We start from the raw sequence: 72,089 nt of genomic DNA, 5'->3' as shown, positions 1-72,089 counted from the left end.
ACCCAAATTAGTGTACGGAAAGGGATAACAAAGAAACTTCGGATAAACAAAGTAGTCCACGCGTCTGGGAGGAGCCTCCCTCCAAAGTCGAAACAAAACTGAGGGATAAGCGATGCCCAAGGCGCAGCTCGCCACATGGCAATGGTCGTACTTAGGCTAGCTGCTCACTTGTGTGCAACTGGCCTCTTTTCAAGTCCCATGCATGCTTAGAATTTTGAAGTTACTTCGGTGCTCCTCTCTTGAACCAAAATTACACCTTATGCCTACAAGTCTAACATATGAGATCTTTCCACATGGTAATATCAAGTCCTAGCCATCCAAGCACTTTCTAGCCTCAAGCTTTGCAAGATTTATCAGAAAACCAGGCTGGGGGCTATAAATACCCCCGTCCATTCACATTTTAATCATCCACAAAAAGACATCCACTCTCATTTAAAGCCCTTTCACTTGCCCCTTAAGCCCTTAGTCTAGCTTCCATCCCTCCACTATGGAGAGGAAAAAGCGATAGGAAAGAATCCAAACTAGGTTAATCTAAGTCCAGCCAAATCCAAAACCACCTAAGCCATCCAAATCTCAATCCAAACCTCTATGTCCAACCCTTGTAACACTTTCGTCCATCCAAGCATTTGCATTGTGCAAGACTCATCTCATTCATACAACATACATTTTCACCAAATCAGCTCAAAAGCATGCTTTGCAGCTTGCCGATATAATCAAACCATGCCCATCAAAAACCTTGCCGGTTTAATCACGAGCATTGCATTCCATACATCAATGGTATATGAGAACCGATCCTTACCCTCAAAAATAGTCAAATCTTGTGAAGTAGAAATTGTACGTTAGTACGGGCAAAGTGGGTGCTTAACACCTTCACACTCTATAACCACGATCCTTTACTTAGAATCTTTGATCACATCCCGCATAATCATTTTAGGGTTGAAAATTTTTGGATCCTCTATCCTAACGTTTTTATAGGGTCTAGTTGACTGTAAGAACAAACAATTGGCCATTTAAAGGCTTCCGTTGACAGAAGCCCTAGCGTTAAGGAGTTCCCTCAGTTCATCGAGGCAAGGTAAGCATGGGCGAGCTTTAGCGATCCATCGTTGTTTCCCAATCCAACCAACAACCGATTCTCTGATTAAGGGGAAAGCCGCCCCGGTGACTGAGGGGGGGAAGGGAAGTCTTCCGTAAAGAGACTTTTCTATCTTCTTTTTCTATTTTTGGTTTGTCTTTTTTCTCCTATATCACTTCCCTGTGTCCTTTGCTTTCTCTAGGTTTCTAGGCTTATCCTTCTTAAATTCGGAAGTAAAAAAATCATCTATAGTCTCTGAAATCTCTATATATACCTGCTGTAATCTCATTTTCTGCAGTGAAATGTTAGTGGAGAAGTTGAGTATTGTTGTTTTTTGTTGTGTTCAAGAGCTCGAGGAGAGGGTGTTGCCCGCATAATTGCAAAGCCCTCCTGCTTGCTGAATTACTAGCCATGTTATTGATAACCTAGGAACGAGCAAAAAATCAAGTTTGCCCCGACGACACTAGAACGTACAAGCGGGGCATTTTCGGGGTAGTCAAACTCAAACTATCCTAATCAACCCCGAAGGCCCTCTCAAGAGGCACTCGTGGAAAAAGTGAGCTAATTCTATCATCCCGGGATCCAGCTTCGACACATACAAAGGTAAACAAATTAAGAGAGGGATGCCCGCCCTTGACTTTTTTAGGGCCCATGGTGATGATTATATGAAATCCATATTAACCATAAGATGCTAAGTTAAAATTTAGGCATCAGGACAAAACATAAGGCACATTCGTGATTCAAGTGGACCACATGAAGGGAAACAATTTAATGAGTGAGCATTGCTTGTATATTGTTTTTAATCATATACTCAATTTGAATCATAGATCCAGCTAATTTTTGAGCCCTAGAGCTAAAATGGGATGGTACACATGGTGATTAGGGGTGAATTTGACATAAAACATTATGATGGGCCATGTGTGAGAATTTATATAATGTATCTAATCCATGCTTCAAAAGTGATGTCCATTCATTCCATTTGCCAATTCACCTGGGTAGTGATCAGGGTCACTTTCTCCCGTGGGGGAAAACGGTTTAGCGTGTATAAAATCCACCTCGTCTATGAGTGAAAACACCCTGTTTTAGGGGTGATTCAACACCCAAGTGGGCCACCCATAGGGAACAACTTAATATTATATCTAAAACCTTTAAATTAAAGTGATATGGCCCACCTTGGTTTTGAAACAGTGTGACTTTTGGCTACTCATTTAATCAGGACAAGGCACATTAGATGAATGGATTGGATGATGCATAAACGCAATGGTGGGCCTTACCCAAAACTAATGGTTTTCTATGTTATTACCTACCTAAGTTTTGATCATCATAAATTTCTGGTTAAGGATAAAAATGAGGCAGCTTACATGATGGCCACGACAGATCTCATGAAATTTAAAGGCGTGTTTGATTTTTCAATTACTCGGTAAATATCAATGAATAGAGATTCAAAGGGGTGTTTGATTTTTCGATTACTCCGTGAGTATAGATAAATAATTGGAATAAGCTCAGTATTGTTATTTATGTTAGTTTGATTTTTAGGAAGTATTTTTCTCTTAAACTTAATTTAGAAAAAAAAAATTGATTTAAATCTATGGGATCCATCGTGATATATGTGACATATCTATGCTGTCCATCCGTTTTACCCAAATATCTTAGGGCATTAGCCCAAAAATGAAGTAGATATAAAGCTCATGTGATACACACCATATGAAATCATAGTCATAAAAGGTTTTTAATGATAAGTGTTCAACCCACTATTTCGTTTGGCGTGGTCCACTAGAGCTTTGGATCTACCTTAATTTTGTAGCTCTATCCTAAAATCATCATGCAAAATAGATGAATGGCATGGATAAATCACATATATCACATTGAGCCTCACATGAAATTTATACCATTATCGGTTTTAGTGTAAAAAAAAATAAAAAGAAACCATAGTGAGCCTCGTATGAAATTTACACCATTATTGGTTTTAGTGTAAAAAAAGGAATCATTATTGTTTGCGTGGAAAAAGAAGTGTAAGAATTAAATTGATAATTAATCATCACCCATTTAGATATATTTAGATGTAAAATTTGAAAAACAAATACCTCATGAAAGTGGCCTACTCCTTTCACACCCTAGACCGTCCTTTTCTGACAGCACACACATTATATCATTGCAGGAAAAAGTGTAAGAATTATTGTTAGAAAAAGATACTATTATTGTCTGCGTGGAAAAAAGTGTAAGTAAATTGATAATTAATCATCACCCATTTACATATATTTAGATGCAAAAAATAAAAAACATCCTAGCACGTCCTTATCTGATAGCACACACATTACACCGTTGCAGGAAAAAAGTCTAAGAACTATTGTTAGAAAAAGATACTATTCTTGCTTGCGCGGAAAAAGTGTAAAAAGTAAATTGATAATTAATCATCACCCATTTACATATATTTACGTGTAAAAATTGGAAAACAAATACCTTATAAAATGTGACCTACTCCCGTCACATGTTAGCACGTACATTTTAGAAACTTCCATGATATGCTCATGAGAAATCTACCTCATGTATCTATTTTGCTTGATTTTTTTATGATATAGCCCAAAAATAAAACACATCCAAAATGCAAATGTACGTTATGGAAAAGAGTGGGTAGTAAAATGCCTATCATTGCCACATCCGGCTAGAGTTGTACATGATCCTACTTAGCTGAGTTAATTTGCTCGACTCAACTCGAAAAATCTTAATTCGACTCGGTTCGAAATTGAGTTCAAGCCAAGTCGAGTTGAATTTTGGAGCTCAAAAAATTTTGAGCCGAGTTTGAGCTTGGCCGAGCTCGAATCAACTCGGATCGAACCTTAACTCGAATTAAAATAGTTCAGTGACTCGGTTATTTTAATATTGATGTTGCTCACAAAGTGTTTGATGGAATGACTTAACAAAGTATTGTTTCAGGGGGATACATTCTTTGTGGGATCGACTGGTGGCGATGAAGGTATGGATATGAAAAAATTACTGGAAAAAAATAAAATTTACATGATATAATTACCCTTAGATCTTGATTTTGATGTTGCCTACTGAGTGTTTGATGAAATACTTGTAAATTGCTATTGCTATTTTGCAAACCGTGAGAAATTGAAGGTGCACTTTATATGTTTGAGAAAATGTCGTACAAGCTCGAACTCGGCTCGAACTAGCCCCAGCTGCTGACCGAACCAAGCCGAGCTGGCCACTCAGGCTTAAGGACCGAGCTAAGCTGAGTTCAAGCTAGGGTCAGCTAGTGGCTGAGTCGAGTCGAGCTATGCCAAACTCAACTCGGTTCAACTCGTGTATAGCTCTGCATCCAGTGAAAGAGTGGGCAGCACACAGACAATCCGTGTCTTGAAAAGCCTTTGGCATGAAATTCAATGACTAAAACAAGGTGGAGCCCACCATAATATTTGTGAGAAATCTATTCAGTCCATCTACTTTTACCCATCATGTTAGCCCATGGTCCAAAAATAAGGTAGAAACTAAAGTAAGGCGCATGAGATGAAACAATGAGGATTCAACATCCACCATTGATAAATTCGTGATGCCACGATAGTTTTTGATTAGGATAATATTGTTTAATATTTTTGTGTTTTGAGTTCTTTTAAGTAAGATTGACCTTACGAACAGTTTGGTTGGCATGTAAGCATCACGATGGACGATGTATGCTAAGGAGGTTTCAACCGTAATCATTTTCCTACTCACTTTTTCATGTCATAAGCTACACTTTAGTTTAGGATGTATCTCATTTTTTCATCTATAATTTAAAATGATCAAACAAAATGGATGGACGGGATGGATTTTTAATAGATATCACAATGGCCTACTGAACTACCCTGGTAGAAAGTTCCTGCCAAACAGTTTGGCATGCAATACGCAAAGGCTTTTGGCATGCAATATGCGTTTGAAATAGGATTGAAAGTCAGGCGGGTTGGGTTGGGTTGGGTTGGGTTGGTGCTCAACCCTAACTCCACCCAAGGTTCCTATACCTCAACTTAACCCAACCCAACCCAACCCAATCTCGGGTTGGGAATTCTCAATCCAAGCGAGCTCGGTCGGGTTGATCGGGTTGGTCGGGTGTATACGTGCTAATAGTTTTGTTATTACATTAGTTTATTATATTTCAATATAGAGCTTATTTTTTGTATCTATCATTTTATTAATTATATATGTGATTATTCATCATAAAGAACTTTTTTCTTTCTTTAAAAAAATAAGCTAAAATATAGGACAACTACTCACTTAAAAGTCATGTAGCATAGCATGCAATCTATTTGGGAGAGAGAAATCTAGCATATCTTGTTAGCTCGAGTCCTTGGAAATGATGTGGACAAATGAGACCTGACATCACTAGTGTGACTTCGACAAAAAAAGATCTATACTCAATTATAATTTATAAGTAACTTATATATTGATCAGGTACGAGTTGGGTCGGGCAACCCAAGACATCAACCCGAGCCCAACCCAAGTTTTATTGGGTTGATGTTTGTATAGCCCAAGTTTGAAATCGAACTCGATATATTTTGCCTGAGCCCAACCCAATGTCAAGTCGGTCACGGGTCCGCCGGATTGAACCCGCCCAACTTTCAGCCCTAGTTTGAAATACTCCGCGACACTCATTTTCGGCGGTGCGGACGCGAATTAGCTACTCACAGGTTGAGTAACGAGAGTCGCAATGAGGTCACCAAAGTTCAGTGGGCCCCACGTATATTTTGTATCCATGCCGTCCATCCAATTGGAAAGATTATTTTAAGAGCAAGTCATATCTAAATATGTAGTGAAGCCCAAAAAAAATAGAGAGAGTGACGCCCACCGTTAAGAACTTCTAATGGCTAAAATGTTTTAGATCAAACTGATATTTGTGTTTTCACTTCTTTCATGTCTGCGTTAGCTTATGAACAGGTTTGATCTCAATTTCACATCATGATGAACCTTAAACAAGGTTTCAACGGTGGGCGTTACTCTCCAAACTGTTTTCTGTGGTGGGTCCACTCCAGCTTTGGATCTGCTCATTATTTGACTAATGTCCTAAAATGATCTCTACAAATGGTTGGACGGTTTGGATACAACACATACATCATGGTGGGGGCCACATAACTCGGTGACGTCGCTTCAGTAGCGAGTCTCGCTACTCACCTGCCAGTAGCTAGAGAAATTTACGACTGTGGACCCCACCTTTTATCCATTGGATATTCTTGAAACAATACAAACTTAGAATACGCAGTTGGACCTCCTCGTACGGACGACAAATTCCAGGACGAAAATACCCCTCCTTTTCACGGAAACGGATTGGGTACACCTTTTGCCACCCGCCCATGGCGGATAGTCAGTGGTATGCGGGCACCATGATGTTTGCTTTTCATCCATGCCGTCCATATATTTTTTCAGATCATTTTATGATATGAGACCAAAAATGAGGTATATCCAAGTCTCAAGTGTACCACATTACAAGAAACAGTGTTGAATGAGCGTCAACCTTTGGAAACTCAGGTGGAGCCCACTGTGATGCTTGCGAGAAATCCTCCCCATCTAAGTTCATTCATAGGGTCACAAAGACCTGGATGAAGAGGAAAAACAAATTTCAGAATGATCAAAAACTTTTGTAACCGCTGAAAGGGTTTCAATGGTAGACGTTTAATTCCCCACTGCCTTTTACAGTGTGGTCCACTTGATAGCTAGATCTATCTTATTTTTTGTTTCAAGCCTTAATATGAGCTCGCCAAATAGATGAACGGTTTGGATATAACACAAACCTCATGATTGGACCCACACATGCAACACAGTAAAAAAAAAAAAACCACATACTGCCGCGGCAGTCCGGCAGATTATTTATTTATTTATTTATTTATTTACTGGGAGAACTTTTTCTACCTTACATTTTTCTCTAATACATAATTATATAAATATGTATATATAAGTATATAAAAATATTTTTTTATCTTTTAATTCATTTCTTTGTCCATGTATTCAACAAGCATATCTCCTAAATTAAAATAATTTATTTTTATTTTTTTTTACACATGCACACACACCTCCACACACTCACACTAGTGGAATTTTACCACCTATGGATACTCAAACGCTTGACCGGGTGTTGAAACTCCTAAGAGTCTACCACCCGAGGGAGAGTAAGGATCCAAACTAGAATGATATGCTTAACGTACTATATATGATTTTGGGGTACGAGAAGTTAATTTAGCAGGGCAAGCATAAAATTCAGTGGGGCAAACATGAAATTCAACAGGGCAAACATGAAAATGAGAGGGCAAGCATGAAAATTAGCGGGGCAAACATGAAAATGAGAGGACCAAACATGAAAATGAGCGAGGCAAGCATGAAAAAGAGCAGGGCAAACATGAAAAAGAGCGGGGTAAACTAGAAAATCAGCGGGGGAAACATGAAAAGTAGCGGGGCAAACTAGAAAAACAGCGGGGAAAACTAGAAAAACAGCGGGGCAAACTAAAATATGAGCGGGGCAAACTAGAAAATCAGCGGGGGAAACATGAAAATCAGCGGGGGAAACATGAAATGCAGCGGGGCAAACTAGAAAATCAGCGGGGGAAACATGAAAAGCAGCGGGGCAAACTAGAAAATCAGCGGGGGAAACATGAAAAGCAGCGGGGCAAACTGAAATATGAGCGGGGCAAACTAGAAAATCAGCGGGGAAAACATAAAAAGTAGCGGGGCAAACTAGAAAATCAGCGGGGGAAACATGAAAAGCAGCGGAGCAAACTAGAAAAATAGCGAGGCAAACTGAAATATGAGCGGGGCAAACTAGAAAATCAATGGAGGAAACATGAAAAGCAGCGGGGCAAATAGATTGAGTATGGATTGTTTGTGTAGAACGTACACTAGTGACGTTGGGTCTCATTTGTCCACGTCATTTTCAAGGACTCAAGCTAACAAGATATGTCGGATTTCTCTCTCCCAAATAGATTACGTTCTATGCTACATGACTTTTTAAAGGGGTAGTCCTATATTTTAGCTTGGTTTTTTAAAGAAAAAAATGAAGTTCTTTATGATGAATAATCACGTATATAATTAATAAAATCATAGATACAAAAAATAAGTCCTATATTGAAATATAATAAACTAATATAATAATGAAAATATTAGCATGCATACACCCGACCAACCCAATCAACCCGTTGAGCCCTCTTGTGTTGGGCTTGGGTTAAGAATTCCCAACCCAAGATTGGGTTGGGTTAGGTCGAGGTTTAGGTATAGGAACCTTGGGTTGGGTTAAGGTTAAGCACTAACCCGAACCAACCAGCCCGACTTTCAGCCCTAATTTCATGTTTGCCTTACTCAATTTCATGTTTCACTCGCTAAATTTCTAGTTTTCCCCACTCAATTTCATGTTTGCCTCACTTAATTTCATGTTTGCCTCGTTGAATTTTCAGTTTGACCATGAAGTGATTGAAATTGACCACGAACTGAATGAAATGGATTTTTGACCATCGACCCGATGGAATCTTGGAAAATAACTAGGTTGGTTGGCTAAATTAGCTTCTCGTACCCCAAAATCATATGTGGTACGTTAAGTAAATCATTCTAGTTTAGGAGATATGCTTGTTAAATAAATAGACAAAGAAATGAATTGAAAGATAGAAAAATATTTTTATATACTTATATATACATATTTACTTAATTATGTATTAGAGAAAAATGTAAGGGAGAAAAAGTTCATGTAAAGAAAATACCTCTTCTCTCTCTCTCTCTGTTGGCGTTTTCCAGGTATTTTCTTTACATGAGCTTTGATTTGTTTTCATTTTCTCTTGAGGGATTTTTCTTCACTATCTTCGATTTTCGGCTGATGAAACCCTTCTCTCTCTCTCTCTCTCTCTCTCTCTCTCTCTCTCTCTCTCTCTCTCTGGGGTGAATTTTCTCTCATTTTCAAGTTTGCCCCGTTGATTTTCTAGTTTGCCCCGCTCATATTTCGGTTTGCCCCACTCATATTTCAGTTTGCCCCGCTCATTTTCTAGTTTGCCCCGTTCATTTTCATGCCTGCCTCGCTCATTTTCATAATTGCCCGGCTCATTTTTCATGCTTGCCCTGGTCATTTTCATGTTTCCCCCGCTGATTTTCTAGTTTGCCTCTCTCATTTTTATGTTTCCCCCGTACGGATGAAAAATTTCAGGACGAAAATACCCCTCCTTTTCACAGAAACGGATTGGGTACTCCCCCAGCCACCCGCCAATGGCGGATCTTCGGTGGTCTGTGGGCCCCACCATGATGTATGCTTTTCATCCATGTTGTCCATATATTTTACGGATCATTTTATGGTATGAGACAAAAAATGAGTATATCCAAATCTTAGTGTACCACATTACTAGAAACAGTGTTAAATGAGCGTCAAACATTAGAAATCCTCCCCCGTCTAAGTTGGGGCCCACTGTGATGTTTGTGAGAAATCCTCCCCGTCTAAGTTCATTCATAGGGTCACAAAGACTTGGATGAAGAAGAAAAACAAATTTCATAATGATCCAAAACTTTTGTAACCCCTAAAAGGGTTTCAATGGTAAACATTCAATTCCCCACTGCCTTTTAGAGTGTGGTCCACTGGATAGTTAGATCTATCTTATTTTTCGTCTCAATCCTTAATATGAGCTCGCCAAATAGATGGACGGTTTGGATATAACACAGACCTCATGATGGGACCCATAAAAGCATTAAAAAAAAAACATATAGGCAGCCACGGCAGTGCCGCAGAAGTCTGGCAAATTTTATATTTTTTTTGGGGGAGAACTTTTTCTCCTTTACATTTTTCTCTAATACATAATTATGTAAATATGTATATATAAGTATATAAAAATATTTTTCTATCTTTTAATTCATTTCTTTATCTATGTATTTAACAAGCATATCTCCTAAATTAGAATGATTTTTTTTTTTTTTTTACACACGCACACACACCCCCACACACTCACACTAGTGGAATTTCACCACCTATGGATACTCAAACGCTTGACCGGGTGTTAAAACTCATAAGAGTCTACCACTCGAGCAAGAGTAAGGATCCAAACTAGAATGATTTACTTAACGTACCACATATGATTTTGGGGGTAGGAGAAGCTAATTTAGCCAACCAACCTAGTTATTTTCCAAGATTTCCTCGGGTCGATGGTTGAAAATCTAGCGGAGCAAACTAGAAAAACAGAGGGGCAAATAAGAAAAACAGAGGGGCAAACTGAAATATGAGCGGGGCAAAGTAGAAAAACAGCGGGGCAAACTGAAATATGAGTGGGGCAAACAAGAAAAACAGCGGGGCAAACTAAAATAAGCCTACACACATGCTCTATATAGCCCACTATGCAGTATGTGTGAAACCACCTCCCTCTATCAGGTCAAAACACTTATTTTCACTATTAGCTATAGGGTCCCACTGACCCTAATTCACTAGCTTCTTTTTCTTTTTCTTTTTTCGTTATAATTCATACGGCATTTTGTGGGTCCCATTATAAGGTACGTGTTATATCCAAACTGTCCATCTATTTGACGAGCTCGTATTAAGGCTTGAGACGAAAAATAAGATAGATCTAGCTATCACCTAGATCCATAGCTCAACTGGCAGACTGAGTGGAAATACCTCATTTCAACACTTGAGGTCTTGGTATTGATCCTAAGAGCGGGGCAAGCATGAAAAAGAGCGGGAGCAAGGTAAACATGAAATATGAGCGGGGCAAACTAGAAAAACAGCGGGGCAAACTAGAAAAGCAGTGGGGGAAACATGAAAAACAGCGGGGCAAACTAGAAAAACAGCGGGGGAAACATGAAAAATAGTGGGGAAAATATGAAAAACATGAAAAATAGTGGGGGGAAACATGAAAAACAATGGGAGAAATATGAAAAACAACGGAGCTCATGTTTCCAACTCCTGTTAAAAACAAATCCTAAAAACTAGCACTATCAATAATAATAGTCCAACTCTATCGTCTCTTTTTAAAATAATAACATCATTCTCAATAAATTCTTCTCCTAAAACCTAGGACCACAACTACCTACTTTATTGCTAATTAAGTTCTCAAAAAATTAAATTCTAAGCCTTATTTTTATTACTTGCCTAAGGCCCCCAAAAATGTTGAGCTGCACTTGTTTAGACCTGCATCACTTTCGTGCTCATACTCTAAAATGAGCTGGTAAAATGGACAGCCACCTAGCATGGATAAAACACATCTATCATGATGGGCCCATAGAGTTTTTCATGTTTTTCCCGCTGTTTTTCATATTTCCCCTACTGTTTTTCTAGTTTTCCCCGCTGTTTTTCATATTTCCCCCGTTGTTTTTCTTATTTTTCGTGTTTTTCATATTTTTCTCACTATTTTTCATGTTTTCCCCGCTATTTTTCTTGTTTTCCCCGCTGTTTTTTACGTTTCCCCCGCTGTTTTTCTAATTTGGCCCGCTGTTTTTCATGTTTCCCCCGCTGTTTTTCTAGTTTGCCCCACTGTTTTTCATGTTTCCCCCGCTGTTTTTCATGTTTGCCCCGCTGTTTTTCATGTTTCCCCCACTACTTTTCTAATTTGCCCCACTATTTTTCTAGTTTGCCCCGCTCATATTTCAGTTTACCTTGCTGTTTTTCTAGCTTGCCCCACTCATATTTCAGTTTGCCCCGCCATTTTTCTAGTTTGCTCCGCTGTTTTTCACGAAAATACCCCTCCTTTTCACAGAAACGGATTGGGTACTCCTCCTGCCACCCGCCAATGGCGGATCGTCGCTGGTCTGTGGGCCCCATCATGATGTATGATTTTCATCCATGCCGTCCATATATTTTTCCAAATCATTTTATGGTATGATACCAAAAATGAGGTATATCCAAATCTCAACTATACCACATTACAGGAAACAGTGTTGAATGAGCGTCAACCATTAGAAACTCAGGTGGGGCCAACTGTGATGTTTGTGAGAAACTTGATAAAACTTAGGTTGGGCTTGGGTTGAGGTCTCAGGTTAAAAATGAGGTATATCCAAATTTCAACTATACCACATTTTCTAGTTTGCCCCGCTGATTTTCTAGTTTGCTCTACTGATTTTCTAGTTTACCTCGCTGATTTCATAGTGTGCCTCGCTGATTTTCTAGTTTGCCCCGCTGACTTCATAGTTTGCCCCGCTGATTTTCTAGTTTGCCTCGCTGATTTCATAGTTTGCCCCGCTGATTTTCTAGTTTGCCCCGCTGATTTCATAGTTTGCCTCGCCGATTTTCTAGTTTGCCCTGCTGATTTTTTAGTTTGCCCTGCTGATTTTCTAATTTGCCTCACTGATTTTTTTAGTTTGCCCCGCTGATTTTATAGTTTCCTCCGCTCAATTTCATGTTTGCCCCTTTGAATTTCTAGTTTGCCCCCCTCAATTTCATGTACGACTGAAAGTAGGGCGGGTTCAACCCGACCGAACTGTGACCGACCCAACGTTGGGTTAGGCTCGGGCAGGATATATCAGGTCCGATCTCAAGCTTGGGCTATACAAACACCAACCCGATAAAACTTAGGTTGGGTTCAGGTTGAGGTCTCAGGTTCCCTGACCCAACCTGAACCCAATCAATGTATTAGTTACTTATAAATTATAATTGAGTGTGGATTATATGAAGCTAATCAACTCTCAGGTTGCCTGAAAGTTGGGCGGGTTCAACGGCGGTGGTGCCGCGGCCTTCTGTGATGATTTTCATGCTTGCCCCGCTGATTTGAATGATATGATCGTTGAAAAGATAATATGAATAGTACTCTGGGGTCTTCAGTTTATTCAACTGTGACGCATGGTTTAGTGATTCAGTTGAAGCTACAACATATAATAAGTCTTATTTTGGGACACATACCTATCAATGCAATGTGCTTATTGGAATGAACTTTTCGAGCATGATCCAAAGCATTCCTTAAAAGATCCATAAAGTATTCTTTTAAGACACCTCCATAGTTTAATAGTGAAATTAAAGTCTTATTTGGGTACGTTTTCCTTGGCTGGTTGCTAAAAAAGGAAGACAACAGGCCATCTATACATCTTCGAAGGTAAAGGATAGCACGCATTTAGCTGTCATGCGCAAAGACAACAGGCCATTTATACATCTATACATCTTTGAAAATAAACATGAAAATTAAAGACCCGCTGATTTTCCAGTTTCCCCCGCTGATTTTCTAGTTTGCCTCGCTCATTTATATGTTTCCCACACTGATTTTCCAGTTTCCCCCACTGATTTTCTAGTTTGCTCCGTTGATTTTCCTAGTTTATCCCGCTGATTTTCTAGTTTGCCCCGCTATTTTTCTAGTTTGCCCCGCTCAATTTCATACTTGCCCCGTCCAACTTTCATTTTGCCCCGTTAAACACGGGCCGTAGAGCCGATCTGTGCAAATTGTACTTGGCGACTGTCTTTTCAGGCTATGCATCGCCCAGTGAAGGGCAAAAAAATCTGACTGAATGGGAGGTCATTGGGCTCACTGGGCTTGTGGTACATCACGGACGATAGATTCGGACCGCACCTGCAAATGAACGAATCACATCGACCAGTGGGCACTTGTAAAGTGCAAATCGCTATAGCCCTGAAATAAAATCTTGTGTTTTTTAAACAAATGGCCCTGCCAATTGGGACAGTGAACTGGAGCATTTCAGCCTTCAGATTTCACCTAAATTTACACTTTGAATATTGAAGATATGTCCTTGCAGCGGGGCAGTCAAATCTGACCCTTGATTGAGAAATGGTGACCGAAATTGGGTCCAACAAGGCCATTTGGATGAATTAGCGAAAGCCGGGGCCAACTGACCTAAAACCAGGGTATAAAACCCTTTAACCCCTCTCTCTTTCACTCACTCCTACAACAATTCCAGCAACATGGACGGAGTGTGTGTGGGTGTATTCGCCGAAGACCTCGGTCCTACAGTAGTAGATGCGAAGTGTGGCAGATAAAAGGTAACAAATTCGAGCTCTCTTCCAATTTTCGTAGCTATGGCCGCATGCATGTGTCCTGACACAACTAACACAAAGAGAACCGGAAGACAAACCGTTCGGAAAATTTCAGCACTAAAGTCTTAGGCTATGATTCATGCATGTGCCTCACTAGAATCATAGGCTAAGAACTCCTTTGTTGTTCGCTAGAATCAACCAAGAGGTGAGATCCGACCCTTGACCCAAATCCTAGGTTAATTGGATTTTCTCTTTCCAAGTATCCTTATAAACTTCTTGTGTTGGATAGGTTCTGACGACCTTTGACGCAAACCCTAGGTTGAAGCATTTAATCGGGTTTTCTCTTTCCAAATATCCGTAAAAATATTATACATATGTTATATTTGAGGATTATATAAATATGCAAACCCACTGATGTGTATTGTGTTCGACGAAATGCCTGTGTGGGCCTAATAATAACATTACTTGCTAAGTATGGTTGACAAAATGAGTTCAAACTTGGTTTTCCTAAGTAAGGTTGACAAAAAAGAAAAATGCCATCAAGATTATTGTGAAGGAAAAAAACTAAAAACACAACTATTGTAACCTGACCCGGTCGACCCCATCTGGCTGTAATGGCCATTGACCTGGTCGACCTCAACTCACTTTGTGACCTGACCCGGTTGACCGGGTAGACCCGGTCGACCCCATCTGGCTGTAATGACCGTTATGTAACCTATGGCTACGGATTCGCGGTACCTATGGCTACGGTTATAATCCGTAGCCATAGAGGCCGCTAAATCCGTATCCATAGGCTGCCTTACTTAAAAACAAAACCAGCGAGTTGGGGTCGACCGGGTTGAGACCCGGTCTACCGGGTCAAAGCTTGGCCTATGGCTACGGATTATAACCGTAGCCATAACTATAGTGCTATATACTTTTTTCTCTTTTTTATTTTTATTTTTATTTATTTTTATTTTTTACATGGAGAACATTTTCCCCCTTACATTTTTCTATAATACATAATTATATAAATATGTATATATAAGTATATAAAAATATTTTTCTATCTTTTAATTCATTTCTTTGTCTATTTATTTAACAAGCATATCTCCTAAATTAGAATGATTTACTTAGCTTACCACATAAGATTTTGGGGGTAGGAGTAGCTAATTTAGCCAACCAACCTAGTTATTTTCCAAGATTCCATCGGGTCGATGGTCGAAAATCCATTTCATTTAGTTTGTGGTCAATTTCCCTTAGGTAATGTTTGGCCCTAATGATATGGCAACCCCCAAATACCTGTTGATTCAAATTGAATTTTGACGGCTCAGTTAATGTCTCAAACAATTATTACAGAATGGAAGATTTAGTCACAAATAGCTTGGAAGCCTGCATTGCAGCATTTAGGAAGCACCTCAGTGTCTCTATAGTTGTGGTGGCAGAGGCCATGGGTCTTCTTATCTGTCAAAGACTAGTGATGAAATTGGAAATTCAGAACATTGAAATTGAAGAAGACTTCGGACCTTGTCAGGCTTTGTTTTGACGCAATCTCAAAAGGGGCTTTTGATGCCTAGCTGACGTTTTGAGCCAAACCTCTTCTCGTGATGTGCATTTAGATGCACTTTTGCAAACCCCATTTTATCCTGCCACTTGTCGAAATCGACGCCAAAAAAAGCCCACTTGCCAAAAACCCATTGGCTTGCTTTTGCGGGAAAACCTCTTTTGAAAGTTGTATCCAAACAGGCCTCAAGTTGAAACCTTCGTGGTTAAATACTCAGTTTTCATCACTGTGAATTCCCTGTTCGTTGAGAATTTCCTGATTAAATCTTCAATGTTTTCCTTATCTAGATGGTCATGATTTTCTGCATTGTTGATTGATTCCAGATAGATTGAATGGTAGGGATATTCCAATTTTTGTCCTTTATGATGAGATCAGGAACAATCGTGGGATAACTTCTTAGTCTAATTGATAGATGAATATTTTCATCAATTTTTATTTGAACACGTATCTTGGTAATGCTCAATGTAGTTGCTTTATCAGTCTACATTACTCCATCAAGTTCCTTTCTAGTATTTAAAACCATTCTACCAGTTTAGCTCAACCCAAGACTCAATGAGGTGAGTCGACTCAGACAGTATCTAGTGTTCTATCAAGTTTCTGAACACCGGCATGAAGATGAGCTGATATAGTTGCATGTTGTGGAAGTATTCTAAGATGCCGGATGTTTCAAGATATGCCACGCAGGCTGCTAAGAGGCCAACACTGAAGTCATGGATTCAATCCCATCTTCTTTTGAGAAGGAGAAAAACCAAATCGGTGATTTTCATCGTGATGTTGGAAGGGAATTCATTTGATTCTGGATCAGGCTTGATTTTGTAGCTAGTAGTAGTTTGAAAGGAGAGCTTGTGCCCTCAGCTTGTTCCTCTCTCTCTCTCATGGCCACAACTTCACTAGGAATTGGTTTCTATCCAATCTTCTTTCCATCCGCCTTCATCAGGGATGGGTGTGTGTTTGAGATCAGTGTTTTCCATCAGGTAAGCCCCACCATATATGGTCTTGTGACCCAAAAATCAGGCCAGTATGATCCTCATGTAGGCTAGACATCTACTCAAAATGGACGATCTAGTGGTTCAAATTTGACATATGTGTGGTCCACCTGAGGACTGGTCTGGGCTGATCATTGGGCCATGAGATATGCATTGGGGCTTGTCTGATTAATGACGGTCTGGATTTCTTGCACGTGTTCCCCATTGTCACATTGCATGTGCTGAGTCCCAAGAAAGTAGTAACTCCAACCCGATGGAATCTTGAAAAATAACTAAGTTGGTTGGCTCATTTGTTTTTTTATATTTCGACTGTCGCCCCACTTGTTTTTTTATATTTGTCTCATTTTTTGTCTTATTTCATAATGAGAGTAGTCAATTTGTTTTTTTAGATTTATCTCATTTTTTGTCTTATATCATAACGGGGCAAACATGAAAATCAGCGGGGCAAACCAGAAAATCAGCGGGGGAAACATGAAAATCAGCAAGGCAAACTAGAATATCAGCGGGGGTTACTAGAAAATCAGCGGGGCAAACTAGAATATCAATGGGGGATACTAGAAAATCAGCGAGGCAAACTAGAAAATCAGCGGAGGAAACATGAAAATCAGCGGGGCAAACTAGAAAATCAGCGGGGGATTCTAGAAAATCAGCGGGGCAAACTAGAAAATCAGCGGGGGAAACTGAAAAATCAGCGGGGCAAACTAGAAAATCAGCGGGGCAAACTAGAAAATCAGCGGGGTAAACTAGAATATCAGCGGGGGATACTAGAAAATCAGCGGGGCAAACTACAAAATCAGCGGGGGAAACTGAAAAATCATCGGGGCAAACTAAAAAATCAGCGGGGCAAATTAGAAAATCAGCAAAGCAAACAGTGATTTTGATGGGGACATGTAACTAGGTATGAATCATATATATCTAGAGAATGTCATTGAAAATTCTTAATATGTTATTTTCTTTCCAACTAAAGGGCCGCAATCATTGGCAGATGAGATGACGAACAGTGATTTTGATGGGGACGTGCTGGGTTTCAAGAAATCGAGGCGTTCGTTTGTGAGATGGCTACCACTATACTCGGTTTGAATTGTAAAACTATAAATATAAAACAGCGGGGCAAACTAGAAAATCAGCAGGCCAATCTTAAGCATTGAGTTCCATGTACATTGAATTTGATCGACGAGCATAGTGAGGCAAATGGAAAATATAGTGGGACAAAGTATAAAGTTCATTTCATCATCCACAAAAATTACAAAGCATGTTATACATCATAACTTACAATTCCGACGAATATGCAAACAATTTTCAAAGTATGCTATCCACAAAAATTACAAAGTATGCTATACATCAAACTAGAAAACAAGCGGGGCAAATTAGAGAAACAACGGGGTAAACTGAATTATGAGCAGGGCAAACTAGAAAAACAGCGGGGCAAACTGAAATATGAGCGGGATTTGTTGGGAATGCTGTTGTAACACTTGTGCAAGTGCAAAGGTGGTGGATTTGAATAAGGAGTCTTTGGAATTTTGTGTTGAGAAGGTGAAAGAAGCAATAGAGATGGTGACAGATGAGTATGTGAAATCAGTAGTGGATTGGTTAGAGGTTTGTAGAAGGGTCCTTCCATTTTAGATGAGAATTTTTATGTGTCAGCTTAGTGGAAGCTGCCCTTCCAAGAGTTGGATTTTGGGTATGGGAGGCCCACCTATGGTGGCCCAGTTGTGAGTGGAATGGATGAGTTTGTGTTGTTGCTCTCTGATGATATTGGGGTGAGGAGAGGTTGAGGTGACAATGTATGGATGGCCTTAGAACAAGAGAAGATAGAGAAATTCATGATGCATGTGTTCGAGATGTAGTCATTTCCTTACATATTAGATGTTGGTATACACGTGAAATAGGTAGTGTCCTTATCATGTGTATGAGTTGTACTGTAGTGAAAAGAGTACAAACTATAGTGTTTGACTATCTACTTTGTTGGTGTCCTTGTACAATGGTTTGATTACAGTGGTCCACATATTTGTACAAAATGCATAGTTTTTAATTTTCACAAGTGGGAGACATTTTTGGGTGATGCAGAACAATTCATTGGTCGGTTGACTTCCACTGAAGATGTATCAAGGCACAAAGAAACATATATTTACTATAAAAGAATAAAATTACAGGAGATAGAGATTACCCAATTCGAACAAGTCTTGAATCACCTAAGCTATAAGCTTGAAACCCTATAAACGAATTAGAAAGCTCTTGATACCCCATATTCTTGATTACACCCATATATATATGCATGGCATCTAGGTGAATCACAATCGAAATAGGAAATAAATCCTGCACGATCGTTCGATGAAACATTCGATGACACTTTGATGGCATCGAACATCTTCGATGTTATCGAACTAACCAAAATGTTCTAGCGACTAAACATGTATTTTTCGAATTTTCTCGATGGGACTTTGATGTCATCGACGGTTCGTCGATGGCATTGAACCTCTTTTAATAGGTTTGAGCAGGATACCAAAAGTGTCCAATAACAAATCGTGAGATTTTCGTATTTTAGTCAATATTGCACTAAAAAAGAAGAGAAAATGAGCTTTATTGTTACACACTGTCAGCATGACGATTCATATGTAGGTGTAGCAATTATATATGACACAGGCAAATAGCAAAATTGTGTTTGCAAAAATGACGATTCATATGCTTGACCCGCTCATTTTCATGCTTGACCCACTCATTTTCATGCTTGTCCCGCTGATTTTCATGTTTGCCCTGCTGATTTTCTAGTTTGCCCCGCTCATATTTCAGTTTGCCCCACAGATTTTCTAGCTTGCTCCGCTCATTTTCATGCTTGCCCCGCTCATTTTCATGTTTCCCCCGCTGATTTTCGAGTTTCCCCCGCTCATTTTCATGTTTCCCTTGCTGATTTTTTTGTTTCCCCCGCTGATTTTCATTTTTCCCCACTAATTTTCTAGTTTGCCCCACTCATATTTCAGTTTGCCCCGCTCATATTTCAGTTTGCCCTACTGTTTTTCTAGTTTGCCCCACTCATACTTCAATTTGCCCCACTGTTTTTCTAGTTTGTCTCGCTATTTTTCTAGTTTGCCCCGCTCATATTTCAGTTTGCCCCACTCATTTTCATGCTTGCCCCGCTAATTTTCATGGGTGATTTCGTCATGTATAAACCACATAGTTTCCTTGTTTGGATGAAACTTTTGTTTTGGAGTTTTTGGGGTCTGAATCTTTCTTTCCGCTCCCAATTGAAATAGGGTTTGAGAACACAAAAAATGACGCGTTCACAGCTTTTACTCGTAATCTTCATATGGTTAACTCTACTTGATAATCTCATAATCACTTTCATGACAAACTACATAAATAATTGTGTTCTTTAATTTTCTTCATTGCTTTCACATTTTTAATTAACCGCATAATTGTGAGTTCATAATGGTTTCCTACCTATTCAAATAAACATTAAAATTAAAGCCAACAGTAAAACTTGGAGAGGAATGATATGATCGTTGACAAGATAATATGAATAGTACTCTCGGGTCTTGAGTTTATTCAACTATGATGCATGGTTTGGTGATCCAGGCCAGTCGTCTAATGGGTCGCACCATGAATTAAATTTTTCCCAAAATTTTCCCTGTAAGTAAATCATTCTAGTTTAGGATTCTTACTCTTGCTCGGGTGGTAGACTCTTATGAGTTTCAACACCCGGTCAAGCATTCGAGTATCCATACGTGGTGAAATTCCACTAGTGTGAGCGCATGGGGGTGTGTGTGCATCTGTAAAAAAGAAAAAAGAAAAAAAAACATTCTAGTTTATGAAATATGCTTGTTAAATAAATAGACAAAGAAATGAATTAAAAGATAGAAAAATATTTTTATATACTTATATATACATATTTATATAATTATGTATTAGAAAAAAATGTAAGGGAGAAAAAGTTTTTCATGTAAAAAATAATAAATAAATAAATAAATAAGAGAAAAAGGTGGATAGCATTTCACCTATGGCTACGGTTATAATCCGTAGCCATAGCCCAGATCTCCCAACTCACTGGTTCCTTTTTTTTTCTTTCTTCCCTCTTTTAATCCTCACTGATTTTTGTGGGTCCCATTATAAGGTATGTGTTATATCCAAACCGTCCATCTATTTGGAGAACTCGTATTAATGCTTGAGATGAAAAATAAGACAAATCTAGCTATCCAGTGGACCACACTGTAAGTAAATGGCAGTGGGTAATTGAACGTCTACCATTGAAACCCATTTAGGGGTTACAGAAGTATGGGATCATTATGAAATTTGTTTTTCCTCTTCATCCATGTCTTTGTGACCCTATGAATGAACTTAGAAGGGGAGGATTTCTCACAAACATCACAGTGGGCCCCACCTGAGTTCCCATCGCCCAGACCGTCCGTCAGCGCTCGTCTCTGCACGCCAGCCAGAGGAAGGCAATGGTATTTTCGTCCTCAAATTCGGTGGCCGTACGAGAGGTCCAAGTGCGTATTCTAAATTTGTGTATTGCTCGAATAAAACCGCCGGATAAAAGGTGGCGCCCACAGTCGTAAATTTCTCCAGTAGCTATGTTTTTTTTTTTTCCTTTTTATTCAATCACTCTCACCCCACACACATTCGCGCTCATACTCTAGTTAGATTTCACCGTAATGGGCCCACCCTATTCTATATGTAAAATCCACTCCGTTCATCAGGAAAATTTCTCCCGTGTTAGATAGTAAGGTCAAAAACCAACTATTTCTATAGCTAAAATGGTCCACTCTACATGGAATAATGAAAAAGGGATATCAACTATAAGTTTGTGCGTAGGGCCACCTTGGTGTGTATCTTTTCATCAAACCCTCTAATCAGCGTAGTCGCCAGGGTGAAGAGAAGATACAAAACTCATTGCGGACACACCATGTAAACTTAGCAGTTTTGGAAACAATGTTACATTGTTGCAATTGGAGTGGTCCATTTGAGATTTCAATCGGGCTTGTATTATGTATGTACCGTCCAAACAAATTTTCTCACCAGATGAAGGGAGTGGATTTTACATTTGCAACTCAGTGGACCTCACAGAGATTGGGTGTAAAACTTGCCGAGTAAAAAAAAAGGTACGTCAGATGATTCCGCTCCCGCTACCACAGGAGAGCGGATTAGTTGAGACCCCGCCTCACCCAAGACGGTACGGCCCTTACGGTGGGGCCCACCTTGATGCATGTAATATGAATCTACACCATCCATCCGTTTTTTCAGATCATTTTAGGACATTATTCTAAAAATGAAGATGATCCAATTATAGAGTGTACCACAACATAATAAACATGGGTGATTGAACCATTACTGGGCCAAAAAACTTTTGGATTAAGCTGATATTTGTTTTTTTATCCTTCATCGATGATGAAGTGACGTTATAAACGTATTGGATGGTAAATAAATACTGTAAACATTAAATAAAGGCCCAAGAAGTTTTTAATGGTAGGACGGTCAATCAACACTGTTTCTTATATTATGGGCCACATGATAATTGGATATGCTTAATTTTTGGTATAATAACATAAAATGATATATAACAACAGATGGACGGTGTGGATACATAATATATATAAATCAAAATGGGCCACACGGTAACCCCACTGTAAGGGTCGCACCGGCGTGGGTAAGGCCGGGGTCTCACCTAATCCTCTCTCCTAGGCCTAAAAACGAACACTTGCCTTTCCTCTTCTCCAAGTAGTTGTGGAAGGAGAGTGGAAGAGTCCCAGGATAGTTTGTTACGGACACCGTCTATTCTTCGGTCCGATTGGTAAGCTCCGTTAAATCTTTCAGTTGTTTTTTTTCCACCGTTGGATTCCTTTTTATTTCCACTGCAGAGCTTCTTTCTTTGTCGATGGATTCTAATGCTACCATCTTAATCTCAAGACCCACCCCGTTCTATTGCATTTGAAGGTGTTTTTACTCTCCTTTTCTTTTCCTTTTCCTTTTGTAAACCTACTCCATTTCTTTGGAAGTTTTGATTCCTCATTTGCTACTGAATTTTCTTCTGTTTTCCTCCAACGTAACTTTTCTTCTTTATTCCTTTATGGTTTTCTTGTTTTCTTTATTTTCTTGTTGAGGATTTCTACCCTTTTTAAAATTTTTTAAAATCTTCCTGTTTCGATTTTTATGTAATTTATGTGGAAGAATGCGCTCTCTATGTATTTATTTCATTAGAAAATATGTGTTGAACACCAAAATCGGACCCAAGAATCCAAATTTTAAAGGCGGCAGGTGTGTTTTAGCTCATCGAGCCATATGGGGGGAGAGGCGTAAGCTTTAACAAATAAATCCGAAAAGTTTAGAAAATAAGAAGAATGGTAAGTAGAAAGCATTGAAAGAACTGTAAATAATTGAAATATAACCGTAAAAACTGAAGTGTAATATGAACATGGCATGTTGGATGTGTTAGTCGATTACTATGAAACTGTGATTGATTGATTTGTGTTATAAGTAAAATCTAAAGGATCATTACTAATTAGTAAATGATAATATGATATGATTAGTAAAAAATACAACCCCCACCATGTTCCAAGTTAATAAAATGCCAGTAAACCATCCATGCCTTAGCCATGTGTAGTGTTAGAGAAAGAGAAGAAAGGAATATGAGAAGAAGAAAGGAAGAGAAGAGAACTAAGGTTATGGAAACACCATAGCTAAGGTTTTTATTTCAAATCAACTGGTATTTCAAGTATGAGGTTTTGAGTTTGCTTATGAAAGTTTTTATTTCAAATCAACTGTCATTGCCTTAAGGATGATATATTATTTATATGTCAATGCTTGTGTGTTGTTGACTTGAAGCTTTATTTTCTTCTTATTCTGAACGTTTACAGTGCACCTTGAAACTGCCGAACTTTATCTGTCATGCCAAATGATCAATACATGTTTGGCAAATGACTTTGAAGTTCAAATATGATTAATAATCTCTTTGCAACTGTTTTGGAAATGAGTGTTTGTTATAATATTTTCTTTAATTATTTAAAAAAGTGTTAGAATCTTTTCTCCAAGTCTCTTGTGATATATATCCACCCCTGGCACAATATGGCATTGCTTAATATATGTTTTCATTCTTTTCAGTTGGAGGTATTCAAGGCAATCGGTTGATGACAGATTGATGCCTGTTACTATTTCAATCTTTTAATTTGGAGGTATTCAAGACAGTCGGTTGATGATGACATATTGATGCCTGTTCCTGATTCTCACAGATGAAAGTAAAATGAGTGGTATGGGAGATGAACATTCAACTTCCACAGGTAGTAAGATGAGTAAGCAAGACCATAGAAACCATTTCAATAAAGATGCTATTTTTGCGAGTGATCTCTGGACAGATGGACTTATTTGTGCTTTTGAGTTTGTTCGACATCGTAGGAGAACAAGTGAGTCTAAATATGGTTCAAAGAGCAACAGCATGAACAAACGAGAAGCTTCATTTTCAAAGAATTCAGTACGAAGATCTGAACTAAATGATGTTCCCATTAGAAATATGAGTGAGAATATCTTGTTGGATTCTACATCACTCATAGAACCACAAAATACTTCACCCATTATAAGGACTAATGAAATGACTCATTTGGATGATAGTAAAGATAGTTATAGCTATTGTCACGAAGATTTTCAAGGGGATGGTAACTTTCCCGAAAGTCATTGGATTCCAATTGGATGGTCGAGGATTTCAGAACTCGTACAAAAAGTGCAAGTTGATGTTGACTGGGCTTCACGGCCTATGGAGTTCGCTGATGATGAGGGTGATCTAACTGTTGCAGATGTAGCAGCTCCATACTGGGAAAGGCCAGCAGGGCCTACATGGTGGTGCCATGTCGCTGCAGGTCATCCATCGATTAGTACATGGCTAAGTAATGCTCACTGGTTACATCCCGCAATCAGTGTTGCTTTGAGAGATGAAGGCCGACTGATTAGCGAGCGCATGAAGCACCTTTTATATGAGGTGATTTTATTTATGTATTTATTTTTTGTGGTTAGTTTTTGTTTAATAAAAGGATTGGATTCTACCGCACCAAAGTAAGACTTGATATTTGTTTACATTTAACTTTTTATTTCATTAGTATAGTTATTTGAAGTAAGCATTTTTCTTTTTTATCCTATTACATCGTCAAGACAGTAGTTTTCAAGAACATGTTCAAACAATAGATGCTTATTCATATTTTAGATTGATAGCAAATCTTCTACTGGACTATAAGTGTGAGTAATTATAATAATATCTACCAATTCATCCTATCTAACTTAAAAAGATTGCAAATGTGTTGATGCACGCGTTTCCTTTTTTTTTTTGGTGGAGTGGTGGTTAACTTTATGTTAATACACTGTCGATTGCCTACTTAGGAGTAATGTTTTAATTTGTTTCTTGTTTTGTTAATGTTGTTTCTTCAGAAGAGCATTTATTCACATTTGCTTGCTAGGATGGTTGCTACTTTTTTTTTTTTTTTCATATTAGTCAGTCATAAAGATTATTCTTAACAAATGGGGTCCTTCTTTCATCCATTATTACATGTTTGTTTGATATGCATAGTTTGATCCTTTTGTTTATAGTAGTCCTATGTTAATTTCTTTTAGCTTCTCTTTATGTGGCATTCTTTTGGCTTCGCTTCACCTAACATTCACTAAGGGTAGTTCCTGATGGATTGGTTGACAGTCTTTTTGTACTTTGTATAGGTCCCAGTTAGGGTTGCAGGGGGCCTATTATTTGAGCTCTTAGGGCAGTCAGCAGGTGATCCTTTTACTGATGAGGATGACACCCCCATTGTGCTTCGATCCTGGCAAGCACAAAACTTTCTAATAACTGCATTGCACATAAAAGGATCCCCATCAAATGTAAATATTTTGGGTATTACTGAAGTTCAGGTGTGTTCTTGCTACTTTACAATTTTTAATGGAATATATTAGCATTGTACAGTTTAATTGCAATGGATAATTTCTAACCTCTTATTTTCAATTCTTAATTTGATGGTTTGCCTCTTATTTAGGAACTTCTTTTTGTCGGTGGTTTTAGAGCGCCAAAATCTGTTCATGAAGTCATAGCACATCTAGCTTGTCGCCTTTCTCGCTGGGATGATAGGTGATACGATATACCTGATTTTATTAGACCACTTTAATATTTTGAGACGATTATTTATTTATTTTGTCGTGGACATCATGGCATGTGTGCATGATAATATGAAACTGAAACCTTATGAAATCAATACAATTTACACTAGAGTATTCCTGAATTTCAGGGCAGTTTCTTCTTTTGGTCATTTCTACCTAGACAGTAACATAGATGGTACTGGAACATAACTCTTTCTAATCCAGCAGCCACTCAAAAGTCAGAAGGTGAGCATATCTCTCCTTGATTTTGTCTTGGATGAGATAATGATGTTCGGGTGATGTCTGAGTGTCAGTTTCAAGGCCAAAGTTAAGTTCATCTGGCATGATTTGATGGGGCTTGATTTTTGCTGAATAAAGTTATATAATTAAGAAATTGGAAGAGGTGTTACTTTTGGAAAATTCTGGTCTAGGTCATTGGAACTTGAGATGATCTAGAGTAAAGTAGATGAGACATGGGCATAAAAAGAGTTTCTGATGAGGACATCCGGCCATTTAGAGTATACCAGAGGAGGAGGTTGACCCAGCCTTCACTTTGGCTCGACGACTTGTACATGGGCCCGGGTGGGCCGCACTGAGGACTTGAAGACCCCGCATGCATTATCATGCATCTTACACTAGGAAGATGCATGTGCGCTGCTTCTTTGAGGAGTTTTGACTGTTGGATCACAAGGACACGATGATCGGATCGTTGGATTGTGTGGATCCTTTGATCGGACGGTAGGATCATTGTGATCCCTGATCACTTTGGTCATTGGTATTAGGAATAACTGATTTTATGTTTTTGATGGTTATTTATATTTTAGGATGAGTTATTTTCAGTTTATTGTATCATGGGACATATGAGGTATGCCTTTTTTTTTTTTTAAATTTATTTATTTTAAACGAGGGGCATTTTTTGTTAAAACACATGGTTTGGTTTGAGACTATAAAGGGGACGTCCAACCCTAACCCATAATAGTGGAATGAAAAATAACTCTTTTGCTTGAAAAAGCTCTCTCATGTGATTTGAAATTCTCTTATGAAAAGAGACTATTTGATATGAATCCAAACGTGTGAAGCTTAGTTATCATCATTTTAATCTCCATCTTATTCTCTTCTAAAGGTTTTTTTCCTTATCTATTCTCAAGTCTTTCTTTTCTACCAATTTTCTTTTATAAACCCCAAGTCCCTTTACCCTTTCCGTATAAACCTAAAGCCGTTACCTAAATTCATCTTTTTCTAGCCATCTCTCCGTTTTCTTCCCTTTCTTCAATCCCTCTTCCTATCCTATAAATCCTAGCCTAAAACCCCAATCCCCAATTTCCTATGAAACCCTACTCATCCCCAATTCCCTACGAAATCCTAAATGCTTAATTCCCAAATCCTAAATCTCCAAATTTTTCCAAAATTCCCAAAACCTTAGGGTGTCCCGTATCTGTTACGATACGGCCGTATCGGCCGATACGTAATGGTAACGGCACAGGCCATTACGTGATACGGGGCCGAAACGGGCACCCCCCCCCCCCCGGATTCTGTGACTGTAACGTCTGTTATGAGCCTAAAGAAAATAGGAAAAAAAAAAAAAAACTGATACCATTTTTTTCTTTCTTTCCTTATTCTCCTCCGCCTCCTCCTCCTCCTTCTCGGGCTGCGGCTGCGGCTTCGACTGCGGCCCCTCCCCCCATCTCGTTTTCTTCCTCTTTCTCGTTTTCCCTTTCTTTCCCTCTCATTTTTTCTTTTTCCCTCTCATTTCTCTCTCCCTCTCTCTTGGTCTCGAAAAAATGAACGGGTGGTGTGGCTATAAAACACCTACGCACCTTTTTTAAAAAAAAAGTGGTTGGCGGCACACACCGCTTAGTGCACTTGCAATGTTTTAATGCATGCGGCCCACCTTGATTTATGTATTGTATTATATATCCATGCCACCCATCAGTTTTTCCTGATCATTTCAAGGTATGGTCCCTAAAATGAAGCAGATCTAGATCTCAAGTGGACCGCACAGTAGGATTGAAGGCCCACTGTGCACTTGCATTGTTTTAGTGCATGTGGCCCACCTTGATTTATGTGTTGTATTATATATCCATGCCACCCATCAGTTTTTCTTGATCATTTCAAGGCATGGTCCCTAAAATGATGCAGATCCAGATCTCAAATGGACCGCACAATAGGATTGAATGCCCATTGTTAAAAACTTATTATGGCCCACTGTAATGTTTATTTACCATCGAAACTACTGATAAGGTTGCATGGAATTGGATCAAGGAAAACAAAAGTTGTAGCTTAAAAATAAAAAAATATAATAATAATAATAATAAAAGTTTTAATTGTGGGAATTCAATCCCTACTATGTGGTCCACCAAAGATTTGGATTTGCCTCATTTTTTGGACCATGCCCTAAAATGAGTTGACAAAAAGGATGGACAACATGGATATACAATACATACATCGTGGTGGGCCCTATGTACATGGCTGTAAAAATTGTCCATGAGGCATAAATTAACTCAAAATTAATAAATTAAATTATGACACTATTGTTGCCATGTCACAATTCCAAAATTAAATTATTTAAATGATTTTCACCATTAATTTGCAAACACTTGTTTTTCTGAAATAGGATCGTTTGATATTTTTCATTCATCACTGTTCAATAAATATCCACCAATCCATTAGTGAGATAAGTGCTAATAGATTGCATGAATTTAACGTTGATTTGGGGCATCAAATGGTCCACCAAATCAGCTCTAAATTGACAACACTATTTACTTGAATATAAGTTCAAATTTTTTCTTAAGATTTATTGGGAAAAATTATATTAATTTGTTAGATATATGAATTATATAATTGGACATAAAAGTCCCTAGATTGTCTGTTGAAATAAAATGTACACAAGTCACAAGGTATGTAATACGCCAATACCTACAAATATGAGATATTTTGGTATTAGATTCATTCTAATTAATTCATATTGATATTATATAGTTAGATAATTAAATATAAAATATCTATAGCCAATACCAGGTTGTTTGGTTCATAAATTTATCAGATAGTCCGATACAGCTTCTCACCAAAGAGTGGACCATTACACCACCATAAACATGTTCCAATTTATAAATGAATGCATATTTGGTATGCTTAGAATATTCCGAATTTAATCCATATTTTTTCATATTTTTTTGGCAAAAAAAATAAAAGAAAAGCACTGTTACACTCCCGTATCGCTGATTCAGCCCCGTATTCGTATCAGTATCGGTGGGCACCGTTACGCCAACCGATTCTGATACGGGATACCTTGCTTGAAACTCTAACCCTATAATTGCACAAATCTGCCCATTGAATTAGAACCATACCTATGCTAATGTGAGAGTTTCAATCTCTCATTGGGCCTTAGATTTTCATGCTTTTGTGGTTTATGCTTGTGTAGGATTATGATTTAATGTAAATCTGAATTTTATTATCTATTTGGTACTCTTTTAATCATGGTAGAATGGCATGCTATTATATTTGACTTACTTTGATTAATCCATTAATAATCTCCTGCTTCCAAATGGTTAGATCACATGTCTTACATCAAATTTTGGTATTAGAGCAATGATTTTAGTGTGGGTATACATAGGGTTAGCACATTCATCACATCTAGAGTCTTGTTAGCGCATGCATTGCATATAGAGAGGTTTACATTTTTGTGGTGTCGAAGTTACTCAATTTTTCTTTGTCATAACATAATACTTAAGATTCTTATGTTTTAGGCCCCTTAGTTTGTCCTTTGTTTATACCTATGTGTTTTGGGTGAGGTTTTGGTATTCACCCTACCACCATGAGCCGAGATTAGATTCTCGAAACTCTTAAAGCCATAGATAGACGACCGGAGGCCCTTGAGGCTCAAAGCAGAACCACCAACAACCAATTGACCCGACTAACAATCGTATAACTCAGTTGGAGACTTTCCTTTAGGGCTTGTTTGATTTTTTTGATTTTTATTTTTTTAATTCCTAGTAAATACCCTGTAAATGGGTAATAATTACTTCCTCGGGTATTTACAACATTTTTCCCAATGCTTGATTTGACTGTCTACTTTTACACAAAAATTGAGAAAGTTGCAAAATATTTGTGGGTCCCACAGTGATGCATGTTGCTTATCCAAACCGTTCATCCATTATGCCAGTTGAATTTATGGCATCAGCCAAAAAATAGGCATATCCAAAGCTCAAGTGGACCACGCCACAGGAAAAAGGGAATCAAACACTTACCGTTAAAAACTTCTTGGGGCCACTGTTTCTTTTGGTGTGAGCCACTTGAGTGTTGGATCTGCCTCATTTTTTGGCTCATGCCTCAAAATGTTGTGAAAAAACGGATGGACGGAATGGATGTATCATATACATCACCTTGAAGTCCAAAATTTTAAACTAACTCTTTCGAATTGTTTTCCGAAGCAGAAATTCAAATGAATTTTCAAATGGGGTGAAAGGGTAATAATTACCCATTTACAGGGTATTTACACCTACTTTGAAAACTCAAACACGCCCTCAGCCAAACCCCGACAATGGAGAAGATGGACAATCTTAAGTGGGAAGTGCAGGGGAAGCTCACGTGGGAGGTCACATTGGAGGACATGGAAGAGGCCGTGGTCGAGGTGTTGGCCATAATGGGGTGCGTACCCAACCTCCTCTTGGAGAGTATCATGATCGTTACGATCCAGATAAGCACATTTTGAAAATTGTCAAGATTGAGGCTCCTAGCTTTGATGGTCGTCTGGACCCAAAAGCTTTCCTCGTCTGGCTTGCGGACATGGACCCACTACTTCTGAGTGGTATGAGATGTCTGATCACCGTCGTGTGAGGTTTGCCAAGATAAAGTTGGTGGACTAGGCTAAATTGTTTTGGACCAATCTTGAGTGCAAGTTAGAAAGGTTTGGACATGACTCGATCGTAAATTGGGTCGAGATGAAGGAAGCGCTGAAGGAAAAATATCTTCCTTACATTGCCAGGAATTATTAGATCAATAACAATCCCTTCGCCAGGGAACAATGCCTGTGATGAATTACATTACCAAATTTGAAGAATACACAATGCGATGTAACGTTAATGATGACCTGGTATTGACTCTTTCTCGTTTTAGGATGGGTCTCCGATCCGATATTCAACACGAGTTGCTCTCTCATGATATTGGTACCCTTGAGCATATGCCTATCAGCTGGTACGAGAACTTGAGCAGTACTTAAAACTGCAATTTGGGAGACGGTTTCACTCTCGTGAGTACAATGTTAAGACTACTCCCCAGGGAGCTAAGTATAACTTTGGGAGCTAACCCAAACCCTTTTTGGCACTCAAAGTAACCAAAATGACTTCAAGGGTAAAGGAGTCGCCGGCACCAGTTCACGAGGAGGCAAACCCAGGTGGTGCTATAATTGGCAAGGATATGACCATTTCGCTTATGAGTGTCCCACAAAAGAGTGACCTAAGACCCTTGTGATTGGAGAGCATGAGGAAGATGAAGATGATTAGGGTGACTGTGAAGAGGAAGAATATCACCCTGTAATTAGTGCTATTGATGAAGAAGTAGAGGCCGTCCCATCTGCAATTGTTAGATGTGTCTTAGCTTATGTTAAGAGCATTGATGATTGGCGCAGGAATACCATTTTCTATACTTACTCCAAGTGTGCCGAGAAAAACTGCAAAGTGATTGTTGATAGTGGCAGTTGTACGAATGTTGTCTTCGATAGTACTCTCTCTCGTTTAGGCCTGAAGCCCACTCCTCACCCTCAGCCTTATATAGTTTCATGGGTTGCCGTGCTCTCTATGCCAATCTCCTAGCATTGTCATGTTCCCATCAAATTCGCATCTTATAAAGACTCGCTGTGGTGTGATGTTGTCTATGGATGTAGGCCACATCATCTTGGGTAGGCCTTGGCTCTTTGATCGTGATGTAACAATATTCAGTCGCTCGAATGTTTGTTCCTTTATGCATGATGGTAAGAAGATAAAGTAAAATCCTCTTCCACCCAAGAGCACCTCAGAATTTAACAAAGAGGATGTTAAAAATGGTGGACAGAAGGATGTGAGGAAATTGCAACCCAAGTCTCTCCACGTATTAAACACAAAAGAGTTTGAGCGGGAGACTAAGACGGATTTGATGATGTATGTCCTCATGAGTAGAGAGGCTATACTCGAGGTTACTGTAAAGTTGTCACCCAAGGTGAGTCCCGTACCAGAGGAGTTTAGTGATGTTTTTCTTGAGGATTTATTAGATTAGCTTCCACCCTTGAGGGACATTCAATATGCCATTGATCTTGTTCCCCAATCGACTCTATCAAACCTTCATTATTATTGAACGAACCCTGCGGAGCATGTGAAGTTGAAGAAGCATGATTCCATTTTTGTGGTAGTGGACTGCTTTTTCTAAAATGGCCCATTTCCTACCATGCTCAAAGACGTTCGATGCCTCCAACATCGCGAATCTATTCTTTGCGGAGGTAGTTCGTTTACATGTTTGCCGAAAACCATTGTGTTTGCCAGGGATGTTAGGTTTATGAGTTGTTTTTGGTAGACATTTTGGCACATGACGGGCACGAGATTACAATTTTCATCGGTATACCATTCTCAGACTGATGGTCAGACAGAAGTGGTCAATAGGAGTTTAAGGAACCTATTATGGTGTCTTGTGGGTGACCATATTAGGATTTGGGATGCAGTCTTACCTGTATCCGAGTTTGAATATAATAGTTCAGTCAATAGGTCAATAGGCCTAAGTCCCTTTGAAGTTCTGTTTGGTTATAAGACTAGAAAACCTATTGACCTTATTTCCATCTCAGTCTCCCATTGGCTTTCAGAGTCTGCAGATGCATTTGCGCACCACATTCATAACTTGTATACGAAGATTAGAAAACGGATTAACGTAAGTAATGAAAAATATAAGAAACTTGCTGATTCTCACCATAGGTTCAAAGAATATTAGATAGGTGATAAAGTGATGATAAGGATAAAGCCTGAACGGTTTCCACAAGGTATTTTTAAAAAAATTACAAGCTCGCAGTGCTGGACCATACAAGATTTTGAAACAATTATGTCTGAATGCGTACTTGGTAGATCTTCCACCTGGTATGAGTATTAGTGCTACATTCAATGTGGAAGATCTTGTGCCTTTCTAGGACCCCTCTCCTGACCCGGATGATGACGCACCTGACTTATTTCATCGCTCATGGACCTTACCTAACTCATTTTCTTTGCTTCCACCACCTTTTCCATCCATACATACGAGCAAAGAAGAGATGATATTTTGGACAAGCAGGTGGTTTCCACTCGTCATGGGGGCTTTAAAAAATATTTAGTCAAGTGAAAACATCGACCAGTTGATTGCATGTGGCTCACAGAGGCAGATTTGTAGCGACTTGACCCGGATCTCTTAGTGTGGTATCACAACTTTATTTCGCTAGAGGTGAAATCTTTTTAGCCGGGAGAGTTAATGAGGACATCTAACCATTTAGAGTATACTAGAGGAGGTGGAGGTCGGCCTAACCTTCACTTTAGCTCGATGACTTGTACATGGGCCCAGGTGGGCCACACTAAGGACCTGAAGACCCCACATGCATGATCATGCATCTTACACTAGGAAGATGCATGTGGGCTGCTTCTTTGAGGAGTTTTGACCATTGGATCGCGATGACACGATGATCGGACCGTTGGATGGTGTGGATCCTTCGATCAGGCAGTTCGATCATTGTGATCCTTGATCACTTCAGTCATTAATATTAAGAATAGATGATTTTATGTTTTTGATGGTTATTTATAGTTTAGGATGGTTTATTTTCAGTTTATTGCATCATGGGGCATGAGGTATGTTTTTTTTTTTTTTAAAAAAAAAAAATTTAATTATTTAATTTTAAGTGGGGTATTTTTATTAAAACACATGTGTTGAGACTATAAGGGTGAGCGTCCAGCCCTAGCTCATAATGGTGGAATTAAAAACAACTCTTTTGCTTGAAAAAGCTTTTTCTCTCATGTGATTTGAGATTCTCTTTTGAAAATAGACTTTTTGGTATGAATCCAAATGTGTGAAGCCTAGTTATCCTTTTCATCTCTATGTTAGTCTCTTCTAAAATGTATATTTTTTTTTTCTCATTTATTCTCAAATCTTTCTTCCTTACCACTTTTCTTCTATAAACCCTAAGTCATTTTACCCTTTCCTTGTAAAACTAAAGCCGTTACCTAAATCCATATTTTCCTGGCCATCACTCCACCAAATCCAACCCATCACCACCATCCCTACACGTACGGATAGGGCCGTACGGCTCTACAGTCCCTCCGTTTACTTCCATTTATTCATTTCCTCTTCTTATCCTATAAACCCTAGCCTAAAACCCCAGTCCCTAATTTCCTACGAAACTCTAATCCCCAATTCCCTATGAAACCCTAAATCCTTAATTCCCAAATCCTAAATCTCTCATATTCCCCAAAATTTTCAAAACCCTTGAAACCCTAACCCTAGAATTGCGCAAATCTGCCCATCGAATTAGAACCATACCTATGCTAACGTGAGAGTTCCAATTTCTCATTGGGCCTTACCTTTTCATGCTTATGTGACTTATGCTTGTGTGGGATTGTGATTTAATGTAAATTTAAATTTTATTATCTATTTGGTACAAGGTATTCTGTATTGGTAATGGTGGCCATAACGGTCACCACCGTTATCGATACGGGTATCGGTTGTAACTTGTAACGGCCGATACATGGGCGTAACGGCTGTTATTACAACTATAACAATTTATTTTTATTTTATTTTTTTGCCTGAAATTTTTTAGAAAAATATCTAGAAAATATAGAATAATGTAATTATTCCAAATCTGTATTCATTTTTTGTTTTGAACATGTTTTTAGTAGCGTAACGGTCCACTCTTTGGTGAGAGCGTTGTATTGGGTTGTTTGGTGAATTTATGAACATGACATCACAATCTAGCTTTAGAAATAGAAATCAGAAAAAATACATGTATACCACTTTTTTTGATTTTTTTGAAAAAACGGCCCTCGGAACTTCTAGTTACCAAGATCGCTTCAATCTACTATTTTAATCTTAAAAGTTATAGTACAAGTAGTCGAAATCTGTCGTAGGATGATGTAGGAAAATTTTTGGAATGAAAAAAGTGAAAAAATGAGAGAAAAATGAATTTATATAGAAAAAAGAAGTGATCGTTTTTTAACCGTTACTAGGTAACGGTCATTATGCCCCATAACGGCCCCTGTAATGGCTGATACAGTCCAAAAAAATCAACTGCTACTTTTCACCCCTGTATCGCATAATGGTCACGACCATTACCTATAAGTATTGACCTTTACAAACATATCATAATGGATATAGAACATCTTGATTTGGTACTCTTTTAATCATGGTAGAATGACATGTTATTATATTTGATTTACTTTGATTAATCCATTGATAATATCTTGCTTCTAAATGGTTAGATCACGTCCTACATCAGTTTCTTATCATGCCATTCTTTGTCATGTTTTTTTTTTTTTTTTTCCCCTATTTGGCTTGTAGCTGGAACAGTGAGTCTCTAAGATGGCTTGTTGGAGAGTCCGGGTAAAAGAGGAAGGTTGATGTCAGGTGTCATCTGATCAAAACACCTTTGCTAATCTGCCATTTAAAAGTCAAGTTCCAAGTTGCTAGGGCCTAGGAGTAAGGCTAAGATGATGATGATGATGATGGTTTCAATATGGAAGGTTACTTAAACCGTCCCTCTCCATCAGCCCTTAGCTGTTATAGCATAGGAATAGGCTGTTGACATTGAGACATTGTCATTTTAGTTATGGTAGGAGTACCTATTGGTTCGTTGCTGTTATAGCATAAGAATAAGCTGTTGACATTGAGACATTGTCATTGTCATATTAGCTATGGTACCTATTGACAATCCACCCTATATGGGGTGGAGCAAAATTACCTAGAGTTCGGTGTGAAAATGTCACTGCATTAATCACCTAAGGGTGGATTAAAATTACCTAGAGTGCATTAATCACCCCTGGCGAGTAGTCTGGAATACGAGACCTCCTGCTCTGTTACCACTTTGATGCAGGGCAATTAATCACTTGCTCTAAAAACTCGAACTGATAGAGCATGACGAATTAATCCCTTTATCTCATAGCCCAGGCCACGCATCCCATGGGTTATGTCCTTGGCCGAACCCCCCTCGTGGGCCCCACATCTCACGAACCACTCGCCTCACACGGGCCGCTTACTCCGAGTGTGTCCCTGCATCCCACAGGCCACCACACTCGATCCCGGTGTAAAAATGCCCCTGCATTATTGTTCTTTAAAGTGAGAAATTGAAATATTTTATTGTGTGCATTAGTTGGTAAAGAGGTCAAGAATAAACACTAGCATAAAGTTGACATTCATTTGACTCATTTCGAAGAAGTCTGGTTTAGCTGATTGAAGGATTTTTTATATTTATAAGCCTTGTTGGGAATATTTCTAAAATCATCACAAAGTGCATTTGCTCAACAACTTAAAGAAGTTATGTTGAGCATTATTTCCTCCTTTTAAGGTGCCTTTGTTGAAGGTAAACAAGTCCTCGATGGAGTCCCCATTGCTAATGATTGCATCCATTTCAGAAAGGAGGTAGAGACAATTGGCATGTAAGATTGATATGGAGAATGCTTAAGATCATGTATAGTGAGATTTTCTCTTTTCATGTTACAATAGGTTTGGTAATGAATGGCACAAGTGGTGAGAGAATGCATGGCCACATCTTTTGCTCTAATTCTAAATGAGACGCTAGTTGCTTATTTCCTCAATTAGAGGGGTTAGCGTCAAGGTGGCCCCTTTTCCCCATTTCTATTTCCAACAGTAGGTGAAGGCCCAAGTAAAATGTTTCAAAGGGCAGAGGTCACAAGCTTCTAAAGGGTTTCCATGTTGCAGGTTCCTAGGTGATAGTACCTCATCTGCAATTTGCCAATGACACTATAGTGTTGTACCATGTGTCAATGGGTAATGGTATCAAAGGCCTCTTTAGGTTTAACTTGGTAAAAGATGTGATGGCTGCTATTGTGATGGATGAGAAGGTGATGAGATGATTATGGAAAGGCTTGGGTTGTAAGATTGAGAAGTTTTCTTTTTTCTTTCTTTTTTTTATCATTATTTTTATCACCTATCTTGGTCTACTGTTGAGGAGGGCTAGGCCTTCTATGTCTTTGCAGGACCCAGTTGTAGAAAAAAAAACAAGGCTCGTGCTATGGAGTATGCATTATCTAAGGTTGTCAGGATTAAGTTCATGAAAGCAATCTTATTGAATCTTCCAGTGCATTATTTATCCTTAATCAAAATCCTTGTAGTGGTTGCCAAGAAGTTGGAGAAGATGCAAGGAGACTTTCTATTGCAGAATAAATTCCACCTAGTTGACTTAAAGGAAGCCCCAAAGTCTAAAAAGGAGGGTCGCATCCATTTACGGCGGTTGACGGGAGAGAAATTGTAGTCTTCTAAGCAAATTGTGGTGGAAATTCAGTAAAGAGAAGATGACTATTTGGATGAAGGTTGTGTGCAAAAGTGCGGCTGATCTAATAGAAGGTGGATCCAGTTACAATGAAATGTGGCAAAGGTTTGGGCATATGTGAGGATATTTATAATAGGGTAGATGATGAGAAGAAAAGATTCATGATAGGAAAGGGTGATAAAGTGCATTTTTGGGAGGACAAATGGCTTGTGATAAACCATTGAAAATGGATTTCCCAACTCTTTTTAGGGCGGGTTCAATTTGAGAAGGAATCTAAAAGATGATGAAGTTGATGCTTTTTGAAATTTGCTTGAAATGCTCCAGTCTGTTTTCTTTCTTCAAGAGGTGGAGAACACCTACGCATGAACGGAGTTGTCAGTGGAATGGGTGCAGTTCGGGTCCCATAGTACCCACATTCTAGAGCTAATTGGGTTCGGGTCTTGTTGGGTCTAGGTTTGGGTTTAGTGGGTTTGAGTACTTACCTCAGTGGTAGACTCTGAGGAGTTTCAACACGAGTTCTTGGGTTCAATACCCATAGGTGGTGAAATCCCACTACGGCGTGCGTGGGTGTGTGTGTAAAAAATATAAAAATAAAAAAAGTCTGGGTTTAGATCTTAATGGCTTGGAGCAGGATCCGATTGGTTTTGGGTACCTGTTAGGTACCATCAAGTCTTTGTTTTGAGGTTTTGAGTTGGGTTTGGGACAAATAAAACCATTTACAGCCCCCAATGGATGGATTAGGTCTCATACACATGCCACTTTAAGACACATTGTGTGCAAACGGGTTCTCTTACATTTGTGAGGCTTAGGAAACCTCATTTCTTTTGCTAGGATAATCAACATGCACGCATACAAATCCCCCATGCCAAGAGAGAAACAGATCCCCTATAGAGGACGGCATAACCCAATTGGACCCAAAAATCAAGAGAATGCTACATGCAGATCCCCCATGCGAAGAGAGGAACAAATCCTCTATAGAGGACAATATGACCCAAATTTATCCAAAAGCCAAGAGAGTGCTATGCCATTCCCCCAACGCAAATGGACATTGGATAAAGACATAATCCACTGATTCTTTGCTCCTTCATAGGATACAAACATTAGGTAAGATCATCCCACCCTTGTGGAGGTCATCCACGGTAAGAATTATGTTTCTTCCAGCCAACCATGTGAAGGCCACCACTTTTAGTGGTGTGTGGGAATGCCATATAGGGCTTGTGATTGAGCAGTGCACTTCTAAGTTCGACCCACGAACAACCTTGAGAAAAGATTTAACTATTAGGGCACCTGATTTGTCTTTCATCCAATAAGGGTTATGTAGCACATTAGGGGCTGGGTGAACTCCTTCTAGGAGGGCTAGTGGGTTGGTGAGCTCGTCTATATCGGAGTCCAAAAGGTTCCACTTGCGAGGGAAGGCCCATGAACCGCTATTTCCATGAGAAGAGAAGCATTCCACTACTGATATGGCTTGATTCAAGCATAGACCCGCAATGGTGGGGAACGGAGATCTAAGGGTGAAGTTCCCTGGCTAGGCATCAGCCCAAAACTTCACTTTGACTCTGCTACTTACTGAGTAGCCAATCTCGGGAAGCACCTTTAAAGCTATGTTGGAGATGGACTTCCACACAAACAAAGCCTTATACACTAGCGATTCCTAGGTCCACCTACCCATACTAGAGAGACTGTCTATGTTGTCAAATCACATAAAATTGCATAAGCCATCAGCCCAGGCTGATTGCTTATGCCATCGCATAATTGCATAAGCGATCGCTCAGGTTATATGGCGTTTTTTTTTCCCTTTCTTTTTGAAAAATTAAAAAAGGTAAAAGTTAGATTTTTTTTTTAAAATAAAAATAAAAAAAATAAGAAAAACTATGTATAATTACTACACGTGATTTTATTGGGTTTATTTACCTATTTCATTGTAGTTTGAGTATTAGGCCATCTATATGATGAGTTACATTATATTATATACAACAAAACAAATTTAAATAATTAACAAGTTACACTAAGAAAGAATTAGTTATTAAAAGCTACAAATATAGAAATCGTATTGATAACTTGAATCTTGATGAGTTGATGCATACAAGACAAGTTACAAGTTACAACTTAACAACTTATTACAATCTACAAGAAACTTGACTGTTGGCCATTATGCCATGCCATGGCATACTTTCTGCATGGCATAAGCGATCTGAGCCATGGTATGCGATTATGGGATCGCATATGACAACACTAGAGACCATATTTGTCCAAATGACCTTTCTCCAAAGGCTTTTCTCCTCCACCATGAACCTTTAGGCCCATTACCCAAGAGCACGAAGTTGACCTTCAAATTCGTCAAAGGGTCTACTCACCTTGTAACGACCTTGATTTCTGTGACCCACTTGAGACCTTGACTAAACAAATTAATATTTGAATTTTCTTTTATTAATAAAACTAAGCACTTAGCCCAGTTACTAGAAGCACTCTCGGTAAAGGGATAGGTCAGTGGATCGATTCCACGCACCGTAGGAATTATATTTTTGTGAAAATCCACAAAACCCTAGTGGAATCTTCTAGAATCAGGACTCTCACTCTATTTAAGGGGAGGTTTGCATGAAATTCCTGCAGAAAACCCTAAACCTAAAAGAACAGCTGTAGCAGAGAGAGAAGCCTGCGAAAGAAGAGCCTCTGCTGGTAAGTTTTCCTCTTCCTATGCTTATTTTCTGTAAATCCCCACCTAAAACCCCTAGATCTAACCAATGGACGTGGCAAATTAATTCTACGTCCATCGTTTTGATCTATGGAGAAGCTTTTGAATAATTGAAACGGTTTTCCGCGCTATTTCTGCGTATTGGGAAGATCGGCTTTGAGAAATCTAGTCGTGTCAGTCTAGGAAATTCAAATCAAAGGATCCTAAAGCGGAATCATGTTAGGACCTTGAATTCTAGAGTGATCCGGCTGAGGAATTCCTACAGTGATCCGCGAATGGTGTAGTGTCGATAGTTATGTCGTAAAACAATTTTTAATCACCAGTTATAGATTCCGAATATTCAGATCTAAGCAATCCTTTGGTTTCTCCGAATTCAACTATGAGACAAAACCCTAGAAATTTCAGAAAAATCTGACTATGTAACTAAACCTATCTGACTTCGGTCTCTCGATCGATCGAAGAGGGTCGATTTTTGTCAAGCTACTAAATTTTAAAATTTGTAACTTGGTTTGACTAATCGAACTGGAGGGTCTATCGATCGAGGGGGTCCTTGAGCGATCCCGATTGATCGTACTCATTCGATTGATCGAACCCAAACCTGATCCGATTTCTTAACAGGTTCAATAAATGGGAGCCGGACCCATTAAAATGGGGTTGGGTCCATTGGGTACTTGTGGGTCCAGGTACCCATTGACAACCCTATGTGTGAAAAAGAAATGCCTTGGGTAATTTCTCCACAAAATATTTCTTTGAAGCTCTTTCAATGGTGGAATTTTCTCTGTCTCTTGCATTGTTTGGGATTCTGCTTAAAAGTCACTGCATTCATAAGGGTGGCAGTGACAGATGAAGTTCCTTCCTTGGATCATTTAGAGAGTATGGGTTGATACCTTCTTAACTTTGTGTGATCTATGAAGAGGAGGAAATTGTGCATAAACTTTTCCTTCATTGCGCCATGGTTAATTCAATCTAGCAACCCTTTCCAAACATGTTCGGAATCTCTCAGGCGTTTAGGGAAAAAATTGGTGAGGTTTTCGGCTGCTGGTGTAATTGGCCAGGTTCCTACTTTTGGGCTCTTTCCGACTTTTGCTCATTCAAAGAAAGAGAAAAGGTTCTATGGAGGTTGCACCCTTATGTGCTATGTTGGGAATTTTGGAAGGAAAGAGAACCAAATTTTCAATGAAGAGTGGGTCTTTGAGTCAAGAATAGTAGACAACTAAAGGAAGCACCAGCGTTTAGGCTGCTTTCCACGCCGACTTTTCCTAGTGCTTCCTTATTGGACTTAAGCAGGAATTGGCTATTTATTGTGACCACTGATGTTCTGACTGCCATCCAGGTGGCCTAATGTTTCCTACCTCTAGTGGGTGTTTGGAAGACTCAATTTTGATGGACTGTTTGTAGGTAACCTGGGCCCTTCTAGAATTGTTGGAATCCCTACAAATGAAAATGGTTGCACTTAGTGTTGTCACATGCGATAGCATAGGCGATTATGCGCTCACATATGCCATTTGGAGACCATGGACTGCATATGCAATGGTGGCATACACAATTTTTGTCCTGTTAGGCATTATGCGGTATCACAAAGAAGTATGCAACTGCATAAGCCACAATTATGTGATTCTGCTATCTCATACTTGGCATATTCATTTTTTGTAAGTTTTTTCCATTTCCGTCGATTTTTTTTGGGGGTTGTGTGGTCGCATATGTGCACAACCCTCTTGGGTCGCATGTGATTGCTTATGCCATTTGAAAATAGTGGTTGCACTCGTATGTGTTTTTAGGTCCAATTCCTTTGGTAGGTGCACTTGTGACTGGGTCTCTCTTTTGAGAGAAGCCCTCCCTATTTTTAGTTGCAAGTTTTGTGGGGATGTCCTTACGGAGATTGACTCAATTGAGGGTCCTTGATTAGGTGATGAATGTGGGAGCCAAGCCATGGGAGCTGTGGTTTGTGTTTATGAAGTTAGGTCTTTTGGTTCCACAAGCAAAACATTTTGTTTGCCCGCATCGGAAGAGATGCTAATTCTGATGCCAATGTGTTGGCGAAGGAGGGTGTGAGCCACCGGGCTCTTTGTATTGGCAATTCTCTTCCCCTTTTGTAATGCTTTGCTCATTTCCTAATAAAATTTCCATTACCTTCTCAATAAAATTTGTAAGCCTAAAACTTGAGGAGATGGTTTGTTAATTTTTTTTCTTTGTATTTCAAAATCCTCAAACCCTAACACTTCAATTCCTCGGTTCTTCACTTTTATCTCCCTATTTGCCATATTGAGGGATGCACTACTTTTACTTTGTTACTTATGTTCACATCTTTACTTCTGCTGTTGCTGGTGCATAAGCTGGTTTAGTTAATCTATTTATTGGCACTCTTTTTTTTCTTCTTTTCTATTGTTTTAGATTGTACCGCAAATACATATTTGGGGCATCGGACGAAGTTGAGTTGAAGTTTGTGCTGAGGTACCCTTACACATCCAGTAATATTTCCCTTTTAAAAAAATTTGTTCTGGCAGCGCCTCACATAGTTAGGTTTGGTAGTGTTTCCTGTTTCTTTTATGGCTAATGCATAAAGAATTCCAAACATTGAACAGGAGGAATCAAGAGGACTTGAATCTATTGAGTGTAATTTTGAATCAAGAAATCAGAAGGTTATCGACACAGGTATACATTTTATGTGCACCTTTGCTTTGACGAAACTCCCACTCCCACTCAAGGAAATTAAGACTGTGTCATAAAAAGTGACACCATTGGATGGCTGATAATGAAATACTTCTAGTCATTATTGATAAATGGTGGTTATTTACACATGCTAACAATAGGAAAAATCATGATTTAGAAAGGAAAGATCTGTTTTTTTTTTTCCTCTTTACAATTTTTTTGGAAGGTAATTATTTTGGGGGTATAATTTTTTTGTTTGTATTGTAAATCGCAAATTGCATCATAAATCTTAAGATTTTCTGATTTTATAAATAATAAAAAACTCTGAAAAATAATAATCATCATCATCTAAGACTTATCCCAAGCCCCAACTTGTTGGGGTCGGCTACACCAATCCTGTTATGCTTTTCCACTCCATCAAGGGCCATATCCTCTGTTAGACTATAGATCATCAAGTCATCTGAAAAAAAAAAATCAGAAAAATTAAGTAGGGATAAGGACAAAAAAGACACACTCTATGGGTCAAACTGCTCCCTTATTTTATTTTCCTTCCACCCAACCCGTCAATTTCTTGATTTGTTTGGGGGAGAGAGAGAGAGATGTTTCTCAGTGGGCCCGTGGACCCATATGACTTAATATATTAATTGAAGAAACCTAGATTAACCTTTTTGACAGGTGATTAGAGTCAAATGGTCACTGCATGCCAGAGAGGAGATTGTCTTCGAGCTTCTTCAGCATCTGAGGGGGGCTGCTGCGAGGAGTTTATTGGAGGGAATAAGAAAGAGTACAAGGGAAATGATAGAGGAGCAAGAAGCAGTCCGTGGTCGCCTATTTACCATTCAGGATGTCATGCAGGGCACTGTTCGTGCATGGTTGCAGGTTTGTTGGTAATATCTCTGAAAGGCATGTCTAGATCACATATGCTGTGTGTTCCATGTTCGTGTGTGGACGTGAAGTGCATAACAGACATTAGTGCATATCCACGCATGGTTCATCAATGCTGCATACTTGCATATGAATGTTGTTTTTTTGCTTGTATCTGATTTATTTGTAGGCATCCGGTTTACCTTTCACGTTCTTGACCATGATACATGCAATACATTCTATATGTTTGCAAGTATACATTCACGTGGATAACGAGTTTTCTTTAAGGACCCGTTTGGATTCAAAATTTGTTGAAGTAGAGATTATCAATAAGGGCCTGTTTGGTTTGGTGTAAATGCATATGGATGGTGGTAAATTCATAATTGTGACAACTGCTTGCTGTTTGCAATAGAGTCGGAATTTCACCTTGAAAATTGGGGAAAACTCAACCTAGTAACAGGTGGTCCTTAGATGTATGTGTTATATCCATGCCGTCCATTCATTTTTTTAGATCATTTTAGGGCACAAGCCCTAAGATGAGGCAGATCCAAAGCTCAAGTGGACCACACCACAGAAAACAGTGGGGATTGAACGCCTACCATTGAAAACCACTTGGGGGCTATAGAAGTTTTGGATATCCCTCATTTTTAATGAATGGACGGCGTGGATAAAACACATACATCATGGTGGGGCCCACATAGATTACGTGATGCAATCTGAGTCTCTTTTCAAATTCCGTACCTATCAACATCTTTACTGGATGGAAATACCGAAGTAGGTAATCATTACTTATTTACCACCATTTACATGCATTTACAACTAGCCGAGCATGCTCTAAAATTACATGTGGTGGGTCTGTTAGGACACATCATTGAGGTGGATGTCATTCACATCTTGCCGATTTGTCAATGTGGGGCCAACCAACCATGTTCCAAGTAGTACCTAATTTATTACATTTTCCTGCTGTTGATGTTGTAAACAGGACAGAAGCCTCCGTGTTACACACAACTTAGCTGTTTTTGGTGGTGGTGGCCTTGTTCTTTCCATTATCACCGGTCTCTTTGGGATCAACGTGGACGGGATACCTGGAGCTGATAGAACTCCATACGCGTTTGGTCTGTTTGCTGGAATCCTATTCTTCATAGGAGCAGTACTGATCGGGCTTGGGTTGATCTACCTTGGGTTGAAACGGCCTGTCACAGAAGAGCAGGTTCAAGTGAGGAAGTTGGAGCTCCAAAAGATGGTGTCAATGTTCCAGCAGGATGCAGAGCAACATGCAAAGGTCCGACATGCGGTTTCTAGAAATAATCTGCCTCCAACTGCTGCAGATGTGACGCCCGACGAAGCAGAGTATATACTCATCCGCTAAAGATTGCTCCCAGTAAACGTTCTTAATAGATTTCTTGTTAAATCCTATTTCACCTTGTTGTTTGGAATTTGGGAATTACCTACTGAACTACTAGTTCATTTTCCACCATTTCTTAGATGGTGCTGACTCATCCACCATACACATGGCATACATGCATGCTACTCTAGAATGCTCAAATCATAGGCCCAATTGACAACCACACTGATTGGAGGATCTTATCTGATATCAGCCGTTGAGTTGGGACCCCGGCCAGTCTCTTTTAAAGCTTGTTTGGATAACACTGAATTCATGCAAAAATGAAAATTGTTTTCCACTGACAAAGCAGTTGGGCTGTTTGGACACATGAGTTCCACACAGTACCATTCCTCTGATCCATGGTCAAAATTCTCTAGCACAAGAAATAAGGTAGCAGTTGCTTAGTGAATTTGAGGATCTCACTTGCCATTTGAACAACCCACTTTTGGAATCCTATTTTCTATAGTGACCATGGAAATTACCATTGGGTAATCATGAAGTTATCCACGGAATCCAAGTATCAAAACATGCCTTATACTAGTAATGTACTCGTTCCTTTAGCTGTTTTATACTTTGAAAGGGCTCATATGTGCAAATCACTTCTTTCCCTCTTTATTTTTCTTCTTTGTGAATGTCTTGATCCATGTTCTCGATCTATTATTGGCAATAGCATCTTTCTCCTAGGGATCATTTGGTTCCTGAGATTCCAGCCATTATGAGATGGATTCCATTAGTGAGGGGCTGAATTTATGCTTGGTCCCAAGAAAGGGTTGGAAATGAATTCAAATGGGAATCTGATTCTAAAAAAGTTGCACCTTTCATTTTTCTCATCTTTAAGATCGGTTACAACAGATTGAGAAATGGATTCCAATACAACTGTCATGTTTTTGAAGGATAAAAAGTCCTTTGTCTCTTATGTCAGAACACAGAAACTAGATCCCTGAAAATAGCTTTCCAAATACCTAAACAGAACGGATTGAATCTCTTTCACGGGAATTTGTTTCCTGGAACAGTTCATCACCAGTGCTGTCAAAATCCTACAATTTATGATTTACGATTTACTATTTGAGTTGAATCTTAAGCAAAACGATTTGAATCCTACTTTGAATCCTTTTTTATATGATCCTATGATTTTATGATTTGAATCCTATGATTTATGATTCAAATTATATATGGTTTCTTCTATTTTAAGCTCCACGTGTCTTTCATTGTAGAGTTTTATTATGATAATAATAATAATAATAATAATAATAATAAAAATAATGATTTCTTACTTCTTAACTAGTTGCAACACGAAATTGATGTATCACTTATAGGGAATGTTTTCATGGGTGTTTATGATCATGTTGGCTTATATGTATTGTGGAATGATGATTGGAAATCAAAATATCTTTTTTAATCGGTCTACGGAATTAAATGCCGCTTTTCAACATGATTCTACATTCAAGCAAGTTAACAAGAGCATAAATTATTAAAGGATCCCTGTATGTTTTTGAAGAAAATTTCTAGAAAGACCTGAAGATAAGAATCCTTGAACACTATCATGACATGACATTTGGTGCGTGTTGATGGCAAAATGATGATTGCTGGGTTTTTATATTTTATATTCAGCCCGGAGCATGGATTCCTCCTAACGAGGAGTCCTGCTCTCTCTCAATTGTCTATCCTGTGCTCGAGAAGGTCCCCCAGTTATTTTTAAGAAGATCATAAAAAATCTTATAATTTATGATAAGATTCAACCTCTAGTACGATTTTTCACAACATTGATCATCACCCATTTTAAGATTCCAGGGTGCCCAATGACCCCTTACGCCCTACGACATCACTTGCGATTTTCATATGCATCCTGCTCACATGCTAATAAGTGACAGGTTTGGTGCGGAGGAGCCATACTAATCCATCTGAGCCCTTCCATGAGATGGGCCCTACCATGAAGATTTCACCAGGTACATAAATCAGGCCAGCACACATTTGAGGAGAATGATCCTAGAAAAACAATGGACAGTTGAAATCAGACCTGTCAGTTGTCTGTTGAATGGTTCAAATCTTGGATGCTCTCTTTGATTGATCCAGACCGTTAGTTAGTTGCTGCTTTGGATTGCCAAGGACCCAAGATCCAAAATTTATACTGAATGGACAATCAATCGTCTAGGTGATCAAGTTGCTTATATGGTGGGTCCCATTATTGATGGCCCACAACAATAAAATTTCCCAGCTTGGAATACCCAGCCATTTTTTCCTTCACATATTCAGTTGATTGTTGACCGTTGCTCAAATTTCTCCTGAACATCTATTTGAAAGCACGCTAGAATGGTCCACGAATGTGACCCAACAATTTTTTTATTTTTTTGAAGAATAATGCACTTTATTAAACGCTAAGGGTAAAAAAGAAAACAACAGAACAAAAGAAAGGAAAGTAAAATAAAAGAGAAACCCCTCCAATGCACCCAATCCATGATGAACAAAACAACCCGACTGATAACTCCCTTACCGAGCCACTCCTTTTACGAAAATATTGAAGGGTCATTTTACCCCAGATGGACGGTAGAATAGCAAGGAAGGCAACCTTCCTTCCGATCCCACCAGCATGCCAAGAAAGGAAAAGGCCTTTTGAGTGAATTTGGCATCACCCATCACAAGCTGAAAGAAGACAATGGTGGACTAGACTATCCAAAGGGCAGTGAATGAACAGGTGATCTACTGACTTGGCATCTCTAAGATGGAGATGATAGATGTTAGGCAATGCCATTAGCCTATTGCCTTGCGGAAATTGTCGATGGTAAGGATTCTATTTCTGATAGCAAGCCATACAAAAGCTGCCACTTTAAGAGGAATAACTTCGGAACAAATAGGGCCATTATAATAAGAAGAGGTAGAATTTCCATTTTGCCTAGTGAACAAGGAGAAAGACATCATTAAAAAAAAAATTCCGATTTAATAAGCGACACCAGTGAGTCTCTTACCCCTGGATAAGGATTGATCCCATGCAAGCAAGAAAGAAGCAACAGGAAGTCATTGAATTCAGAATTAGATCGATTTTGACGGCAAGGAGTCCAAACACTCCCAATTTTGAACATTGAGAAGCAGCGGTCCACCGAAACATTAGCAAAAGAGCATATGAGGGATGAAGAAGGAAAAATATCTCGCAGTGAGGAATCTCCACACCAGATATCATCTCAGAATCTAACTCTTGATCCATCCTCTACTGCAAAGCCTAAGCTAGAGAAAACTTTACTAGCAAAATGAGTGACAACTTTTCAAAGGAAAGACGCTAGATATAGAATACCGTACTTTATCCACTAACCCATAGCTGATGAACCATATTTTACAGTAACAATGTACTTCTACCAGCTTCCCTCAATTCGAATATCTAGACTCATTTCGCTAAGAGGGTAGAATTCACATCATTAAGCTAACAATACAAACCTCATTTCAACTGAGTAGTTTAGATGCTCCTCTTTGCGCCAACCCCCCCCCTTTTAAGAAAAAAAAAAAAAAAATCCTTCAAAGTTTATCAATATTGTCGAGGATTGACTTCGGGCAATTGAATAACGACATAAAATAGATATGGAGATTTGAGAGGGCCACCTTAATCAGCACGATTCGGCCTCCAAAGGACAAAATTATGCTTTTACAAGGCGAGAGTTTCTCTCCATTCTTTCTATCACCAAATCTTAAAGATGTTTGACAGGCTTATCTATGTACAAAGGCAAGTTGAGATAGAAAGAGGAAAGAGACCCGACCTGACAACCAAAAGTGCCAAGCAGCCGAGTCACCTCTTTCTTAGACGAGTGCATCCTGAAGAACTCATTTTTAGCTAGATAAACATTGAGAGTCAAAACAACAAAATATCTGATTATCTTCTTCAGATTGTCCGCCATGGATGCATTAACCTCATAAAAAATGAGAGTATCATCAGCAATTTGAAGTTGGATGACAGTCTAAGGGACATTCTCAACCTCAAATTAAACTTCAGAAGAGGCCAACCAATTGACTCTTAACCAACATCCTGCTTCGAGCTTCAGAAACCACAAAAAAAGGAGAAAGAAATCTTTTTGGCGAAGACCCCTCAAGACACAGAAGAAACCAAATGGAGAGCCGTTAGTAAAGATAGAGAGAACCTTGGTGGGGAAACACAAGCTTTAATTAAGAGTCAGCACCTAGTCCCACATACAATGTGAGCTAACATATAATTGATGAAAGACCGATCAATGTGGTCATACATCCTTTCCAAATCCAATGTACACAAAATGCTTTGCATATCAACCTTGTGACAGGAGTCCAAATACTAATGTGTAGTAGGTGCACTATCAATAATCTGCCTCCTCCTAGCAAAGAAGGCACTTGGAACGAAAAAATCACCTTAGGAAACAATGCTCTTAGTTTTTGGCCAAGAATATTTACAATAATATTATAGAACGTACTGATCAAACTAATAGGCCAAAAGTTTTTTAGACACTGCATTTTATAGCTTTAGAATTAGAGTGATGAAAGAACAATGCAACTTGGGCGGCATGCAAATAAAATAAAATAATTCCTCGATGATCACTTGGAGCAAAATTCATGCCAGCCTGCTCATCATGATGGGCCACACCGTTGGAATCAATGCATCGTAAACCAACGGCATGAGTTACGTACATGTGTGGTCCACCTAGTGCGTGGATCATCTTGATATTTCAAGAGTTTACTCTCTGCGGAAGCGGATTGGCTTCTTCTTTTTTTGTTAGCTTACACCCTAGTGTCAATTCACACTTATTGTTGGCCACCCCACTAGGGAATCGATACGAAGCCCTCAGTGTTGAAGTAGATTGGTTGGTGTACCTCACACCAACACCAGCTACATAGCTGGTGTAGATATGTGTCATGCGAAGACGGGAAGCAGATTAGCTGGTGTACCACACACCAGCTATATAGCTACTGTGGGTACGTGTTTGCGAAGACGAGCACCGACACTCCTCAAGCTCCGAGTTGCACGACCGGTTCAAAAGAGATCAAAATTACATGGCCCCACAATGATGTATTTATTACATCCATCCCATTAATCTATTTGGTGAGATCATTTTAGAGCATGAGCCAAAAAATAATCACATCCAAAGCTCAAATGGACCACACCACATGTAGAAGATGGGATAATGATTTTCACCGATAAAATATTCATAGGGCCCACCATAACGTTTATTTTCCATCCAATTTGTTTATAAGGTCACAAAGACATGGATTAAGAGTAAAAAAAGAATATCATATTAATCCAAAACTTATGTGACTCCCAAAAGATTTTCAATGATAGACATTCAATCTCCCACTGCTTTTTTCAGTGTGGTCCACTTGATCTTTAGATCTGTCTAATTTTCCAGCTCAAACCTTACAACTAGATTGCTAAATGGATGGACAGTGTGGATATAATACCTTGCAATGGAACCCACTGAACTTGCTGACCTCAATACAACAGCTATATAACTTTTTTGTTTTTTATCCGGTTAGCTTGTTCGTACACACCCATGTCAATACATACACTCCATGTTAGCCACCCCCGCTGGCGATCGATACCAAGACCTCAAGTGTCGAAACGAGGTATCTCCACTCAGTCTGCCAGTTGAGCTATGGATCTGGGTGTAGCAGCTATATAGCTTGTATGTGGTACATCAAATCCGCTTCCAATCTTCGTGGTGTGCGCTGCCGTTTTCATTCTTCGGATGCCGCAAACAAGTGCCAGTGATGGCACAACGCCACAAGCCGGTAAACGGATTGGCTACTCCCCTGCCACCGGCAAATGGCTTATGGTTGGTGCGATGCGGGGTCTACCGTGATGGATGTGTTTCATCCGTACTGTCCATCTATTTTCTTCAGATCATTTTATGTTATAATATTGAAAATGAGGTATATCCCAATCTTAAGTGAACCACATAACAGGAAACAGTGTCGAATGAATGTAGACCATTAAAAATCTTTTGTGGCCATAAAAGTATTGGATTATGCTTATCTTTTTTTTTTTGTTTTTTCGCTTCATCTGGTCCTGAGGATATCCAATCAATGTTGTTTTCCTGTGGTGCGGTCTACCTAAGATTTATATATCTCTCATTTTTTGGATCAAGCCTTAAAATAATCCGTAAAAATGGATGAACGGAATATGTGAAACACATGCATACATCATGGTGGTGGGGCCACAGCGCACCGACCATCGGTCACCGGGCTGATGGCAGGGGAGTAGCCAATCCGTTTCCCACATGGTGTAGCTCCTTCACGTGCACGCGACGTGCCCGTGACCTGACCTGTTCAGAAGTTCAGAAGGGTGTCCGACTAGCTTAGCTATTGCATGGCACGTTGCACTCCGTGGCAGCAACGTAGACCACGTGTCACGTGCGAATCGATACCTCGAAATGCATGGCATGCGTCATCTTATATATAATAATTATATATAACAATATAAAAAAAAAAAAAATCATGAAAATGCATGCATGAGAAGGTTATCAAAAAAAAAACAGATGTGCGAGACGCAACCTCTCATATCCATCTTGAAATGCTAATGTATTTGTATCTTAATCATCATATTTATAGCTTGAGAATGAGTTGGTGAGAATTGTGTACATGCAGAGAGCTTACAAGGATAATATAGTTTGAATGAAAACTGGATCTTTTTTGCTTTTGAAACAATTTTTGCTGAATTGATGGAGATATGAATTCCTTTTGGGTTTCTTAGATGGAGTTTCTGGAGTCTGGAAAATCCAACTTTTAAGGTATATGTTCCTTTCTTCTTCTTTCCTCTTCATTCGTGCTTTGTTTGAACGAATCTTTGATTTTTCTTTCATTTTGTTATAAGATTTGGTCTGTAATCTTTATTATTTGGTTATCTACATCTGGTTTGATTTTTATTTTTTTATTTTTTACTACAAACATTGCTATGTTATTTTATTTATTTATTCGCTTTTGATAAGTACTTTTTTTTTGGGGGTTGGGGGTTCCGTTTACATTTCCTTTTCTTAATTTTGTATTGATATGATTACTTGTTGGGTTCTTAAGTTTGATTGAAAGAGTTCCAAGGGATTTAAAGAAGACGATGGGTTGTGGGGTTCACTCGGATTGGAGTCGCGAGGAAGATAAGATTTTCGAGAGGGCCCTTGCTGTCTACGACAAAGAAACTCCTGACCGATGGCAGAATGTGGCAACCATGGTCGGAGGAAGAAGCATTGACGAGATCAAGAGGCACTATGATATTCTTGTGGAGGATCTCATCTGCATTGAATCTGATAAAGTCCCGCTCCCCAACTATGTAATGCCGGCAGATCGGAGACCTGAACAAGTTCAGGATAGCGGCCGGTGGACCGAGAAGGAACAAAGGTAATTTTTCAATTTTATTTACAATTATGAACAATTAGTTGTCTGTTTCTACGAGGGGTTCTGCTCTATTTAGCGGATTTGATAGTCTGTCATAGATATCTACTAACTAATATTGGGAGTTTTTAACTTGGTTTCTTTGGTACTTTCGTTGAATTAGGCATATGATAGATAGGGAGCCATTATACTATCCTCAGATTTTTAGGTTGAATCAGTAGCCCTCATGGTTTGCAAATAAACCTCACAGCTTTTGAAGATATCCCAAGTAGAGGCCCATAGGCTAGATCAACGCTGCAAAGTGTTCTAGCAAGTCCATCTTAGGATAGCAAATGTCCCTAGATGGGTTAAATCGACACTACAAAGGGTTCTGGCAAGTTCAGTAATGATGGTAAATGACCCCCAACATGGGTTAAACCGACACTGGGGAGGGTTCCAACAAGTTCACTTATAGATGGTAAATGGCACTAACCAGTAATAAATCGACACTTCAAAGCAAGTGACACCTCCGAGATGATTTAGCCCTAATTTAGAGTGTTTTTGAGCATTTGTTGCAACATCCATAAACAGCACCTGAACACCTTTATAAACATCCCAAGAAATAGAATGAATAGACAATATTTGATAGTAAATTTGAGAAAGAAAAATACAGGCTTAGAGAGTTTATGGATTGTTACAAAATGGCTCTCATCTCATCGAGGCGCAACATTGAATCATGGTTAGACCTATGGTTCTCACCTTGGGTCACCATTTGGGAGGGGTTTTCACCATGGATGCAAAGTGCAAAGTGTGTCAAAGGCTCGCACCATGGGTCACCATTTTGAGGGGTTCTCGCCATGGATGCAAAGTGCAAAGTGTGTCAAAAGGCGCCTGAGCTAGCGCTATCAAAGCCTAGCTACTAATCTTTAGCTGAAGGCAAAAGATTTGTATTCTAAGGTTTTGAAAATTAGGTAAATTAAAAAATCCCAAAATCTTTATAAATTGGAACACTTGGGATCATTTGATGCTATGGAATTGGCAGGATTTGAGGGTATTCTAAATCCATTAGTCATTTGGCAAGGTGGATTAGAGGGTATTCTAAATTCAGAGGATTTCAAATCCTCAGCCTTTATATTAGAGGGTATTCTGAATTCTGAATTAAGGGGATTTCAAATCCTTGCTTCCAGTGAGTTTTGCAAGCAACCCATCCCTTTTGCTTGGATTACCAATCCCTTCTCTCTTTCTTTCTTTTTTTTTTTTTTTTCGTTCTTTTTTTATATGCAGGAGGGTAACAGGTGAGTTTTGCAAGCAACCCCTCCCTTTTGCTTGGATCACCAATCCCTTCTCTTTTTTCTTCTTTTTTAAAGGCCGGAGGGTAGCATGTGTAAATATGTGTCACTAGGCTACTAGCATACTTTACACATGTAAATATGAGTCACTAGGCTACTAGCCTATTGTACACATGGCCATTGATGATATTCCAAAACAATCATATTATAAATTGCATCACTAAAATTATATCAATAGAATGATCCGAGCAGTCAAAACATAGGCCATGTAAATCAACGGTTAGAGCTTGGTTGTGATCCTATGCTTGTGGCCTGTCCAAGGTTTGGAATTTCATCATTTTTTGTCAAAGTATATATTTCAATGGGCTTATTATTGTGTCAAACATCATATATTTATCCTCATTGGGAATATTAAAGTTAATTTAGTAATTAAATTCAAACTCTTGTAGTGAAGATACCTAGTTTCAACACTGAGGTCTTGGTATTGATTCCCTGGTGGGGGTAACAGACAGTGAAGTGTGTACTGATAGTGGGGAAGTGTGTACTGATAGTAGGGTGTGTACTGACAAGCTAACAAAAAAAAAAAACTCTTGTAAATCTATTACATAATTTAAGTGCATAACTATTTTTTATTCTTAAGGGATTTAAAATCCAGGTGCTCAACACAACCACAACTGGAGGACTCCAAATCAGTGTATTTCAAATCTAGGGGATTTCCAATCATGGAATAATCCAATGGATTTACAATCCTGGTATTCTGAATCCATGGTGCCAAACAAGACCCATTTCATGCTCATATGAAACGGTTTTTGTTTGTATTTTGAAATGCCCAGAAATGGCATTGTAGCTTTAACTTTTTTTTCTTCCCGTACACATTGATTGATTTAGTGATGTGTGATTGCAGGCTCTTCTTGCGCTTGAGTATGAATTGATGGAATCTAGCTCTTTTGCTTGTTGCCTACAGGAATTTTCTATTTTCCTGCATTGTGATTGGTCTATGTCATCATTGACGTTATCAGCATGGCTACATTAAGAATTTGGATCCTCTTCTTGCAACAAACAAGAAGTTCCTGCATCTGTTTGTAGCAATCTGATTGGGCCACATCATCACACATTGCATTTAATGCATCAATGCAATGTCAATGATGACGCAATGACCAAAATTAATGTAGCAGTGCTGACAATGTCAGTAATGATGTGGACCAATCACGATGTAGGAAAACAGAAATTTTCTGTTTGTGACAAGCAAAGGATTCAGATTCGTTCATTAAATACAGTGGGTGATAATGTGGCCCAATCACATTGCAACAAATAAGAAATTTTGTTTGTGGCAAGCATAAGTGAATAGAGGTGAATTGATGATACTTGGAGAGGTGAATTGATGATATGATGACTGAACTGATGATATGAGACTCGAATTGATGATAATACGACTGATGGGAGATGGAACTCATCTTGCCATATATTTTTTTATATATAATATGATACTAGTGTGAATGAACATGATATCCAGAGAGAGTGGCATTGCACCCATGTACATCTTAGTTAGAGAAGGTTGTTCCATATTTCAGTAGTAAGTGGCTCTGGTCTCTGCCACTTTGGATTCCCTTGGCCATGTTGTAACCCAAGTGGGTTAAGCTCCAAATTCAACTCTTTAGATTTGATGGTTAAGCTCTGACTGATTGATAAGCAATGGCCTCCTTGATTTTTGGCTATTGTCCATTCACACTAGCCTCCTTGATTTGGTTGGTCTGGATTGACTCACTGAATATGAGTGGATGCTAGATATATGGTTTGTTGATGTGCAGCCTATGGGCCTATGTTCTGATGATCCAAACTGTCAGCCCAATCGGGTATTAGATGGGGAATGCTCAGGAACTCTTCGGGATTGGAAGATCCCACCCTTCAATATGGCTGCAGTCTATAAAGTAAAGTAGAAGGTATCAAGTAGATTTTCACATGGAACGTTTGTTTCATGGAGAAGCTACATGTTGAAGGGCAACGAGTAATTCCATATGCTATTCACCTGTACGGCTGACCACAGGTCAGGTTGGATTAGCCGTGATGATCGGGTTCGTGGTCTTTTTTTCAAGGACCCAAGCCTAGTCCATCTTGAGTAATTTACTTTGGATCCGTCTCGGGTCCACATCATCTAAGGCAGTTTATACGGTGGGCCCTGCCGAGATGGATGGACTACATCACACCTGCCCATGCGACTTTGATACAAGCGAGGTGTAAACGGCCTTTCTTACATGTATTTGGCTTGGCAAAACCTGTTACTATAGCAGAGATGGCTAATATATACACATTGCTAATCAAATTAATTGGACCCAACCTGTAGCTGAACCAACTCAAGATGGTACGATTTTGGTATTTTAAAATATTAACGGGTCCAACTGACTTTCCCAAACCCATCTATACAGTGTTTTTTAACTGGTCATTGATGGTGGACCCGACTAGATTTCATAAGGGCTCCAGGAAGTTTGGCCCTGGATCCATCAGGCACTGGTGGACAGCTCTACTTACTGGGGAATCCCACTTGTAGCGGACACCGTCCTGTCCCTATGATGCCAGATTCAATTTAGGTCGACTCAAAACTGGACCTTGTTTTGAAAAAGGGTCCGGCGTAGGTTGGGTTGGGACAGATCCCCAACTGGACCCGGATTCACAAGGAGTAAGGGATCCAAACCGAATTTATCATAGGTTGGCTCCAATGACACATCCGGTCAATCTATTCATGTGACCAATCGTCTACGTATATGTTCTGAAATTTGAACCGTCCAAAAGGTTTTGACCGACTGTAGAAATCGGACGGATTATACGATCCTGACCTCTTATATACATTTGTTTTTGGAATTTGGATGGTGATCTATGATAAAATGAAGATGTCCTCCAATCAGCTAGTTATGGTCATATGATTTGTCGTGGATACATCTGCGGTCCGGGAAACCATTTGGAGAGTACGATTTGAGGTAGACGTGTGCAAATGCACGACGGTTGTCCGCATGAGTACCAAAATTACTTCTACTTCATTCACTATTTCCCCGGGACGAAAAAAAGTGCGAATCTGAGAGAGAGGGAGAGTGAGAGATTGGGAAATGGCTGGGGCTATTGCTACTTCAATTTCTCTATTCTCGCCAATCGCCGCTAAAATAAAGGGCAAAGACTACTCTTCTTCTCCTTCTTTTGGGATTTACCAAATTAACCCCACATCCACATTACCTATTTTGACTTCCAATCACAGATTTCGGGCCCCAATTCCCAAAGCTTCAGGTAATGTATGCCCTTTCTTTTCTTCTTCTTCTTCAATTTTATTTCATTTCCCTCTTCTCACTTGTTTTGGGTATCGAATGCATTTTCATGGACGCGAGCAAAGCAGCTGGAGTCTATAAACAAACCAGGTTTTACTAATGAGGAAAACTTTGATACTCTTGCTTCGGTGTGTGGATGATACGCAGGCATAAAACTAAATTAAACCGTCCAATTTATTAGTTTGGATGTATCATGAATCCAAAATGATAATTATCTGACTATCGAATTGGTGGACATTATTAGACGGTTAAAATTGAAAAATATCCATTTGTTCTATTTCAACAAACAAATGTCCACAAATCACAGGTTAGAACTGTTCAGCCATTCTGATTTTGCGATTGTTAATTAAGTGGGTTTCACAATTTAGTCGATTTGGTTGGAGTCAATAGATGACATGTAGTAAATTTTAGAGGGCCCGAGTATCAAGCGTCATTCTCTGCCAGAGTATCAAATAAACTAAGCAATACACTTTCCTCCAACCTTTCCTTACACACGCAAACATATGCGGCGTGCGTGTGAGATAGGAGCTTCTGTTCATGTATCCACACTGCTTTTTAGATGATCTCTATCGAAATTCACCTGCCTTATTCCTCAACTGGGTGGCCCACCCGAGTCAACAGCCTGATTATTAGACGCCTACCTGATGTGAAGCTGAGATCTTTCACACGTTTTCATGTAGATGGGCAATGTACTACAAGCGTGTGGGCATGGTAAACTACGATTCCTTCACATACGCTGCATCATGCCAAAGTGAGCCGTCCATCAGTTGGCCCCAACTGGAGATGTTCATGTAAAACTAGCTATGTCAAAAACTCCGATTGCACTGCAACTATCACACACTCCACACGCACCTGAGATCGGGGCCGCTCATTAGATGGGCCCCAACAAGTAGGATCTGGTCCATAAAGAAAGCCCACCAACAGATGCCGAAGCTGAATGGGAGCAGCTTGTGATTTCTTAAACCGTTCATTGTTTTGGAACGCGTGTGATCCACCTGATGGGTGGACAAGGCTGATTTCGAATGCTAATTGCATTTGGCAAACGTGTGGAAGCAAGGGACACTTGTGCGAGATCATGTGAGCCCAACTGCGTAAATGCCATATCTATTATGGCCTATATTCTAACTAGGTGGTCCACACCTAGACAAAATGAAATTGACCAATGGTAGACTATGTACATGTGTGGCCCATCTGCTTTCTGATCTTACACTTGTGAGGTAATTGAACTCGAGCTAGTTCAGTTCAATTATTGGGCCATTGCAAGTAACCTAAGCCGATTTTCCCTCGGGTTAGATGTGTCTGATTATATCATTCTCTGCAAGAAACAATTGCAGCAACAATTAGAAAAGAGAATTGAGGTCCTTATGCATCTATTTTATACATGGAGACCATTTCTAAGTAATCCAGACCGCTGATACAATGGAACTTGTTGTGGATGGATACAGCCAAAACTTTTCCAGTTTGGACAATCCTATCTGTCCTAGTTGTAGATATTATTTCAGATGGCTGTTGTGTTTTCTTCGTAACCACTTGTTTTTAGGTTCCTAATCCTAATCAAAAGTTTAGAACTGTCTGATCTTGTGTAGGCGAACTCTTAACTTTGGTAAATTAATTTCTATTGAGATACACTATTACCTACTATACTCTTCGAAAGGTTATAAAGGCTCTGGTTAAGTACCTTGGTTTCATTATCTACTTCAGGATGATATGTATTAGAGAGTTGAAGCGTAGTCCTCAATCACTTCTATAAAAGTGTCAAATTACAGTCCAAAGCCTTTTTTAAAAATAAAAAAAAAAAAAAAAAAAAAATATGAAGTCATACAATCTTCACAAAGAATGTATTGGCAATACGTGTAGTATCTATCATCCTTTTACATCATATTAAATAGGCTATTTTTAAAAAACGGTCCACCATAACAAAAATCATATATGCTCTACTTTGAGGCTTAGGAAGACCTAGAATGGTGTTTATAGAAATGTTCACCCATGTGCAATTGGAACAGGAGGCGGCTTATAAAGGTCAGTGTTCTACATATGACGTTTGGCATCAACACATCGTGTTACAAACCATTCAATGTCATGATGTATACAAGGTCAATAGTATTTTTCTTCTACCATGGCTAATGTTTCTCTCTTCCAAAGTGTCCACCCAATCCGTCGTATAGCTCATATATGATCTTCTCCCGCAACGATCCTTTAGAAATGCATAAGCGAGAATGCTGAAATAAATATTTATTGTGTGAGATGAATTCATACTTTAGATCTCGGCCATCCACACATTTGTTGAGCACTTTATAAAAAATAGGGTCCTCATATTGTTCTTTTAATGCCTTGAATCCCACACCCTCCTACTTAAAAGCATTCACTGCTTTTTCTAACTTCCACCTTTGTAACGGAAAAGGAAAGTATATTCTTGTATAAAAGTCATCCACTTTACATGATAAGCACTTAGCTTCTTTTGGGAGTTGAAATATCTCAACGCCTCATGGCCTGAGTATAAAATGAAATCCCGACGAATCATGTAATGCCTCTAATGTCATATTGCATGGACCACTGCGATGAACTTGAGATCATACGTGGAGTAGTTCTTCTGAGCATCATTAAGTTCTTGCTAAAGAAAGCAATCGGCTTTTGTTCCTGACTCGGCACTACGCCAATACCAACTTTTGAAGACTTTATTGAAGTCCATGAGTACAAAAACTAGAGTCTCTATCATCTTCTCTTTTATGGTACTGAAGCTTTGGTTCGCCATTTTAGTCCATTTAAATTGGCCTTCGTGCATGCAATTAGAGACAAATGCAATAGTTGTATTGAAAATTTGGATAAATCTCTGGTAAGATGTCGCTAAGCTGTGGAAAAGAATACACCTCTAAAAGGGTTCATGGGATGGGTCACTCCACAATAGTCTCGATTTTCTCTTGGTCAACCTTGATCCCTTTTAGAAAGATAATATATCTCTAAAACTCAACACTATAGACAGGTTCATGGGATGGGTCACTCCACAATAGTCTCGATTTTCTCTTGGTCAACCTTGATCCCTTTTAGAAAGATAATATATCTCTAAAACACAACACTATAGACAATGAGCACTTTTTAGGTTAACAAATAATATTTTTTTCCATAATGTATCAAATATTTGTTTCAAGTGATCAGGGTGAATAGATGAATCATACGACTAAAAACAAGAATATAATCAAAATAAATAACTAAGAACTTTCCCATGAAGAGATGGAGTACTTTTGTCATCGGCCTTACAAAAGTTCTCGGTGTAACTAAAATGCCAAATGGCATGATAAGCCACTCGTACAACCCATCTCCAGTCTTAAATGTGGTCTTCCAATTGTCCCTTAACTGGACACATATATGATGATATCCACTCCTTAGATTGATCTTTACAAGGACATTTCCTTCATGCAACATGTCTAGCATATTGTCTAAATGAGGAATAGAAAACTGGTACTTGATAGAAATTCAGTTGATTGCATGACTGTCCACACACCTCCTCTAAGATCCTTCTTTTTAGGAGTTAATAATGTGAGAACAACACATGGTGACATGCTTTCTGAATTAAACCTTTCTGTAGCAACTCAGTAACATGTCAGTGCTCAAGATTTGATAGACTTGAACTTTGCATTAAATCAATGCGGTGTTGAATGTTCGTTGTAGGAGGAAGTCCCACTGTGAGTTCTTCGGGCACCAAGTCTTCATATTTATGGTACTCCTGTAACTCTTGTACAGGAAGCAGAACATTTGATTGCTTTATATCTTCTCTAGTAACTAAGACATAAATGATGCTAGTCTCCTTTCTTTTCCCTTTACAATTTTCTCACTACGCGACTTCCGAGTCTTGTCTTGATCAAATTTAGGTGTTGGAAGATGTTTCATTGGTACAATGTGATATTAACATCATTGTTGACGAAAGAATATATGCTAGCTAGAGTAAAATGCACTATATCTTGGTTCTACAACCACGTTCTCCATAACAAAATATGTCGTGTATTCATGGGACCATATCACACCACACCTTTTTGTTATACTTAAATCCAATAGAGAAGGAAACTAAACACCTATAATTAATAGAAACTTCTCTTCTTTTATTGAATCAACGAATCTGGTATGAACATGGATGCTTATGTATTTTTAAGTTATAATTTTTTCACCATTTATTGTGAGATGATATACTCGCTGCTTCCCCCATTTACTAAATCATGTATATCTTTGCACTAGAAGTGCAAGTAGTGAGGAAGATAATATGTCGCAACCATCGCCCCCATAAATTGCATGAGGCGTTAATTACATAGTCCGTTAGATAACTAATGACTCACCTTTATTACCATGTACATTTACTATATCTTCCCCAGCATGTCCCACATTCTCATTTGCATGTTCTTCATACTCCATATCATTTTCGGCTGTCATTGAATGCGGACGAGAGTGTCTTCAACATATTCTCCTTTCTTGAACAAATTTACTTTGTTGTTCGAGATAGTAAAAAGAACGATATCCCAACTGCTCACACCTAAAGCATATGAAAGGAGTATTATTTTGCCCATCTTTGGTGCACTAACTGCCTCCCACTTTGTTAGGGTTTAGCTTCATTGTTGGATGTTGGTCCATTTTCCCTTAACCCATGGAAGCCTTGTGGTTGCTTTACGTGGGAAGTTAACGTATTGCCCCGTTGTTGATGACAGATCTCGTGGGGCATCGAATCATCTCCTAAGTCTTCAATTACTTACCTCCTCAAATTTTATGCAAGTGTGTATGTATCGGACATCTCAAGTACATCTTTGAAAGCCACATCATTTTTTATTTCCAGGTCAAGGCCATTAACCTATCTTGAAACTGTCTTCATACTCACAAAAATCGTGCTCGTAATGTTAATGTATGGAATTCTTTGATGTATTCATTTACCAATTTGCCAATTTGTTCCCTTGATGTAGATTGTGGCATCTTTGATAGAGGTTACGGGCATCGGCCATGGATATAAACTTTTTTTTTTTTAACTTCTTAAAAAAAAAAAAAAAAAACACTTTTATGAAGAATCTATTCTCCTTATCTTGGTAGAGTTGTTTGACTTCGAGATTATCCCACCTTTCTAATGTGTGACCGGAAATTTTTATAGTTACTAACTCTATGTTCGGCTTGTCCGCGATTTCCTTGTACTTGAACAATATTTCCATCTCGGTTAGCCAATCGATGAAGTCTTCAACATGCAAATGATCAAGAATTCTAAAATTTTGACCTTAATTCCAGGCTCTTTGTCATGCTTCAACAATTGTAGGATTCAATTATTGGTGTCTTCACTAGCCAAGGTAGCTGGTCATTGGTTAGGACCTTGGTGAGGACATTTCCCTTGTGTCCACATGCTCCAACTTTAGTCTCCAGATTCCTTCAATGAGTTACTCGCGTAAACTTTACCCGTGTCACTTTTTTTTGAAGTTATTAGGAGGTGATATATAGTTAAAAATCCCCAATGATTACCCTCTCTGATACTAAAATGGTGCACCAATTATCGAGTTAGCGAGATCTTAATGCTCGAATTGCAAATAAATTGACATGAGTACACTCATAAGAATATTTGAATATAGAGGGATGTATAACTTTATTGATATTAAGCTTCTTCTCTTGCAATGTTTGAGAAGACTCACAACTTAGAAAATAAGGAATGCCTACCACCTGTGCCACTCCCTTTGAAGCCATTAGGAGGTGATATCTGTGTCACTCCCTTTGAAGCCATTAGGAGGTGATGTAGAATAAAAAGTCCCCCAACAATCACCCTCTCTGGTACCAAAATGGTCCACCAGTTATCGAGTCAAGAGGATCTCAACACTCAAAGCGCAAACAAGCAAAGATGGATGCATAACTTTATCGATATCAAACTTCTTCTCTTACAATACATGAGAAAACTCACAACTTCGAAAATGTGGGGAAAAAATGTGGAATGCCTACTTCTTGCCCTAAAGAAATTTTTTGAATATTTCATGAAAATCCCCCAACTATTAGATTAATTTCAAATCAATTAATAATTTATAGACCCTAAAGACAATTTATGAACATTTGATGAAAATCCCCAACTATTAGATTAATTTTAAATAAATCTTAATTGATTTCAAATCAACTAATAATATATTGAAGATGATAAAAATCCCATCAACAAAGATTTAGCTTAAAAATAGCAATAAAATAAATAAATAAATACTCCCAAAATCTTCAATCATATCTTCCACATCAGCCCCCCATCATCCACAAATGGCAAATGAGGTATCTGACATTTAGGTCCAAATTTTGCAACAAATAGGTCAAAATCACCACATGATGGGCCCGATGGTGGGCCATAGACCTACATCAATGTGACCCATAGTGCCCAACTGGATCAAACTCAAACAAGTCTGAGTTGACTAGAATGAATAATCAGTCTATGCATTGGCCTGACTCCAGCCCCTTATCCTAGACTGAAAACACTACTGTGGCGGATAGTAGAAATGCTAATATATCTTGCTCTTCAAATCCTTCGGTGCAGTTGGAAGTGCAAACTTTGTCTTGGAGCCCTCGACCAATGTGAAATTTCAGACACTGTTGAGTGTGCCTGGATGCTTGGATCCATTAGTTCTGCTTGGCACAGGTTTGTTTCTTTAAATGCACTCGGTAGAACCTATCCGACGATGCTCAAGAATGATCATCTGTGAAACATGGTTAGTGATAGTTCATTCACCATGTGTGAATCTCATCAAAATATCCTGTCTCACGTCCAAGCATGATGTGTAGGTAACACCTATTACACATTGCCATCTCCTAAGAAAGGGATGGAGTTATGGTGGTTGAACTTTGGCAAGGCTCATGTGCATGCCTTATTCCCATATCTGATGGTGGATGCAATGTGCCACATGCTTTAGCTGTTCTTGTCTTGCTATTGATTTGGGAACAGAAGAAGTGGGAAATTGTTAATTGACCTAATGTGGTTTTGGGTTAATCACTTCCACACTGCCTCCAAAGGTGAAATGTGCAGGTCCCCACTAAAGGTGTGGATCCAGTGATGATATGACTATGTTTCCAAATGGGCCCTTTCTATCGTGTACACCAGTATCCCACCATCCCACCATCCCACTATCACCATCATCTGATCATCATCATCATGACCTCATCCCAGCTCTTTGGGGTCGGTTTCTCCACCTTTATCCAATCTTTGGAATAAAAATGAATTTGAATTGATGAGGAATTAGCCACATACAGAATCCACCAATGGAGATTGCTTACTGTGGACAATCCTGATTAGTGATAGGAGCAATTATATTGCCTTTAGTTTCTATTGTCTCGAATGACAGGTTACAGGGAGAAGGTTTTTGCTATCATTGGTGTAAAAGTCTATGCCGCTGGGTTGTATGTAAATAATTCTATAATAGAAAATTTGAATGCATGGAAGAGAAAATCAGCTGCTGAAATTGAAAAGGATTCCGCTCTGTTTAGTGCTGTTTATGAAGGTATCAGTGATCTAAACTTCTACATGATTGCTTTTTCACAAAATAACTTGCAGATGTGAGTGATGATATGACATATCTTGTATGCAGCATCTTCAGAGAAATCGTTGCAGATTGTTCTGGTCAGGGATGTCGATGGTAAGACTTTCTGGGATGCATTAGATGATGCCATCTCACCAAGGATCAAAGCACCCACCCCTGTTGATGAATCTGCGCTCTCCACATTTCGTAGCACCTTTCAAGGACGCCCTCTTAAGCAAGGGACTCTCATATTCTTGACTTGGGTGGAGCCATCCAAGATGCTAGTAAGCACACAATACATCTTTACATGCATTTATTTATCCATACATACACTTCTCCCATTCATGCAAAAACTTACATGTTCATTTAGAGTTCAAATGTTACTTCAAGCACGCAGGCATCTAAAATGAGATGTGTCTGTTTCATATATGCAGATTTCAATCTCATCAGATGGGATGCCATCAACTGTGGATGCCACAATCGATTCCACAAACGTTTCTTCAGCTCTTTTCAATGTTTTTTTTGGAGATGCTCCTGTTTCTCCTCTCTTGAAAACCTCAGTTGCTAATGGGCTGGCAATGTTGATCAAGTAGATGTAAATGGTAATTATATATTTTGTTCAGAAAATAACTATATATTTGATCAATGGAGGTGTCTATTGTTGCCCTTCATATTTGTATTATGTTTGTGAGTTTGGGACCCTGGAAGACATTGTTTGGCAATGGTTGTAGTTAATTGTGTGTGAATTCTGGCTTTTAGCTTGTTGAGATTAATGTATAAAAGCTCTTTTTCATGAAAATTAATATAGGGGCGTTTTCACACCGGGCTCGAGTGAGGTGGCCTATAGGATGCAGGGGCACACTCGGGGTGGGCGGCCTGTGTGATGTGAGGCGAGACCCATGTGGGATGAGCTCATGAGGGAATTTAGACAAGGACCACACTCATGGAATGTGGGACCTAGCTATGGGATAATGGGATTAATTTGTCATGCTTTTTATCAGTTTGAGCTTTTAGAGTAAGTGGTTAGTTGTCCTGCATCAAAGTGGTATCATAGCGAAAGGTTTCAAGTTTAAGATTCCTCACCAACCCTGATTAATGCTCTCATCCTATTCCCACTTACCTTGGATGTCAATTCGAATTGGAATTATTAGTCTGTTAGCATGGAAATACCCAAACTATGATTTCCTTGGTATTAATATTCAGTGCCTGGGCTCCGGAAATGCAATCATATTAATTTCAAGCTGGACTTGAAAGTAATGTAACCCAATTTGAGGGCTATTTTCTTCATTATCAATGCTTAGAAATTTCATTCACTCTTATTATTTCCTCTCAATTAAACTAAATATTCACAACTCAATTCAATTGTACATCCAAACACTGCCAGAATGTGAGCGTCATTCCTTTTCCTCCTTTCTGAACACCACATACTGCCACCCGTTGGGGAATCCAAGCTGCTATTGCATGACACCAACTTGCCAGGACTCCGTGCTTTTATTGGTATGATTAATCAACAGAACCATATCTAGCTGGATGATTGTATGGTTCATACACATTTTAGTATACAATGGGCTTCCTTCGATAACAAGATCATTTCACATCCCAAAAGAAACCATGACACATTTCAGGAATCTGATATGGGTTTATCTGATTTTATCTGCTCGAGCATCTTCAAAACCTCAGCCATAGTTGGTCTCTTGGAGGGCTCTGATTCAAGGCATTTCACTGCGACACTGAATGCATTCTTAACTTCATTAGCAGGAAAATCTACTAGCCCGTTATCTATTGCAAACTCTTCCCGCTCGTCATCCACAACAGCTTTCACCTGTTACACCATGCATATCACCGCCGCATATCAGTCTTGAATCACAAAAAGCATATTAACAGAAAAGGTTGGCCAAACACATCATAAAACAAGTTAGATGTGAATAATCTAAAAAAATCCACGTTACTTGTTTTCACTTCCAAAAAAAAGAAAGTTAAGTAGAAGACATTAAATCAGTTAAATGGGAATTTTTAAAAAAAAAAAAAAAAAGCCTCTATTAGACCCCCTATTTTTAAAGCACAAACCATCATTTCCTTCTTTTGATGCTAGATTAATACTAAAAGGTACTTCTCTAGTACGACAAGGTAGAAAAATGGGGGTGCATGATACCATTCTGATCTGTTGAAATTTGTACAGACTCCACAAGTGCCATGAAACTTGTATTCTGAGGATGTGAGATTTACCCATGTCACTAGTTTGGTGCCGGTCTCAACAAACGTTTCATCTGTCGGTCTTTTCCCGGTTAGAAGCTCAAGTAAGACAACACCAAAGCTGTAAACATCACCTTTTGCTGTTGCTCGTCCAGTATCAAAATATTCTGCAAGAGGAAAGATAAACCATGACGATGTTTAGCTGGCACTTAGACAACGGAGTGCAAGGAAACTGACCATGATCTGTGATCTTATGTACTGTACCTGGAGCTAAATAACCAAAAGTTCCAGCGACGAACGTAGATACGTGAGTTTGATCCGGTTCCATTAATGTGGCCAGTCCAAAATCAGACACCCGACCTTCCATGTTTTGATCCAGCAATATGTTGCTTGATTTTATATCTCTATGAATTATATGAGGAATGCAGTCATGATGAAGGTATGAAATGCCCCGAGCAGCACCTACTGCTATCTTATACCTTAGAGGCCAATCCAAAACATATTTCTCTCTTAACTTCCCTGCATCGAATCGTTCTTTTTAAGAAGAGAATTTGAGAATGGTAGTGACACATCTATGTTAGGTAGCTTTGTTATCATGCCCAAATTGTAGTTGGTGGAACTTTCCTTGCCAAACAGGTGCCATTTGCATTTAGGTTGCGGAACCGACATTATATGGGTTCTTGCTGCCCTGTTTTGTTTTGGGTTTTTTTTTTTTTTTTCCACTCGCAAGTGAGATGTGCTAGAAAGATGTGAACATATCTGACTTGCATGTGGTGCCTGATCTTGGGAACCAAGAACTTCCAAAAGTTACCCATAGAGTGTAATTTTAAAGCAGAAGGTTAGTCACACACACACAAAGAAAAGAAAGGAAAAGAAAAAAAAATACCATGAAGATATGCATCAAGACTACCGTTCGGCATGAGCTCATATATAAGCAGATTGAAGTGAAGGGCAGTATAATAACCATGGAGAGTGACTATGTTTCTGTGCTTTATGTCACCCATTGCATCCAGCTCTCTTTCAAATCCCCGGTCCCCATCTGCACTACCCTTATTTAATCTCTTCACAGCGAAAGAGATGGAATCATTGATGGTCAGTCTATACACTGTTCCATATCCTCCAGACCCAATAATATCCTTGTTGGTTAGCTTCATCGTCTTCTTCAAAAAGGCTTCTGAGGTGAGGGACTGCATAGTCGGCGACCTGAACAATACCATCTTCCCACCTGTTACAGAACATAGTTCATCAGTATTTCATTTCCTTTCTATCTCCTGATGACTGACATATAGGCTACATTTGGATGCACAACAAGACAATCGAATTCAATTGCAAACATTCAGTTTATTCGAGAGGAAATATCAAAAAGTGATGATGTTTCCTAGTATTTGTGTGAGGAAGTAAACCTCCCGCAAGGCGATCTGATTACTATCCCAAACACTCAATTATGTATGCTAAGGAAGGAAATCACAATTTGGTTATTCTACTTCATCAGATCAGTCATTGCAATTCAAGTCGACAGTGCATCCAAAGCACCCACAAATTGCAAATATTACAATCATGTAGTAATATATATCTTCTAAATGAAGCATTACCTGACAAGCTCTCCTGGAAGACCTTGCGCTTTCTGCTCCATCTTTGATAGAGGAGCACTGCAATAACAATCTTCGATACGATAAATGCAACGAAACAAATGGTTATATAGAATGCTAGGATGTGAGCATTTCCCATGTTTCTCAGACTTAGGAGTGTATGGCTCCACCAGATGCTTTTTAATTGTGAATTATAAATTGCTACTCAGAGCCTCCATTCTAAACTAAGCCATTTGATACGTCTACGTATCATTTCTGCATGCGAAGATGGACCATCCACACTGCAAACATGAACATATGTTCTTGGAGTCAAAGGATCATCCAAATCTACCAAACCTGGGAATTCGTCTTTAGTGAACTACTCGATACAAGAGATTGAAATTCTACAAGCATTTTCTTATTCGTTTCAGAGAACTACTCAAGACAAGCCTTACTGTAACAGAATTTGCATTATGGAAACACTCCAAACTACAACAATTCATCTTCTCTCAGACTTCAAAATATTTATATGAAAAATGAATACAACTATATACTTTGGTTCATAAAAACCATCAAAGGGAATTCCAGCGGCACAGTTCTTGATGCCCACAACTAGGGCTGTCAAGGGGCTGGGGCTGGGGTTGGCTTTGGCCTGGATTTTGAACTGTTCGCCTGGCCTATTCAAAATTTCAATTTTGCCTGGTCCGAGCCGAGCCCATTGACAGATGGGAGACCCTACCCACAACACCATCATAATAGATGGGAGACCCTTTAAACAAGAAAATCAATCACCTTGATAAAAATATTACACTTTCTACAAATGGTTCTCCTTTCAATTTTGATGTTAGAAATATCTGACAATTGAAAACAAAACCAACATAAAGGGACCCAAAAAGACATGCCTTTATCATTTCATTTTCAGATGAAATACTAACCCGATTGTAAAATGCATAAAATGAGTTAAAATGAGATTGGAATTTTAGAATGCAACACAGAAAATCATGACATGAAAGATCTCCAATATCTACCATTAAGGCCGTGTTTTGGATGCACAAATGAATTCAATTCCAAACATTCAGTTTAATCAAAGCCTAAGTAAAAAGAATGTAATAATATTTCTTAGAATTCATATGGATCGCATAGCACTCAAATCGCAGTTACGCTTCTTTCAAGCCCAACCCAAAAAGTGATGTAACAATAATTGAAGTCCGTGCCCTCAATAAGAACCCTCAAGAAAGAAATCACAATTTGGTAATTTCCACTATATTCAGACTAGCATTCGCACTTAAATTCAATAGCGCATCCAAAACCCGCCTTAAATCAGCCTTTCTCTTCTTTTCAAACTCAACCTACTCATATCCAAATAGTTTTTTTATTTTTATTTTTTATTTTTTACATATAATAATAATTATTATTATTATAAAGAAAAATCATCTAAAACAACAAAAGCATATTTCATGGCCTCATCCTAACATCTTGATGAGTACCCATAAACATGTGCTGACTGGCCTAACTCCGTATAAAAGTCATTCAACTAAGACATTTCTAAGTCCCATTGAACTTACTGTCTTGTTCGAAACAAAATGGCGACTCTGCTGGGGAATAAAATCCCAAGAAAAGCACCTTTTGTTAGACTTTTACAGGCCACTCTCATTATCACACACCATAACCGAGTAAATCACAACATCATAAGTTAAAATTATCATAAACTAATAAAACTAAGTTACCAAATAGAAAAAAGAAGGAAAGCAAAAAAAATAAAATCTACTCAGCTTTCATTTGTTCAACTTCCAAAATCCCAAACATCATAAACTCACAAACTTCAACTAACCCAAGTTTTTTTTTTTTTTTTCAAAAGAACCAACTAAAAATCCTGTGTGTTCATCTTCCAAAATCCTAAGAAATTTCATATGAGTTGAGAAGGGTCTTTTCCATATCAAGAAGTACAAACCTTGGGAAGCATAAATCAGTAATGTCTGTGAGATTCTTCAATTGCAGTGGAGATGTTGAAAGGGGTGCATAAAAGGAAGCCGGAAAAGAGGCGTCCGATACTTAAATCAGTAATGTCTGTGAGATTCTTCTCTGCTCTGGCTAACTGTAGACGGCCATCTGTCGCTTTTGACGTTGGAGTGCTCCAAATGCACGTGAAGAAGCGAGCAAAAGGAGATCGGATTGCGTACTGAGTTACTCAGTACGCTTTTATCGTACTGAGTAAAATCAGTTGGGCCCACTGTGAATTTCTGTGCTTTATCCACACCGTCCATCCATTTTTACTACTGATTTTAGGGGTTGACACTAAATTTTAAGTAAATCCAAATCTCAAGTGGACCATTAAACAGGAAACAGTGTGGAATAATGATTTTCACCGTTGAAACCTTCCTAGGGTCCAAAGTAATTTTTATTTGTCATCCAACCTGTTCATAAGATCACAAAGACATGGATGAAGAGAAACCACAAACATCAGCTTGATCCAAAACTTCTTTGGCCTCCAAAAAAGTTTCAATGGTAGATGTTCAATCAAACTGTTTCCTGTGGTGTGGTCCACTTGAGATTTTAATTTGCTTCGTTTTTGGGATCAAGCCCTAAAATTATCTGTTAACATGGATCAAAGGAGTGGATAAAATAAATAAATAACGGTGGACCCTACACAGTTTACTCAGTACGCTAAGGGTACTGAGTTACTCAGTACGCAATCCGCTTCCGAGCAAAAGCGGGACGCGGCTTCTGTGAATCCCCGGATCCACCAACTGCGGGACACACCGTTATGCATATGCCTTACATCCACGCCGTCCATCCGATTTTGACGGCTTATTTTACGGTATGATCCAAAAAATTGAAGCAGATCCAGATCTAAGGTAGACCACACCACAGGAAAAGTGGTGATTGAATACCCACCGTTAAAAAGTTCTTAGGGGGCCGCTAGAATGTTTATTTGCCATCCAACCTTTGATAAGGTTACAAAGAATAGGATGAAAGGACGACACAAATATCAGCTTGATCCAAAACTTTTGTTGCCTCTACAAAGTTTTTAATGATCATTCACCACCGTTTCCTGTGGAATGGTCTACTGCTATTTGGATCTGTTTCATTTTTGGGGTTCTATAAAATGAGGCGTAAAAACGTATGGACGGCGTAGGTTTAAGGTAAATACATCTTGTGGACCCCACATTCAGCGATCCACCAACCTCAGTGTATCCAGGGATCGACCGAAGCCGCGTCCAAACAAAAGTACTGATGGTGCCACGTCTCCAAGCTCCCCAGCCGTATCTACTGATAGCTATACGACAGTGGGGACTGAGAAGCGACTTCTCGCGTGCACGTGAGCCTCGCAGCACACGTACAGACTCGTTATACATGTTCGTGATCCGAGCCATTCTTTAGCTAGATGGAAATGTAAATTAATTATATACCGTTGGTTGTTTTTCTTCTGGATTCACACGGAGAGGAGTAGTAAGCATCTCGTGCGTTTCTGTAATTCATCTCAAGCACTTTCTCGTACGGATGAGAGACGCGTGTTATGATTAGGTAGGGTAGGTATACGTACTACCCACCAGCTGAGCCAGTCGATTCATGTGAACTCTTGAATTTTGAGTGCTGGAAAGGAGAGCTGGGTGTGGTTAGGTGGCCTTGTAGGACTCTTTTTAATTCAAACTAGTGTTATCAAATTTGTCAAGCTTATTTATGAAATTTTAAAATAGAAAATAAAAATAAAATAATTAAAATTTAACTGTACATTTAAAAAATAAAAATAAAATATCATCAAAATTAAATAGAAAGGAGACCCACTTAGGTCCGCTTCATCCACTGGACGCACCCTTCCATGGAGCCTAGAAGTCTAAACTGAAACTTGGGCGGCTGCAGAGATACGCCTAATGGATGGGTAAGATAGGTATACGTCCTTCTCAGCAGCAAAGCCAATCAACACATGTGAACTCTCGAATATGGAGGGCTGAAAAGGAAAGTCGGAAAGTCGGGTGAGGTGAGATGTCCCTGTCTTATGACGTTCACACAGCGTCGGTACATGATCGAAATCGGATTGCGTACTGAGTAACTCAGTACGCTCTTATCGTACTGAGTAAACTCTGTTTGGCCCACCGTGAATGTATCTGGTCTATCCACGCCGTCCATACATTTTTCTATCTTATTTTAGGGGTTGAGACAAAAATTTAAGCATACCCAAAGATCAAGTGGACCATACCACAAGAAACAGTTGGAATAATGATTTCCACCGTTGAAACCTTTATAGGACCCACAGTGATGT

The 72,089-nt window shown here is 38.9% G+C and overlaps 4 protein-coding genes across 7 annotated transcripts; 3 read left to right on the top strand and 1 right to left on the bottom strand.

Moving 5' to 3' along the window:
* Positions 1–22,125: 22,125 nt before the first annotated feature.
* Positions 22,126–44,893, top strand: LOC131240773 (uncharacterized). Of its 2 annotated transcripts, none has more exons than XM_058239226.1 (8): positions 22,126–22,281; positions 23,589–24,456; positions 25,182–25,370; positions 25,493–25,584; positions 42,158–42,217; positions 42,349–42,418; positions 43,091–43,294; positions 44,262–44,893. In XM_058239226.1, exons 2-8 carry the CDS (start codon positions 23,728–23,730, stop codon positions 44,646–44,648), a joined length of 1,731 nt encoding a protein of 576 aa, XP_058095209.1. In that variant the 5' UTR covers positions 22,126–22,281; positions 23,589–23,727; the 3' UTR covers positions 44,649–44,893. The 2 variants fall into 2 exon arrangements, with proteins under 2 accessions (XP_058095209.1, XP_058095210.1); XM_058239227.1 differs by lacking the exon at positions 22,126–22,281 and adding an exon at positions 22,294–22,424.
* A 6,207-nt stretch (positions 44,894–51,100) lies between these two features.
* On the top strand, positions 51,101–54,931 carry LOC131240772 (protein RADIALIS-like 6). Its single transcript, XM_058239225.1, has 3 exons — positions 51,101–51,399; positions 51,681–51,998; positions 54,165–54,931. Exons 2-3 carry the CDS (start codon positions 51,718–51,720, stop codon positions 54,190–54,192), a joined length of 309 nt encoding a protein of 102 aa, XP_058095208.1. The 5' UTR covers positions 51,101–51,399; positions 51,681–51,717; the 3' UTR covers positions 54,193–54,931.
* A 1,365-nt stretch (positions 54,932–56,296) lies between these two features.
* Positions 56,297–64,736, top strand: LOC131240771 (fatty-acid-binding protein 3, chloroplastic). Its single transcript, XM_058239224.1, has 5 exons — positions 56,297–56,533; positions 63,092–63,193; positions 63,894–64,049; positions 64,137–64,351; positions 64,502–64,736. The coding sequence occupies exons 1-5, from the start codon at positions 56,359–56,361 to the stop codon at positions 64,658–64,660; spliced, it is 807 nt and encodes a 268-aa protein (XP_058095207.1). The 5' UTR covers positions 56,297–56,358; the 3' UTR covers positions 64,661–64,736.
* Positions 64,737–65,314: 578 nt separating this feature from the next.
* LOC131240769 (receptor-like serine/threonine-protein kinase At1g78530) lies at positions 65,315–69,885 on the bottom strand. Of its 3 annotated transcripts, none has more exons than XM_058239221.1 (6): positions 69,780–69,885; positions 67,853–68,130; positions 67,147–67,485; positions 66,525–66,779; positions 66,294–66,427; positions 65,315–65,889 (listed from the first exon to the last, which is right to left on the bottom strand). In XM_058239221.1, exons 2-6 carry the CDS (start codon positions 67,986–67,988, stop codon positions 65,689–65,691), a joined length of 1,065 nt encoding a protein of 354 aa, XP_058095204.1. In that variant the 5' UTR covers positions 67,989–68,130; positions 69,780–69,885; the 3' UTR covers positions 65,315–65,688. The 3 variants fall into 3 exon arrangements, with proteins under 3 accessions (XP_058095204.1, XP_058095206.1, XP_058095205.1); XM_058239222.1 differs by having other exon boundaries at positions 65,752–65,889; positions 66,220–66,427; XM_058239223.1 differs by lacking the exon at positions 67,853–68,130.
* Between the last annotated feature and the right edge of the window lie 2,204 nt (positions 69,886–72,089).

Source organism: Magnolia sinica, chromosome 3 (assembly GCF_029962835.1).
Source record: "Magnolia sinica isolate HGM2019 chromosome 3, MsV1, whole genome shotgun sequence".
In the NCBI taxonomy this organism is placed as follows: Eukaryota; Viridiplantae; Streptophyta; class Magnoliopsida; order Magnoliales; family Magnoliaceae; genus Magnolia; species Magnolia sinica.
The sequence above is the reverse complement of the archived record's forward strand: the minus strand, read 5'-3'. Positions and strand labels throughout refer to the sequence as shown.

Bases quoted from the DNA above. Each gene is read 5' to 3' on its own strand.
- LOC131240773 (XM_058239226.1), top strand. From the start codon at position 23,728: ATGAGTGGTATGGGAGATGAACATTCAACTTCCACAGGTAGTAAGATG. The intron at 25,371-25,492 runs GTGTGTTCTTGC...CCTCTTATTTAG, and splicing joins TGGGTATTACTGAAGTTCAG to GAACTTCTTTTTGTCGGTGG. The intron at 42,218-42,348 runs GTACCCTTACAC...AACATTGAACAG, and splicing joins GAGTTGAAGTTTGTGCTGAG to GAGGAATCAAGAGGACTTGA.
- LOC131240769 (XM_058239221.1), bottom strand. From the start codon at position 67,988: ATGGGAAATGCTCACATCCTAGCATTCTATATAACCATTTGTTTCGTT. The intron at 66,428-66,524 runs GTACAGTACATA...TTCCTCTTGCAG, and splicing joins TTTTGGTTATTTAGCTCCAG to AATATTTTGATACTGGACGA. The intron at 65,890-66,293 runs GTAAATCTCACA...ATGGTGTAACAG, and splicing joins GCACCAAACTAGTGACATGG to GTGAAAGCTGTTGTGGATGA.
- LOC131240771 (XM_058239224.1), top strand. From the start codon at position 56,359: ATGGCTGGGGCTATTGCTACTTCAATTTCTCTATTCTCGCCAATCGCC. The intron at 64,050-64,136 runs GTATCAGTGATC...TCTTGTATGCAG, and splicing joins GTTTAGTGCTGTTTATGAAG to CATCTTCAGAGAAATCGTTG. The intron at 64,352-64,501 runs GTAAGCACACAA...TCATATATGCAG, and splicing joins TGGAGCCATCCAAGATGCTA to ATTTCAATCTCATCAGATGG.
- LOC131240772 (XM_058239225.1), top strand. From the start codon at position 51,718: ATGGGTTGTGGGGTTCACTCGGATTGGAGTCGCGAGGAAGATAAGATT. The intron at 51,999-54,164 runs GTAATTTTTCAA...GTGTGATTGCAG, and splicing joins TGGACCGAGAAGGAACAAAG to GCTCTTCTTGCGCTTGAGTA.